The sequence below is a fragment of the Manihot esculenta genome, chromosome 2 (genome assembly GCF_001659605.2).
Source record: "Manihot esculenta cultivar AM560-2 chromosome 2, M.esculenta_v8, whole genome shotgun sequence".
NCBI lineage: Eukaryota > Viridiplantae > Streptophyta > Magnoliopsida > Malpighiales > Euphorbiaceae > Manihot > Manihot esculenta.
This window is the reverse complement of record NC_035162.2, coordinates 24,536,061-24,608,149: the sequence shown is the minus strand read 5'-3', so window position 1 is coordinate 24,608,149 and position 72,089 is coordinate 24,536,061. Positions and strand designations below refer to the sequence as shown.

The 72,089-nt window shown below is 35.1% G+C and overlaps 2 protein-coding genes and 1 pseudogene across 7 annotated transcripts; 1 reads left to right on the top strand and 2 right to left on the bottom strand.

Annotated features, from left to right (window-relative positions):
• Positions 1–151: 151 nt before the first annotated feature.
• LOC110609256 (CWF19-like protein 2) lies at positions 152–7,566 on the bottom strand. Of its 6 annotated transcripts, none has more exons than XM_021748707.2 (11): positions 7,190–7,566; positions 6,545–6,621; positions 6,020–6,464; positions 5,792–5,913; positions 4,766–4,969; positions 4,518–4,685; positions 4,037–4,429; positions 3,078–3,157; positions 2,053–2,410; positions 1,658–1,870; positions 152–582 (listed from the first exon to the last, which is right to left on the bottom strand). In XM_021748707.2, the coding sequence occupies exons 2-11, from the start codon at positions 6,578–6,580 to the stop codon at positions 253–255; spliced, it is 2,349 nt and encodes a 782-aa protein (XP_021604399.1). In that variant the 5' UTR covers positions 6,581–6,621; positions 7,190–7,566; the 3' UTR covers positions 152–252. The 6 variants fall into 6 exon arrangements, with proteins under 6 accessions (XP_021604399.1, XP_021604398.1, XP_043810436.1 ...); XM_021748706.2 differs by having other exon boundaries at positions 6,545–6,607; XM_043954501.1 differs by having other exon boundaries at positions 6,020–6,460; positions 6,545–6,607.
• Positions 7,567–36,069: 28,503 nt separating this feature from the next.
• On the top strand, positions 36,070–38,651 carry LOC110608758 (annotated as a pseudogene).
• A 4,562-nt stretch (positions 38,652–43,213) lies between these two features.
• Positions 43,214–45,562, bottom strand: LOC110608898 (AP-1 complex subunit sigma-1). Its single transcript, XM_021748180.1, has 7 exons — positions 45,548–45,562; positions 44,788–44,874; positions 44,504–44,595; positions 43,777–43,885; positions 43,662–43,697; positions 43,389–43,475; positions 43,214–43,285 (listed from the first exon to the last, which is right to left on the bottom strand). The coding sequence occupies exons 1-7, from the start codon at positions 45,560–45,562 to the stop codon at positions 43,214–43,216; spliced, it is 498 nt and encodes a 165-aa protein (XP_021603872.1).
• Between the last annotated feature and the right edge of the window lie 26,527 nt (positions 45,563–72,089).

Genomic DNA, 72,089 nt, shown 5'->3' with positions numbered 1-72,089 from the left:
ATATAGCCTTTTAAGATAATTTTTTATTAATTTCAAATTGAATTTTTAAATTACAAGTCATTAGTTAAGATTGGTTAAGAGTAGCCGGTCACCAAAGAAGAAACTACTAAACATTCACATCTCCCCATTAATTTATTACTAATAATTAATCTATTCCGCTTAAATTTCAAGTCTATGATTTATTTATTTAAAGCTAATTATGTATTACATAATAAACTTTAGAAAGGATACAACTTTGTAAAATTTGAAGACCTAGTCAAGCTGTTTTGTCCAATCAAAATGTTCCCAATCTCTTGCGAAATTAGCAAGGGACTGTTTTTGCATCTCTACTGGCTCGTGCCTCCTACAACGATACATGTCTTCCTCGGGCAAACGTAGCATGCCTCTTATTACATTGAGCCCAAGGCTATTTTTAAATTGCGTCTCATCATCAATCACGTGGACAAAACCCTTGTCTAGGCCAAACTCAACATGGAAATAAGGGAAGTCCTTGGGAATTGAACCACGCAAGCCCTTCACACTAGTATCGATCAGCTTCTTTGCATTATGTTGGCTCCACTCATCTTCGGCTTCATCAATTGCCTGAAATAATTTTCTTCAGAAATCTTTCATGAAAACAAGAAATTAACAATATAAGAATGCATGCATTTGCTCCATGTAAGTCATATTCCTAGGCCAAAGAACAATGATAAAACTAGCCCTTAACCCAAACTAGCCCTGAAGCAAGGATTTGAATCTCTAACAGCCTACATTATTACTTTAATGCAAGGGGACATACACGCAAATGCATCAATGCCTGTGATTATTCTGCCCTACCAACAAGAACCGATACAATGCATTTATAGTATATTCTTAAAGCTGCAACTATGCGATGAAAAATTTTGATAGAAAGTAAATTCTAACATAGGTTTGCAGAAAACATAGTGAACTCTTTGAAATTAAATTAATAATTTCACAAATTCGTATCTATGTTTGATGTCATCTCATTGTTTGAGAGAGAGAAGGAATTTTTCAATTACTCGTGCACAACACTCAGAATGGATTTTCCCTCTTTCATGTTAAATCCTAGTAAGCTTCAGGAGACATTAGTTCAAAATTTAAACAAGTAGCATGAAAATTAATGCATAAAGAAAGAACGAAAAAAAAAAAAGGTGGTTGTAAAACTTTAACACTTCTTTCAATTCTATGGGGAACTTAAAACTCCTTAAATTCAGCATTTGAACTTCAAGGTTTCAAATCGGAAGTCTTTAACTATGTGAGAGACATTCACATAACTATTTTAATACTAGGGAAACCAATGACTCAAAATTAAACAACCTATTAGGTGGCGTTTTTATTTTAATCAAATATCCACATTGCTTTTATTACAAAGGTGACTACAAACTTTACCATTACACAGACAATCAAATGATATTTATTTATTTCAAGGGGGCATTTGTTTTTGTGTCCCTTTTCCTTTTTCAATACATGGTGACTGACAATCAGGCATTTATAAATATGAATTTGACTGGGCAATTCGTTTATGATAACTTGGTACAAATGTTGACGTTTTGATACTAAATTGATGACTTTAAATTTCTCGATAGGGTAAAAAAAGTGTTAAAAGTTAAAGAATAAAGAATTGTGATTAGGCCAAAATAAACAAAATAAAACTAACCTTCTTAAAATACAGAGGGGCCTGTTTAGCAACTTCTCGAGGCAGAGGAACGCACTCAATTAAACAATGACGGCGTTGTTGTGCCAACCCCATTACTGTTTCAAGAAAAACTACATCCTTCTCTTGCTGAGAAAACATCATTATAAGGCATTTCTTGAAATTGCGAATTTCTTCCCACACATTATTGTCAACAGTCCTTGTGGATGGTTCATGCTGGAAAGGCCAAACAGTCAATATTATTAGAATAGAACATGCATTTTCTGAGTTCATAATAACAGAAAATTCAACTATGTCCCATCCTTTACCAAAGAAATAAGAATGAATTTATTTCCCCTACTAAAGCATGCTAAGAAGTCCATATTTTATATGTTCATTGAAGAAGCATACAAATTTACCTGCATGGGTAAGATGCAGCAATGACCAGGAACAACAGGCTGCCATTGTGGCAACATCAAATATGTGAAGTTTGCAATTGACACAACAAGATGTTTTGGCCTGTTTGGATTCTCAAAACAAAAAGGGCAACGCTCTTGCTGAGTCAGGATTCGCTTTGCAACAACATTTCTCTCCTTGAAATTAGGATCACTAACTACACCCTTTTTCCTAGCCTTTCGGCTTGGGCCATCTTCAAAGTCATATTCATCATCTGCCCGACCAGAAAAACTATATTGCTTATTCTGCATTATCTTTTGCGCTAGATGCCTATCGGCATCATCTTCCTTTCTTCGGGCAGAAACATCTTGAACAGCATACCTATAAAGAAGAAAGAGAGATATAAAAGGATTACAGGAGAGAAAGCAATTAAATTTGTGAAGGAAAAAAATACTAATAATAAAGCAAATGAAAAATGGAAAATGCATGGAGAATATTGAATCAGGTTTGGAAATGCATGCTTAAAACCTTTTTCATACTTGCTAGAATAAACCAGATATCAGGAGTTGCATTCCAAAAAATAATAGTTGAAGAATGGAGCCACACATTTTTCTTGATCAAAACTCCACATCAACAACAATAATCTTAGAATTGTCAATGGTGCTGCCAGTTTTACTACTATATCCTCAACTTTGATCACATTATAGAACAAATATACTAAAAAAAACATATTAGTATATAATGCTCCCTCCGTCCCATAATTTTTTACCATCTTTCCTTTTTGGTTGTCCCAAAATTATTATCCATTTTCCTTTTTTGCACTATAATAACATATAAATTGACTATTATAACCCTATTTAATTTTATCTTATTTCCATGAAACCTATCAAAACATCTATTAGTATTTAATCAATTTAATATTTTTAAGATGGATATAATTGAAAAATTGATAAAAAAAAATTATCTTTTATTAATATGTGTGAAAAAGCAAAGTAGACAAAATTATGGCGTGAAGAAAGTATAAGAAATATACAATATGCAAACTTACCTGTTGGTGTTTCTGATCTTTTGAGGTCCACTAGAATTTTCACCAGAACCTTGCTTTACTTTTATGTTCTCAGCCTCTTGCTAAACAAAGAAAGCAAGTCACTAAATCAGATACTCAATATGAGCAAATTAGCAAATGCAAAAAATGTTTAAAATAACACCAAAACTTTTTACAATACATTTAGAAAAGCAACTTATGAATCCCAGAATGTCAGGCCACTAACACCACTAATCTATTTACATAAAACTAAGTGCAATGACATTACAATTTACGAGGGTCAGGTGTTTAGCTTAACCTAGGTATGGATGATGCTCAAGTAAGAAACTGAAAAGAGAAATAAATCCATGTATTCATATGCATTTAAGAAGAAAAAACAATCCGCCTACCAACCTTAATCCCAATCCAACTAAGTAGAACATATCATTTACCTAAGAGTGAATTTGTGTTTTATTTTTCAACAATAACACATCAAGACCAATAATATAATAAGATCTAGCATTTAGTTGTAAACAACTGTATCTCGAAGTCCATACATTTATAACAAGCACCTCTTTCATTTGCATTTTAAATTTAACAAAAACAACAATGTGATGTATTGAGAAACAAACAACAAATAATTACAGAAAACCCTCACCAATGTTATAGCAAGACAGTGATGAAGACTCGAAGATAACAATAAGTAGAACAGCAAAGTTAAACCTTGTGATGCATATGCTAGAATTAGAAGAACCCAAAGATGATTACCAAGGATTCTATAGGGAATTTTCTTTATCAACAGAAAGAAGATCCACAACTTAATAAAGTATCCAACCCTTTATTACTGAAGAAACTTTAATGTAATTCTGATACTTCTACAGTCTACTATGGCATCAGCTAAGATATCAAGTAATTCCAATGGCTATAAAAACTTGATAAGAACTTTTGAGCAGAAATATGTAAAACAAAGATCATTGACTTACCATGAGTTTATCAGCTACTTCATGTTTTCCTTTCATACGAAGCTGCAAAGCCTTGGCTGCCAGTTGGTTTGCACTCAATGTTTCATTAACTGCAGTTGTATCTTGACTAGGTCTCTTCAATTCAGACACCGCGTCCACACATTCATATTGGTTTTTGTGGGAACCAATAGAACCAGTAATATCACTATTCTGCTGACTAAGAACTTTGCTCATAAAGCTTCCATCATCAGGAAACTTATTTAAGCTAGAAATTGCAGCATTTATGAGGCCTGAATCCTTTGTGGAAATCTTTTGACTTTTTCGCTTTCCCCAAGATAAGGAATCGCGTACTTTGGGAGCTCTCATCTCAGGATGTCGAACAGATACATCCTTCAAGTAGTCTCGACCAGCATTCTGATGTAGCAAACAATGACAAACAATTTTCAACTCCACTTTTAACAATTACCGTATCAACAGGGAAGGAAAGAAAATTGACAATTACCTCTTCTACATCTCTCTCACTTTGATCATCAGCACTAGTCTGGTGTTGCTCTGCTGACCCCTGCTTTCTACTTTTTATGGCATGTAGATGAGCACGAGCTGGAGCAGCTGTATGAGAAACAGCTGAGACGGCCAATCGACCAAGGGAACCCCATCTTTCTTCCACAACCTAGGAATTTTAAAATTTTAGAAGCAAGTCAATAGTAAAGGCTCTAGTACCATTAAGATCTATAAATTTGAAAACCAAACCTCTTCAAGCTTTCTTCCTTCTCGAGCTGCTTGCTCTTTTGCACGCTTTAAGGCTTTTAGTCTCCAACTTGCACCTCCATCCCCAACAAGCGATGAAGAAGGAAGTTGGTGACCACCACCTACTTTCTCTTCTGAATCATCTGGATAACCACTTCCATTATCCTTGAGATATGGATTCAATTCTCTAGGATTCACTCTATTCATCTAGTACAAGAAAACAAAATAAATAATAATAAAAAGTATTCCTGCAGACTACCAAAGAAGGTGACAAGCACTTTATCACAACATGCACCGATGCAGCATGAAGCTTACAAAGATAACATACACTCACATGAATGAAAATTGAGAAAACAAACTTTGCAGAGATTTTTATTGATTGAAACTAAAACTGAAAATACATATAATCTAGAGAATTTATAGAGTTCTAATAGTCCTAAAAAATAGTAACAACAGCCTGCTATGAAGCTAAAACAAACCTAAACTCTTTAGGAATCCTAAGTAAAGTTCAAAATAACTATTCCTTCAAATAGCACAGTTTTATTAAGGCAAGAGGTGACAAGGTACTCTATGGCCTTAAGTGTGAGGCAAAAAGAGGGCCTTTTTGGAGTGAAGCGCTCTAAATTTTATATATATATCAATTATGTACACATCTATGTAGATATCAATATAGATATTATATTACTCCCTTCTCAATTAGTTCATAAAATTATAAGGATCATATAAGATATATAACCATCAAATGGTACATAGCAATCAAATGCTATGCAAATCTTAAAATATACTAACTAAAACAGTACATAAGACCCACAGAATTCATTACTCACAGGACATAAACAAGCAATTGATAAATTACTTATATTTAACTCAAGATGGAAAACAGGGAAACAATCTCCACTTAACTCAAGATGGAAAACAGGGACATAAATAAGCAATTGATTCACATTCTCCTCCTAACTCGAGATGGAAAACAGGGATATAAACAAGTAATTGATAAACAATCTCCACTTAACATGGAAAAGAGATTACCTCCTCAATATGTGGTTTCTCTGGCTGGTTATCCACATTCACTGCAGGCCTTCTATCGGAATTGTCTGCAGGTCTAAGCATCCAATCCAAACCCATTTCTTTTCTTGTAATTTCTACATTCTCTGAAAAATGAGATCCATTATCATCATCATCATCAAATCAACATCACTAGTTCATCATTTATCCAAAATGCAAAAGTAAAAAATAAAATCTACAAAAAATTCATACCATGAAAATCATCAACAACTTCCTTTTCCCCTCTTTCCTCATTCCTCTTGCTTCCATCTTTTCCCTCATCCTCAGAGACAGATGAGGAATATCCCATGACTGAGCAATTCTTCTCACCTCTTCTTGATCTCTTCTTTGACATATTGCTGTCGTCATTCTTAGAACTACAATGCTTTCCTCTCTTATTCTTTCTTTTATTCCTTTGTTTCTTTTCAAACTGGTCAGAACTGTCATCAGTACTATGACTATCACTTGAATCTGGCGATGAATTTTCATCAGAAGAATACCATTTTTTCTTTTTCCTGCCTCCTTTTTTTATTCTCCTAACATCATCATCTGAACTACTGCTATAAGATGAACTTTTTTTTTTCCTCCTATGTTTTTCACTCATACTACCCGAGTTTATACTCTTTCTTGTAGAAGAGTCCTCATTCTCATCTTCTGCCTAAAATGATTGTGGGAAACATGAGAAGAGAGAATGCTTCTAATCTAAAATAAGAATAAAATGAGAAGAAGAAAGCTTACTTGGTCACGTGGTATGAACTTGATCCCAGAAAACATAATTATTTTCAAAGTGTAAAAAATGTCCTGCACAATCAAAGCTAAACATATAATAAACAATCAGGAATAGGATTTCAACACAGGTATAGAACCAAATCATCCAGAAACAAACACAATTTATATTCACACAAGTACATTAAAAATATATATATATATATATATTCGGGTTACAAAGCTAGCAAAATATCAAATTAAGTATAATCTTGAAGTTAGACCAAACAAAAATGTGGAAGAACAAGCTCATATTCAAAATCCTATCTAGGCCTGTGCAATCACTGAGTTAAAAAAAAACTGAATGTGAAAAAACTTTAAAATTACTAAGAACCAAACCAAACAGAATGTTTGGTTATATTATACAGAGACAATCTACAAAACAAATATTTCCATATCAAAGTTGCAAATTAACAAGAACCAAAAATCAAGAATATTCAATTAAATTAACCAACAAAAAAACAGGAGATTCAAAAATTTAACCAATAATATTCAATGGCCAAAAATATTTCAACAGATATCAAACAAATCACAACATGAGTTAAAGACCCAGCTATTGTAACAAACTGGTGTGGAGCTAATCACAAAGAAAACTTCTAATTAGAAAGAAAAGCTTACCTGACCTATAAAGGCCTGAAACTGGACAGACGGTGGAGTATCACGGCCTGGTCCTCAGGCAACTGCCGTCTATGGCCAGCCGTAAGTGTGGCGTCAGATGAGCAACTTCCATCTATTGCATGGTTCTCGGTAAAATGGATTTGCCGGTACTGCTTCTCCTAACAACTCGAATCGGACGATGCAACTGCTGGTGCGAAACGATTTGAAATGCTGGTGATGGTGGATTTGGGCGATGCTTGTTAACTGAATGGGTCAGGCGATGGACGGGAAGAAGCTTTAGCAGCGTAGATTTCTGCACAGGGTTGCCGTGGGTATGCGAATGGGAAGACTGGGTTAGGAAAAACCAGAAAGGGATAAAAGCTCTAATGATTTAAAATTAAAGATACTAGGGTTTAATTGTGCCGATTTAATTTTTTAAGAAAGTATTTTTTTTTTTCAATTATAATGAAAATTTAAATTGAAATTTAATTTAATTAAAATAGAGCTAGAAGAGAAAATTTGAAGATAAACCATTAAAAATTTAATGATTATATATGCTAATATAGGTAGTTTTTAGGTATATTAATCTAAATAATTTAAACATTTTTGTTAATTTATATTTGTATTCTAAACTTTTAATTTTAGAAAATAAATGAAACTTTTAAAATTCATCACAACTTTAATTATGAACTCATATCAATTTTATCAATTTTGATCAAAATTTAACACTACAAAAAAACAAAAAAATACCGACGCAAAAAATCATCGGTAAAAATTAAAAGCAATGAAAAATAGAAGAAATTTTGAGCAAATTAAATAGAATATATTATTGTTAAAAATGAGAAAGGACATATGCAAAGGAGCTTACCCAAGATCAATAGAAGATGAATGAACACTGTGACCAAAAAAAATAAAATGAATAATTTTTTATAAGTATATTATTGCAACAAATTATAAATACGATTAAGTATGAAAGGATGAAAACACTTTTTACCACTGTAGATGAAATTCCACAAGAAATCTGCATGCAAAAGAAATGCATAATATTAGCAAAATGAAAGAAATTGAATTAAGGTTCAATTTCATGTAAAATTCTAATTAATAATTTTAAAAAAAATGAAAAATAGATAGTGGTCCGAAAATTCTTGCCAGTGAGAGTATTCTAAAAACTCTGAATAATAAAAAATAAAATCACAAAAACTCATATATAATAGAATAATGCGATAGAATAAAATAATAAATATATGAACCAATTAAATATTATAGATCAATACTAAAATATATTAAATTCGAGTCTCAATAACCCAAATCAATTAACTATTTAAATATCTTATAACTCCGAATAAAATGATAGAATTCTAATCACAATAGGATATTATCCATATCAAAATATTATCTTTATCTGATAGAATTTCATATCGTGTATTATTTAGAATTTCGAATCCTATTTTATTTAGGATTTCATATCATATTCAAACTCTATTTTACACACTATATAAGGAGCTCGCGACCTCCATAATTAGATATATTATTCTCTCCATTAGTAAATTCCATAATTTACGCAACACATATATTGACTTAAATATCGGAGAGGTTGCTACCCGATATTCTCTCCTATTTTGAAGGTTCATACTGAAGAAATATGATGCGAACAATATCATTGGCGCCATCTATAGGAATTAATATAAAAAGCTATGTATCTTCAGTATACTTTTTTTTATTATTAATATTTATATTAGAAATCTTGACTCTTGTGAAAAGGGTTATGTTACGTCGCACAAAGCTTATGTGACAAATTTGCAATGAAATTAATCATGCATTTGGTACTCTCGTCGCAAACTTCCTGTGACTGAATTTGTGTCTGTTGCTACTATAGCGATTGACTTTGTGATGGTATTGCTAAATGACTTGTATAAATATTTTGTTACTTTTAAGTATCACTCAAGCTCTCATTAAGTATGAAGGTCTATGAGTATTAGTCCTTTATTACGTTTATTTTACAATATCTACTATTATGTTAATGGTTTAGAAAGAACCCTTTATTGTATACAAAAAAAAAAAAAAAAAGAGAAAGAAATTCTACAAATTATCTTATTGCAAAGTGGTGATATTTATATATATCAACTAAGTAATACTATGTGCTTGACAACCAGCGATAAGTAATAATTATTTTTCACTTTTGTATTTATTTTTCTATTTAGACTCTACATTAACTTTAGAATCACATATCGTAATGGGTCATCTCATGCAAATTCAATTTTTATATTTTTACATCTTATACAAAAATTGATATTGCAGATGAGCCTCTAAAGTGATAGTATGCTCCACATATTAAAAAACTCTTTCTTCAAATTCAAGTGACCTATTGCTTCTCTAAGTGATGTAAGAGCGCCATTTCAGGCCATCAATTGCTCACTTACACAATAGAAGAGTGCTCCTAGGCGATGTAAGAGCGTCCTTTCAGGCAATCAATCGCCTACTTAGGTGATGTAAGAGCGCCTTTAGGCAATGTAAGAGTGCCCTTTCAGGCAATTAGTTGCCCACTTAAATGATGTAAGAGCGCCCTTTTAGGCAATCATTTGTCCACTTAGGCAACGTAAGAATGCCCTTTTAGGCAATCAATTGCTCACTTAGGTGACATAAAAATGTCCTTTCAGGCAACCAATTCCCCTCTTAAGCGATCTGCATGTCCCTATCAACAACTGATGCACATGCAGCTTCTCATGATGGCAGCGTAGTACCAAATCTCATCAATATCAAGCCATCAAAGCATATAGGAACATAAGTCAGGTACCATTTATTTAATCATACAAGTTCATCTACTAAAACACTTATATTTTAGTTAAATATTAGTATCTTTAGACTTCTCATCTGGATTAAAATGTATCAAAAAACACATCTGTAATATCTTGCTAGACTCCGGTATCGGAATTCCTACCGTCCGGGGGAATCTCGGATGTCGAAAACCTCTAGAAGGGTGAACCCATGTTTTCATAAAATGTTTTAATGTATTTTATGGTTTTAATCAAGTAAGAAATGAGTTTTTGCATGAAAAATAATCTTGGAGGAAGACCCAGGTTCGGCCGCCGAACGTGCATGCACTTCGGGTGTGCCTTAGGCCCCCGAAAGCATAAGTGAGGGAAGTCCAGGTTCGGCCGCCGAACATGGCATGCATGCGGAGGCACGTTAGGCCCCCGAAAGTGGCCTGGCCAGCCACCTATAAAGGGGTCCCCATGTCCGAACGAGCGAGCTTTTCTCCCCGTTTTCGGCCAAGGTGAGCTCTCCGCTGCCCCTCTTCGATTTTTAGCTTCTTCCTTCAGATCTTTCATGATTTTCATGAGATTTTACTTTATTTTGAAGATTTTTGAGCATTTGAGCAAGTTTTGAGGCTTGGAAGACTCAGGAGCTCTTTTCCTTGGTTCTCCAAGTTTAAGTCGTCTCTCTCTCGATCTTCAAGAGGTAAGAGCCGATCTTGAACTCATTTTATGTTTTAAGTAAGTTTTAAGTTGATTCATGGGGTAGAAAGGCATGTTTAGGTTAGATGAGCATGGTTAGGTTTTATGTGAACTTGTGGACAATGTGAGTTGATGTGTTGTTGCTATGTGTTGTAGTTGGGGTTTAGGATAGTTTGAAGCCCCTAGGAGCTGATGTATGTTTCTATGCATGTTTTGGTTGAGTTGTATGCTTGATTGAAAGGTTGGGAGGCGTTTGTGCATGTTGGAGCCGAGTTTCTGCCATTTGGGAGAAACCAGGTTCGGCAGCCGAAGGAACTTTCGGCCGCCGAACATGCCTGTGAAGGCTAGCCTTTTGGCTGCCGAAGCCTGCCCCCGAAAATGGACTTTCGTCTCTGGAGGGGACTTTCGGCCGCCGAAGGTGCCGCCGAACATGCATGAGTTTCGCCTCTGGAGAGAACCTTCGACCGCCGAAAGTGCCGCCGAAGGTGCATGACTTTCGGCTCTGGAGGGACTTTCAGCCGCCGAACCTGCCGCCGAAAGTGCCCTGCTCAGCCCTCTTTTGCATGAATTCTTTGATTATTTTGAGGTGTTTTTAGGGGGTCTTTGGGGGGTATTTTAGAGTCATGTTCTAGTTTGTTTGGTCCTCATTTGAGTCCACCTGTGTAGGTTCAGATCCGAGGAACCGAGGACCCCAGCAGTGAGTCAGCTGCTCCAGGATATTTTCAGAGCTAGCCAGAGGTGAGTAGAATAAACCTTTATGTTTTAAAGCAAATAAATTATTAAGTTTGAGCATGTTCATGCATCATGAATGCCATGTGATATCCTAGGTTGTTTGCATTAGAATTCATGAATATGCTGCATTGCATAATTCTATGATGGATGTGGATGGATGTTGGATGATCCTTAGTCCTCGATATGATGCGATGTGATATGATACGGTATGGTATGGTATGGAAGTCCGGTTGACCCATTCTACGTCCCGGCACTATGTAAGAGAAAGACCGGTTGACCCATTCTATGTCCCGGCATCTTGGAATGTTATGCTATGTTATGTTTAAGAGAAAGACCGGTTGACCCATTCTACGTCCCGGCACTTTGGAATGTAGAGGACTATAGGTGACAACACCATCCTTGATGTGATTTGTTTATGATGTGTTGCATTCCATGAAAGCATGAAAATTTAATATATGATTTAAATGTATTACTATTCTGCTCACTGGGCTCTAGTAGCTCACCCCTTTTCCCTAATTCCCCAGGTATGCAGGTACGGGATAGACTAGGAGGTCAGCTAGAGTAAAGTCTTGTTTATGTAATAGCTATTGGTGGACATGACGGATATTGAATAGTTATGTAATGAAATGATGTTATTGAGGATTAGAATGTGCTTGACCCTAGTTTGTATGGTTATCCCTTTTGATACATGATCTCTCCAAAGTAATGATTTATGAATGTTTTATGTAAACCAAACTTAATGTATGAATGTTACCCTATTGGAGCATTGATGAGGATTCCAATGTGGGGTTAATGATTATAGTTATGATTTTATGCATGCACAGGTTGAGTTTGGTAATTGAATGAGAAAAGTTCAAATTTTTATGTATATGTTGATCATGTATGGGATTAAACAGGTTTACAGGTTGTATGTCAGGCTTGCTACGGGTCCCGGCGGCCTTAAGCCGATCTGGATCCTAGCGCCGATAGCGGTCCGATTTTCGGGTCGTTACAACATCATTACCACAAAACAAATAGCAAAGAAACTAAGGCCTCCAAGGTCAAACACAAGACGATAAATTCACCAGGGAGAAAATCAAAGCAAATCATTACTAGAGTTCCACAAGGCGACAAGTTTGCTAAGAAAAAAGACAAGATAAAGTGATTTGTCACCAAATTCTCGTAAGGCGATAAGTTTGTCAAAGGAAATAATTCAGTATTGAACCTAAATATTTGACCACTATATATATAGGGGGACTACTGAAGTAAATTAATATTAAAATATATTAAATTCGAGTATCAATAACCCAAATCACGTTAACTATTTAAATATTCTATAACCCTGAATAAGGTGATGGAATCCTAATCACAATAGGACATTATCCATATCAGAATATTATTTTTATCTGATAAGATTTCATATCCTATTTTATTTAGGACAATGTATTCTATTTTATCTAGAATTTCATATCATATTCAAACTCTATTTTACATACTATATAAGTAGCTCACAACCTCCATAACCAGATATACTATTCTCTACATCATTAAATTCCATAATTTACTCAATATCAATTTAATATTCTCTGAATAAGGTGATGGAGAATAGTATGTCCTTTGCAAAAGTAACCCATTTAATATTCTCTCCTATTTTACAGGTTTATAACTGAAAAATATATTATGTGAACAATATCAATTAGTAAATCTTAAAATACTACTCTAAAATAATATAATTATAATAACTCAATATTATTATTGCGTTTATATTATAATATTTACTAATAAATTAATAACCAATAAAATAATAAATAATAAAGTAGATACTTTCATGTTATTTTCTTTTAAAATATTAAAAATTAATAAAATCAGTAGTTTAAATATCCATAAATAAATAGTATAAAAGAACTTTATCAAATTCATAACTAATTTAATGTTTTCAAAATTTAAAAATTCTTCAAATTATAATATTAATAAAATAACATTTTAAATAATTTTTTTTAAAAAATTCAGATTATTACATTTTTATGACAAACCAAAAACTCTATACTAACATATCAGTAGTTTGTTAAAGCATCATAACTGCATATTTATTTTATTTTATTGTTATTATTTTTAATAAATTACATTTTAATCTCTGTGTTTTAGCATGATTAATAAATTTGATTCCTATATTTTTAAAATTGAATATTTAAATTTCAATTCGTCCAAATTAGAGGTTTCTCCATCCTTTTTTGCTTTTAAAAGTATGTAAATATCTTTATTGCCCTTTTTAAATAGATAAATTATATTTGAATCTTTTAGTTTTAATATAATTAATAGATCGGTCCTTATATTTTTAAAATCGTACATCTAAATTCCTTTATGATAAGTCCGTCCTCATTTATTATACTTTAAAACATTTTGATCCTTCATTTTTTATTTAAAATAACACTCAAAGTCCCCATTAATTTCTGTTTATAATATCTCATTTAACTAATTTTCAACACTTTTTATTCTTTTTTTTTTGAATCAAACACTTTTTATTCTTCACTTTCTATTCGTTAAAATATTGCAATACTTATAAATTCAAAACTTTTAGAAAATACTTACAATTTCAACTATTTTTAAGTGGTACCAAGTAACTTTAAGTAGGTTGTAAACTTTTATAAAAAGTATTTTAGAAAGAAACTGTACTTTCAGAATTATTTGACCATCCATTAGTTTTAAACTAATGTATATAATGTATAGAAGAACAGTAGTTTTAGATGGATTAAATATAGAAGGATTTAAGAATTTAATTTTAAAAATACAAGGACTGATCCATCAATTAAATCTGATTATGGGCACTACCCTGCTGGTGATCTCTACTAGTTCAGGCCCTGCCAAGGCCCTTTCCCCAACTTCCTCCCAGCAGACAGGTGACCTGCACTTTCTCCCATACAAAGCTTCATATGGAGCCATCCCTATACTAGCATGATAGCTGTTATTGTAGGCAAACTCCACCAAGGGTATATGCTGCCTCCAAGAACCGCCAAAATCTAGCACACACATTCTGAGCATATCCTCTATTGTCTGGATGGTCCTCTCTGACTGTCCATCAGTCTGAGGATGGAAAGCAGTGCTAAAATCCAACTTGGTACCCATAGCATTCTGCAGACTCCACCAAAACTTAGAGGTGAACTGGGGTCCTCTATCAGACACTATTGAAACAGGAGCCCCATGCAACTTGACAACCTCATCACTAAATACCTGCGCCAACTTGTCCACAGAATAGCCACTCTTGACAGGGATGAAGTGAGCAGATTTGGTCAGTCTATCCACAATCACCCATATGGAGTCCAATCTATTGGACGTTGCTGGTAACCCCACCACGAAGTCCATAGCGATATTCTCCCATTTCCACTCTAGAATCGGCAGTGGGTTAAGCATCCTAGCCGGCTTCTGATGTTCCAGCTTTACCCTCTGACATACTTCGCAGGCTGACACGAACTGTGCCACTTCTCTTTTCATGGCTGGCCACCAATAAACTCTCTTCAGGTCTTGATACATTTTGGTGGCTCCAGGGTGAACACTGTATCTGGCATTATGAGCTTCCCTCATAATGTCTCCCTTTAAACTCACGTCATCTAGTACACACAATCTATTGCCATAGCGGAGGATCCCTTTGCTGCCAAATCTGAACTCTTCGTTCTTGCCTGACTGAATAGTCCTGGCAATCTTTACTAATTTTGGGTCCTCGTACTGTTTCTGATTCACCTGCTCCAGAAACACAGGTGTTACTCTCATCTGGGCTACCAAAGCACCTGTACCAGATAACTCTAACTGTAGACCTTCATTAATGAGCTTATAGAACTCCCTCACCACCGGTCTCCTCTCTGCTGAAATATGGGACAAACTGCCAAGTGATTTCCGGTTTAGGGCGTCTGCCACAACATTCGCCTTACCCGGATGGTACTGAATCTTGCAATCATAGTCACTAAGCAGTTCTACCCATCTTCTCTGCCTCAGGTTCAACTCTCTCTAACTCAAGATATATTGCAAGCTTTTATGATCTGTGAAGACCTCACATCTTACCCCATAAAGGTAATGCCTCCACATCTTGAGTGCAAAAATTACAGCTGCCATCTCTAGGTCATGTGTAGGGTAATTCTACTCATGCTTCTTCAGCTGTCTAGAAGCATAAGCAATCACCTTTTCATTCTGCATCAACACACAACCCAGTCCCACACGGGACGCATCACAGAATACTGTGATGTCTTCATTACTGGTAGGCAGAGCTAACACCGGTGCCGACGTCAACCTTTTCTTCAGCTCTTCAAAGCTCTCTTCACACTGGTCAGTCCACATGAACTTCTGATTCTTCCTGGTCAGTCTGGTCATAGGAGCTGCAATCTTAGAGAAGTTCTAAACGAACCTCCTGTAGTAACCCGCCAAACCCAGGAAACTCTTGATCTCTGTCACTGTAGTGGGTCTAGGCCAGTTGGCCACAGCTTCTACCTTCTTTGGGTCCACTTCTATCCCATTTTTTGATACAACATGCCCCAAGAATGAAATGCTCCTCAACCAGAACTCACACTTGGAGAACTTGGCATACAAGCCGTGTTCTCTCAAGGTTTGCAAAACTGTCCTCACGGCCGAAAGTGGTTCCAGAGCCGAAACTCATGCATGTTCAGCGGCACCTTCGGCGGCCGAAACTTCCTTCCAGAGCCGAAAGTCCACTTTCGGGGGCAGGGTTCGGCAGCCAAAAGTTTGCCTCCACAGGCAGGTTCGGCGGCCGAAAGTACCTTCGGCTGCCGAACCTGAGTTCTTCCAGAAGTGGCAGAACTCAGCCCTCATGCACAATTGGCCTCCTAAAACCTTCCAACTCTCTTTCAACACTTCCAAAGCATGCATACACACATACAAGAACTTATAGGGGTCTCAAACTAGCCTAAGCCCCAACCAAAACACATCAAACTTACATATACAACATACATTAACCATAAAAACATATAAACCTCAAAATTAGACAACTAACTCAAACATGCATCTCTACCCCAAAAACCTTCATGAAACTTAATCAAAACATGGAAAGAGGTGAGGATCTACTCTTACCTCTTGAAGATCGAGAGGAGAGGCGATCCAACTCGGAGATGGGAGAAATCTAACTCCTTGGGTCTCCAAAACTTGTTCTAAGCTCACAAATCTTCAAAACCAAGTTAATACTAGTTAAAACTTGAAAGGTTTGAGGAAAATCATAAAAACCAACCATGGGAGAGCATGGACTCAATCTGGCCGGAAATGGGGAAGAAACTCGCCCATTTTCGGCCATGGAGCTTCTTATAGGGGCTGGCCAGGCCACCTTCGGAAGCCTAAAGTGCCTCCAAAACTCATGCAAGTTCGGCAGCCAAACCTGGATTTCCCTCTATGGTCTTTTTCATTCAAAACTCCATCTATTTCTTGCTTAAAACTGTAACGACCCGAAAACCGGACCGCTACCGGTGCTAGGATCCAGATCGACATAAGGTCGCCGGGACCCGTAGCAAGCCTAACATACATCCTGAATACCTGTCAAATCCCATACATGATCATACATATCCATAAACATAAGAACTTTTTCTTTTCTTTTACCAAGCTCAACCTGTGCATGCACATAAACATAAGCATAAACCACTCACTGGAGCCTCATCACATGCTCCAATGGGGTATCTCATTAAACATCAAGCTTGGTTGAACATAAACATCATAAAATATAGATCATGTATATACATGGGATTATCCAAACATACTATGGTCAAGCACAATTCTAATCCTCAATATCAATATTACATAACATGACTGTTCATATCCTTACATCATTTTACAAATCATCATGTCCACATCTAACTATTACAAGTCACATGACCTTACTCTTCTTGATACCCTGATCTAGCCCGTACCTGCAAACCTGGGGGATATAGGGAAAGGGGTGAGCTACTAGAGCCCAGTGAGCAGAATACTAAAACATTTAAAACATATGCCATCATGTAATGCATCATATCACAGACAAATCACATCAAGGGTGAACCTGTCACCAAATAGTCCCAGCATCATATCCGTGCCAGGCCGTAGGATGGGGTCCTGGTCTTCCTGTCATATCATAACATTACTTACCATTGCCCCAGGGCCTCATCTGGGCACCTGGTCTTCGCGTTCCATACCGTGCCAGGCCGTAGAATGGGGTCCTGGTCTTTCATACCGTGCCAGGCCGTAGAATGGGGTCCTGGTCTTTCCTCAGGGACTAATTGGATCATACAGCATTCACCCACATCCACAACAAAGAATGCAGTGCAACATATTCGTGGATTCTAATGCAACAACCTATTATATCACATGGCATTCGTGATGCATGATTCATGCTAAAACTTGCATTAATTTAAAACATAAGGTTTATTCTACTCACCTCAGGCTAACTCTGACAATGAACTGAAGCAGCTGACTCACTGCTGGGGTCCTCGGTTCCTTGGGTCCGAACCTACACAGGTGGACTCAAATAAGGGACCAAACATACTAGAACATGACTCTAAAAATATCCCCCAAAAACCCCCTAAAACACCTCAAAACAATCAAAGAATTCATGCAAAGGAGGGCTGAACAGGGCACTTTCGGCGGCAGGTTCGGCGGCCGAAAGTCCCTCCAGAGCCGAAAGTCATGCACCTTCGGCGGCACTTTCGGCGGCCGAAGGTTCTCTCCAGAGGCGAAACTCATGCATGTTCGGCGGCACCTTCGGCGGCCGAAAGTCCCCTCCAGAGACGAAAGTCCACTTTCGGGGGCAGGCTTCGGCAGCCGAAAGCTTGCCTCCACAGGCAGGTTCGGCGGCCGAAAGTCCCTTCGGCTGCCGAACCTGAGTTTCTCCCAAAGTGGCAGAAACTCGGCTCTTATGCACATTTGCCTCCCAAAACCTTCAATCATGCATACAACTCAACCAAAACATGCATAATCACATACATAAGCTCCTAGGGGCTTCAAACTATCCTAAACCCCAACTACAACACATCAAAAGCAACTCAGCAACCTACATTATCCATAAACACAACACAAAACCTAACAAAGCTCAACTAACCTAAGCATGCATTTCTACCCCAAGAATCAACTTGAAACTTGTTTAAAACATATAATGAGCTCAAGATCGGCTCTTACCTCTTGAAGATCGAGAGGAAAAACGATCCTAGCTCGGAGATGGGAGAGATCGAGTTCCTTGAACCTCCAAGCTCCAAAACTTGCTATTTGCTTAAAAATCTTCAAAACAAAGGTGAAAACTCATAAAAATCATGGAAGATTTGAAGGAAGAACTCAAGATCGGCATGAGGGCGGCGGAGACTCACCTTGGCCGAAAATGGGGAGAAAAGCTCGCCCGTTCGGACATGGGGACCCCTTTATAGGTGGCTGGCCAGGCCACTTTCGGGGGCCTAACGTGCCTCCGCATGCATGCCATGTTCGGCGGCCGAACATAAGGTTCGGCGGCCGAACCTGGACTTCCCTCACTTATGCCTTCGGGGGCCTAAAGCACTCCCGAAGCGCATGCATGTTCGGCGGCCGAACTTGAGGTTCGGCGGCCGAACCCGAGTTTTCCTCCAATGCTATTTTCATGCAAAAACTCATTTTCTTTCTTGCTTAAAAACATAAAATGCATTAAAACATTTTATAAAAACATGGTTTTACCCTTCTAGAAGTCTCCGACACCCGAGATTCCACCGGACGGTAGGAATTCCGATACCGGAGTCTAGCCGGGTATTACATTCTCCCCCCCTTAAGAACATTCGTCCCCGAATGTTCCTCAACTAGCACATGCAAGGCATATAACACATCATACACATAAAACACATGAAACACACAAGAAACTAACCTTAGAAAAGATAAGGGTATTGCTGGAGCATGGACTCCCGTGTCTCCCAGGTGCATTCTTCCATATTGTGGTGGTTCCAAAGGACTTTCACCATCGGGATTTCCTTGTTTCTCAGCTTTCTGATCTGGGTGTCAAGAATCCGCACTGGCTGTTCAACATAGGTGAGATCTTCTTGGATCTCCACATCAGGCTCACTAAGAACCTTGCCCGGATCTGACACGAACTTCCTCAACATGGAAACATGGAAAACCGGATGGATTCTTTCCATTGAAGCAGGTAAATCCAGCTTGTACGACACATTCCCAATCTTCTGCAAGATTTCAAAGGGTCCGATGTATCATGGGGCTAGCTTACCTTTCTTCCCAAAACGAACCACTCCTTTCATAGGAGACACTTTGAGCAATACCAGATCTCCCTCCTGAAACTCTACCTGTCTCCTGCGGATGTCTGCATAGCTTTTCTGTCTGCTCACAGCAGTTCTGATCCTCTCTCTGATAATGGGCACCACCCTGCTGGTGATCTCAACAAGCTCAGGGCCTGCCAAGGCCTTTTCCCCCACTTCTTCCCAGCAAACAGGTGACCTGCACTTCCTCCCATATAAAGCTTCATATGGAGCCATCCCTATGCTAGCATGATAGCTGTTATTGTAGGCAAACTCCACCAAGGGTAGATGCTGCCTCCAAGAACCGCCAAAATCTAGCACACACATTCTGAGCATATCTTCTATAGTCTGGATGGTCCTCTCTGACTGTCCGTCCGTCTGTGGATGGAAGGCAGTACTGAAATCCAACCTGGTACCCATAGCATTCTGCAGACTCCGCCAAAATCTAGAGGTGAACTGGGGCCCTCTATCAGACACTATCGAAACAGGAACCCCATGCAGCCTTACCACTTCATCCACATACACCTGTGCCAACTTGTCCACAGAATAGCCACTCCTGACAGGGATGAAGTGAGCAGATTTGGTCAGTCTGTCCACAATCACCCATATGGAGTCTAACCTGTTGGATGCTGCCGGTAACCCCACTACGAAGTCCATAGCTATATTCTCCCATTTCCACTCTGGAATAGGTAGTGGGTTAAGCATTCCAGCCGGCTTCTGATGTTCCAGCTTCACCCTCTGACACACCTCGCAGGCTGACACAAACTGTGCCACTTCTCTCTTCATAGCTGGCCACCAATAAACTCTTTTCAGATCCTGGTACATTTTGGTGGCTCCAGGGTGAACACTGTACCTGGCATTATGAGCTTCCCTCATAATGTCTCCCTTTAAACTGATGTCATCTGGTACACATAGTCTATTCCCATAGCGGAGGATCCCCTTGCTGTCGAATCTGAACTCTTCATTCTTGCCTGACTGAACCGTCCTGGCAATCTTTACTAACTCTGGGTCCTCATGCTGTTTTTGAGCCACCTGCTCCAGGAACACAGGTGTCACTCTCATCTGGGCTATCAAAGCACCTGTACCAGACAACTCTAGCTGTAGACCTTCATCAATGAGCTTGTAAAACTCTTTCACCACCGGTCTCCTCTCAGCCGTGATGTGGGATAAGCTGCCTAGTGATTTCCGGCTTAGGGCGTCTGCCACCACATTCGCCTTACCCGGATGGTACTGAATCTTGCAATCATAATCACTCAGCAGCTCTACCCATCTTCTCTGTCTCAAGTTCAAATCTCTTTGACTCAGGATGTACTGCAGGCTTTTATGATCTGTGAAGATCTCACATTTAACACCGTAAAGGTAATGCCTCCACATCTTGAGTGCAAAGATTACGGCTGCCATTTTCAGGTCATGTGTAGGGTAATTCAACTCATGCTTCTTCAGCTGCCTAGAAGCATAAGCAATCACCCTTTCATTCTGCATTAGCACACAACCCAATCCCACTCGGGATGCATCACAGAACACTGTGAAATCCTCGTTGCTAGCTGGCAGAGCTAACACTGGTGCTGACGTTAACCTCTTCTTAAGCTCTTCAAAACTCTCTTCGCACTGGTCGGTCCACACAAACTTCTGATTCTTCCTGGTTAATCTGGTCAGAGGAGCTGCAATCTTAGAGAAGTCCTGAACGAACCTCCTGTAGTAACCTGCCAAACCCAAGAAACTCCTGATCTCCGTCACTGAAGTGGGTCTAGGCCAGTTAGCCACAGCTTCTACCTTCTTGGGGTCCACCTCTATTCCATTTTCTGATACAACATGCCCCAAGAATGAGATGCTCCTCAACCAGAACTCACACTTGGAGAACTTGGCGTACAAGCCATGTTCCCTCAAGGTCTACAGAATTATCCTCAGATGATGGGCATGCTCCTCTGCATTCCTGGAATACACTAAGATATCATCTATAAAGGCAATAACGAAGTGATCCAGGTACTGTTTGAAAATTCTGTTCATGAGATCCATGAATGCTGCGGGGGCATTGGTTAACAAGAACGGCATCACAAGGAACTCAAAATGCCCATATCTGGTCCTGAAAGCCGTCTTTGGCACATCCTCTTCTCTTATCCTCAGCTGATGATACCCGGACCTCAGATCTATTTTGGAGAAATAATCCGCTCCTGCTAGCTGGTCGAATAGATCATCGATCCTAGGCAAAGGGTACTTATTCTTGGTAGTGACTTTGTTCAACTGCCTGTAGTCGATACAAAGTCTGAGGGATCCATCCTTCTTTCTCACAAACAATACTGGAGCACCCCAAGGTGAGGTACTCGGTCGGATAAAACCCTTGTCTACCAGCTCTTGCAACTGCTCTTTCAACTCTTTCAACTCAGCTGGAGCCATCCTGTAGGGAGGGATAGAGATCGGTCTGGTTCCAGGCATCAATTCTATCTCGAACTCTATCTCCCTAGCAGGTGGTAAACCTGGCAGCTCGTCTGGGAAGACATCTAAAAACTCTCTGACCACTGGCACCGAGGCGGGCTCTCTAACCTGACTGCTAAGCTCTCTCACATGAGCCAAATACCCCTGACATCCCTTCCTAAGCAACCTACGAGCCTGAAGAGCTGATATCAGACCTCTAGGTGTACCCCTCCTGTCTCCCCTGAAGACAACCTCTGACCCATCCTGACCTCTGAACCTGACTACCTTGTCCCTGCAGTCCAAGGTAGCACCATGGGTAGATAACCAGTCCATCCCTAGAATGACGTCAAAATCTGTCAAGTCTAGAACCACAAGGTCGGCGGAAAGGCATCTCCCCTCAACGAAGACTGGGCTACACTGGCAGACTGACTCTGCCACAGATGGATCACATTTGGGTCCACTGACCCAGAGAGGACACTCTAACCCAGAGATCATCAGACCCAACCTCTCAATGGCTCTCGGAGCAATAAAAGAATGAGATGCACCAGGGTCCATCAAGGCATACACATCTGAACAACCAATGACTAAGTTACCTGCCACCACGGTGTTAGATGCGTCTGCCTCCTGCTGTGTCATTGTGAAAATCCGTGCTGGTGCTGATGGACCTTCACCTCTGAAGCCCGCTGAAGAAGAGGCTGCCCCTCTCCCTCTGCCTCTGCCACTGGCCTGAGTCGTGGCTGGAGCTGCTGGCTGAGCTACACTACCAGAAGCTGTCTGCTGAGACTGTGCCATTGGTACTGCTCTAGGACACTCCCGAGCCATGTGTCCCTCTTGCCCACATCTGAAGCAGGCTGTCGTCCCAGCCCGGCAGACTCCCTTGTGTGGCTTACCACACCTTGCACATACTGCATTATCTGCACCAGAGCTTGAGCCACTCCCTAATCCCAGACCTGACTTGATCTTGCTCCAGAACTTGTTCTTCTTAGACTTGGCTTTACCCCATCTCTTACTGCCTGAAGCTGCTGCACTCAAGGTAGAGGGATCTAGCCTTCCCCCACCCGGGGTCTTGGAACCAGAAGACTGTGCCACTGATTGCTTAACTGTCCCCTGAATGATGGCACTGGCCTCCATTTTTCGGGCCATATCCACTATGGCATGGAAGCTCTCCCTATCTGCTGACTGGATCAAGGAGGAATACCTGGAATGGAGTTTCATGATATACCTCCTTGACTTCTTCTGGTCTGAGTCAAGATTTTGCCCTGCAAACGGCAACAGCTCCAAGAATCTGTCTGTGTACTCATCTACACTCATCTCTTCTGTCTGCCTTAACTGTTCAAACTCGATCATCTTTAACTCCCTTGAGCTATCAGGGAATGCCCATCCTGCAAACTCGTTTGCAAACTCTTCCCAAGACATGCTGTCCACCCTCGGGTTCACATAATTCTTAAACCACTCACGGGCCTTCTTGCACTTAAGCGTGAACCCAGCCATCTGAATGGCTCTACTGTCATCAGCTCCTATCTCATCTGTAATCACCTTGACCCTCTCAAGATACACAAACGGGTCATCCCCTTTTTCATACTGAGGAGCACCAAGCTTCATGTAGTCGGTCATCTTGACCTTGCTCCCTCCAGATGAGCTAGGTTTAGGTACTGGGGTTTCTGGGACTGTGGGTTCTGCTGGTGGAGGAGGAGGTGCAACATTCCCCTGAGGTAGGGTTTGCTGGATTTGGATAGTAGGGCGGGGGTGGATACATAGGGTACTGTGGGTAATGTGGGTAGAAAGGTGGGTATGGCATGTGTGTGGGATAAGGGTTAAAGCTAGGGTAATCCGATGTGCCTCCCATCGAATACCCGGGATTTTGTGAAAAGGGTGGGTATTGGGGTGGTTGTACAAACCCTGAGGCCTGAGTGCCTCCCTGAGACTCTCCCATACCCTCTTCTGACATCTCCACACCAAGGCTGCCATCCCTCCTCTGATCCACATCCATATCATCCCCCATATCCTCTGACATACCACCTTGCACTGTTCCCCTCACTGATCTGCTTCTACCCAGATCCAAGGACCTTCTAGGATCCCTTACTACTCTTTCTCTGCTGGACCTACTTGACATTGCCCTAGGCAATGCAGGAGGACGGGCATCAGTGCCCTCGTCCTGGGGTGGTACTCCAGTCAATCGTGCAGATCGACGAGTTCCTCTCATCCTGTTTTCTGAAAAACAGCACACATCGCACAAACATTAGCATCATATGGTTCATGTGGGAACACATGAACCCGCATCACATACATCACATACATAGCATATCATTAATGCACATGCATAAAATCATGGCATTTCACATCATCATACAAGACAGGACTCCACATCCTATCCTAGTGGACATGATCTTTCCTATTGTGCTTGACCTTCTATGACAACTATGAGCCCGACACACTATAGGTCCGACCATATGAACCTAGGGCTCTGATACCACTCTGTAACGACCCGAAAACCGGACCGCTACCGGCGCTAGGATCCAGATCGACATAAGGTCGCCGGGACCCGTAGCAAGCCTAACATACATCCTGAATACCTGTCAAATCCCATACATGATCATACATATCCATAAACATAAGAACTTTTTCTTTTCTTTTACCAAGCTCAACCTGTGCATGCACATAAACATAAACATAAACCACACACTGGAGCCTCATCACATGCTCCAATGGGGTATCTCATCAAACATCAAGCTTGGTTGAACATAAACATCATAAAACATAGATCATGTATATACATGGGATTATCCAAACATACTATGGTCAAGCACAATTCTAATCCTCAATATCAATATTACATAACATGACTGTTCATATCCTTACATCATTTTACAAATCATCATGTCCACATCTAACTATTACAAATCACATGACTTACTCTTCTTGATTCCCTGATCTAGCCCGTACCTGCAAACCTGGGGGATATAGGGAAAGGGGTGAGCTACTAGAGCCCAGTGAGCAGAATACTAAAACATTTAAAACATATGCCATCATGTAATGCATCATATCACAGACAAATCACATCAAGGGTGAACCTGTCACCAAATAGTCCCAGCATCATATCCGTGCCAGGCCGTAGGATGGGGTCCTGGTCTTCCTGTCATATCATAACATTACTTACCATTGCCCCAGGGCCTCATCTGGGAACCTGGTCTTCGCGTTCCATACCGTGCCAGGCCGTAGAATGGGGTCCTGGTCTTTCCTCAGGGACTAATTGGATCATACAGCATTCACCCACATCCACAACAAAGAATGCAGTGCAACATATTCGTGGATTCTAATGGAACAACCTATTATATCACATGGCATTCGTGATGCATGATTCATGCTAAAACTTGCATTAATTTAAAACATAAGGTTTATTCTACTCACCTCAGGCTAACTCTGACAATGAACTGAAGTAGCTGACTCACTGCTGGGGTCCTCGATTCCTTGGGTCCGAACCTACACAGGTGGACTCAAATGAGGGACCAAACATACTAGAACATGACTCTAAAAATATCCCCCAAAAACCCGCCCTAAAACACCTCAAAACAATCAAAGAATTCATGCAAAGGAGGGCTGAACAGGGCACTTTCGGCGGCAGGTTCGGCGGCCGAAAGTCCCTCCAGAGCCGAAAGTCATGCACCTTCGGCGGCACTTTCGGCGGCCGAAGGTTCTCTCCAGAGGCGAAACTCATGCATGTTCGGCGGCACCTTCGGCGGCCGAAAGTCCCCTCCAAACACAAAAGTCCACTTTCGGGGGCAGGCTTTGGCAGCCGAAAGCTTGCCTCCACAGGCAGGTTCGGCGGCCGAAAGTCCCTTCGGCTGCCGAACCTGAGTTTCTCCCAAAGTGGCAGAAACTCGGCTCTTATGCACATTTGCCTCCCAAAACCTTCAATCATGCATACAACTCAACCAAAACATGCATAATCACATACATAAGCTCCTAGGGGCTTCAAACTATCCTAAACCCCAACTACAACACATCAAAAGCAACTCAGCAACCTACATTATCCATAAACACAACACAAAACCTAACAAAGCTCAACTATCCTAAGCATGCATTTCTACTCCAAGAATCAACTTGAAACTTATTTAAAACATATAATGAGCTCAAGATCGGCTCTTACCTCTTGAAGATCGAGAGGAAAAACGATCCTAGCTCGGAGATGGGAGAGATCGAGTTCCTTGAACCTCCAAGCTCCAAAACTTGCTATTTGCTTAAAAATCTTCAAAACAAAGGTGAAAACTCATAAAAATCATGGAAGATTTGAAGGAAGAACTCAAGATCGGCATGAGGGCGGTGGAGACTCACCTTGGCCGAAAATAGGGAGAAAAGCTCGCCCATTCGGACATGGAGACCCCTTTATAGGTGGCTGGCCAGGCCACTTTCGGGGGCCTAACGTGCCTCCGCATGCATGCCATGTTCGGCGGCCGAACATAAGGTTCGGCGGCCGAACCTGGACTTCCCTCACTTATGCCTTCGGGGGCCTAAAGCACTCCTGAAGCGCATGCATGTTCGGCGGCCGAACTTGAGGTTCGGCGGTCGAACCCGAGTTTTCCTCCAATGCTATTTTCATGCTAAAACTCATTTTCTTTCTTGCTTTAAAAAACATAAAATGCATTAAAATATTTTATAAAAACATAGTTTTACCCTTCTAGAAGTCTCCGACACCCGAGATTCCACCGGACGGTAGGAATTTCGATACCGGAGTCTAGCCGGGTATTACAAAAACTATAAAATACATTAAAACATTTTGTAAAAACACGATTTTACCCTTCTAGAGGTTTTCGACATCCGAGATTCCACCGGACGGTAGGAATTTCGATACCAGAGTCTAGCCGGGTATTACAGAGTTGAGTTGGGCAATTGTTAAGGCAATCCAATGTCAAGTTTTCGGTTAGAAATACCTCCAACTTGTCTTACTTGCTTAATTCAAATGCTTCTTAAGCGAGAGGGTCAACTACATCTATGTTGCAAAGAGAAAAATTATCATTAGGATATTTCATTGCATTATAGATATTAAACTTTACCTCTTTTCCGTCAAACTCTATTGTGAGCGTGCTTTCATACACGTCGATCTTCGTTCTAGCTATGCTAAGGAATAGTCTTTCTAGCAATAAATCGGTGGAGTTAGATGAACTGTCATCTTTCATGTCCAAGACAAAAAAAGGTCTGCTGAAAAAATTAATTTTTCCACTTGGACCAAAACATCCTCCAACACGCCCTTAGGATAAACTATTGATTTATCGGCGAGTTGGAGTGTGATTCCTGTTTATTTCAAAGGACCTACATCCAAAAACAAATAAACAGATAGAGGCATAACATTTATAGAAGCTCCTAAATCACACATTGCCTTCTTGACTTTAAGGTTTCCAACTTTACATGATATTGTAAACATGCCTTTATCTTTACATTTTTGTGGAATTTTCCTTTAAGTACAGCTGACACATTCTCACCTACTTTAATCTTTTCATGCCCATAAATTTCCTTTTGTTAGTACAAAGGTCTTTTAGAAATTTCACATACCTGGGTATTTGCTTTATAGTTTCAAGAAAGGGTATGTTCACTTGGACCTTATGAAAGATCTGTTCACTTGGACCTTATGAAAAATCTCCAAGAGCTCTTTTTCTTTCCTTTCCCTTTTGGATTGAGCAAGTCTTTCAGGAAAAAGAGGACGTGTTACTTGAATTAGGGGGTGTTTGACCTCTGATTTTTGGGGCTGGTTCTTCTGGCATCTCTATTTATGCTTCTGGCATCAGGTCTGTTCCTTAGGCAAGCCTCTTCAAGCTGGCAATTTCCAATTCTTTCCCGCTTCACAATGTAATTGTGCTTGCATTCTGTTTTGGGTTTGGAACGGTTTGGGAGGGCAGTTTCCCTTGAGATTCCAGCTTGCTCACTGATGTAGCAAGTTGGCTCAATTGGTTCTCCAAATTATGAATGCTTGATTTCGTTTCCTGTTGAAAAGCAAGAGTGCTATTAGCAAGGGATTGTACAATGTCTTCTGGAGACACACCTGATTTTGCAGCTTGATAGTTCGCTCTTGGCTGGTAGTTTTGCTGTCTATTCCCATAGTTAAAGTTTAGATGATGTCTCCACCCCAGATTGTAAGTGCTTGAAAATGGGTCATACTTCCTTTGTTGTCCATTGAATCCTCCAATGCCATTTACCTGTTGCTCATCTTCCTGAAGGGTAGGACATATATCTGTGGGATGGTCGACTTATTTGCAAATGCCATAAGTTCATACATTATTTCCTGCAGTCAATTGTTGAACTGCAGTGATAAGTTGTGAAATTTTAAAATCTAAAGATGCAATACTTACCTCATTCGCATTCATAGGAATGTCCTCATCTCGGCCATACTATCTAGAGTTTGCAACCATATTTGAGATTAAAGTTTTACCTTCTTCAGGTTCCATTTTCAAAATAGCACCTCCACTAGCAGCATCTACTATTCTCCTTTTTAATGGCAAAAGTCCTTTATAGAAGTGAAGGTTGAGCTATTTTGAAGTGATTCCATATTTTGGACAACTTGCAATTAATTTCTTATAACGTTCCCAACATTCATGTAGGGTTTCATTTTTTCTTGGTTTGATTCCACTTATTTCCTTTCTTATAGATGAAGCTTTAGTTGCTGGAAAAAACCTTTCTAAGAACAATCTCTAATTTGCGTCAAGTGGTGATTGATCCTAGGGGAAAATAGTAGAGCCAATCCTTAGCAGATTCAATCAAAGTAAAAAAGAAAAGGTACTAACATGATTTATTCGTTAGTTATCCATTGTGGTCTCATACTTGAACAAAACACATAAAACTTTTTCAGATGACGATATGGGTCTTCATATGAATCATGCCTGTTCGCAATTCCATAGGTGCATTTAACACTGGATATGTGATATAAAGGGGTTGTTCTTTAGTAGCAGCTACAACCATAGTGTCCCTTCAGTTGGTATCAACTGGAGGTTTGGTTGGTGTTGAAGACATGGGGTCTTCGGTTGGCAGAGGGGACCGGGCAGGTGGTTGAGAGGCTCCCGAATTGGCCTGTTTTTGCAACTTGGTTACTTTTCTCAACCTTTTTGCAGTCTTCTCGATTTCTAGATCAATTTGAATTCTACTATTTTTAGACCTGGTCATAAAAATAAAAATAAATTGTTAAAGGTCCCCGATAACGGCGCCAAAATTTGATGGGCGTCGAATTCATCAATTAAAATTGATTTCTCTTTTTTTGATTTAAAAGAATTTGTAGATAGGGCAAATGAGCGTCGATCCCACATAGTAACTTTGTTCAGATTATATTACTAGTGGAATAAGAAGAATAGTTTAAAACAAAAAGAGAGAAGAGAATCATTGTTGGAGAAATTGATTTTAAAAAAGAAAACTTAAAGAAGAAAAACAATGCAATTAAGATGGTGAAACAAATAATTAAATTAAAATTCAATTGAAGGTAATCAAAATTGAGAGGTTGGTAGTTGATCATCGATTAAAAAGATAGTTCATTTTATTATCTATTGTTTGGTTATAGTGTTCAAACAAGCGAATCTTACCAATTCTTTCTTATAATTAAATTAATATGCTTCACGCTTAAATTAATTCTTAGTTAACTAATAACCCCATCAAACGTGTAGATTTAATTAATTAACTACTTTAAGAGAGAATGACCTAAACTTGATTAATAGTAACAAGCGAATTATTTAAATCAAATCAATTAATCACTTAACATAAGCGAATATGCTAATTGTTATTTGTATTAACCCAATTAAATAATTACGGATTTAGTTGGGTTAATTAGTAATATATTATCTTCTCAAGAGATTCAATAGGTCTCTTGAATTCCTAAGAGGACAACAATGGAGGTGGTGTTCCTCCAAATATAGAAATTAATTAAAAATATAAATAAGATGAAGAGAGGTTAAGAACATAATCTCACAACTTTGAATAAACCTCAATTTTGATTAACCTTTAACTGAAAAGAAGTATTTAGCCTTTAAGGGCCATAATAAAATTGCAAAGAAATAAAGAAGAAGAAAAAGAAGAAGAAAAAGAGATCGGCCAAGAGGAGGTCGAACAAGAGAGACGAGGAGAAGAGAAAAATATGAGATGCCTATGCTAATTCTAGGGCAGCCTTTATATAGGTTTTTTCTCCAACAAAAAGATAAATATTCACAATTTAAAAGAAACTATACTACTCCTATAATAACTCTTATCCTAATTCTAATTTGATTGTGTTTGCTTCTATTTGAAACTGATATGAACTCTGTATAGCTGGAAAAATTGAAATTACAGCTGTCAAAATCGAAATTCTAGAGTTTGTCCATTAGCTTGGGCTATAGCCTTGGGCAAGTTTGTGCCTTCAAGTCAGAAAAAACCTTAAAAAAACCTCTTTTTGTTCCTTTTCTCATTTTCTACTAAAAAACCTATCCAAAATCAATTTTCAAGTAAAAACTAATTATTTATATCAAAATATTAGCAAAATCATTGAATTTAATATGGAAAAAGTAGTGAGTTTTGCAACTCATCAGCAGTGGAGTTGAGTTAGCTGCAAGCAACAAGAAAACTGAAAATTTGTTGCTTTACGTTTGCTCTATTTATTTTTGCTTTACGTTTACTCAATTTATTTACTTATACATAATTACATTATTGTTTGATGAAGTGGAGAGCTTGCAGTCCAAGAATTGGATCATGTAATCAAGGGATTTTCTTACGGCTTCCTTGAAAGAATTGAAAAACTGTGATTTTGAGTCCCTTATGTGTTTTTACAGTCTATTTCATCTATAAGCTTGTTATTGTTTGCATTAATAGATAGCTTGTTTGACTTTATTTGTTTTTTTTTATGATCGAACATAATTTCAATACATTTTTCATACTATTCTTAGTACTTAATTAAATATTTTTCTAGCTAATTTTGTAATTTTGGTCATGTTTTGCAGAAAAGGATAAAGAGAAGAAGATTTGATGAAAAGCGATTTAAAAGTGTGGAAACTAACTTAACCAGTCGATTTAGGCAAATGTTCCATTGTACTGCACAGAAGCCAGGGACTGCACAAAAACCCGTAATTGTCCAGACTTGCATAACATTTTCAGACAATGGATTTGCCCAAGCGATTTGCCTAAACCAACTGGGCAAATTGACAGATTGAATAGAACCTGACAGTAGCAGAAAAAATTATAGATTTGAAAATAAGAAGACCAAGTCTTCTCATTAAAAGATGTGGGACCCACACGATTTCTCCTCCTTCAGTATGGCACCAAATCCTCCTCAAATCAAGAAGTTCAATCCTTGGAAGAAACATAGTAAAGAAAGGATTCCTAATTCAAAGCAAAGAATAATTCCTATTTCCAAAATGACTCTATTAGGTTTAAGCATCTATATAAGCCCATCTTTGAGAACAGCCGCATCGCATCTCTTCTCCAACACCGAATCTGCTTCTTCTCTTCTTTTCTCTTTTGTATTTTCTTTGAAAGCCATGAATGGCTAAATACTTTATTTCTAGTTGAAGTTAGGGTGAAATTTCAGTTTCTATATGAATTGGGATATTTAAACTCAATTGTTCATATTTTATTCTTCAATATTTATGCAAATTCTATTCTTCATATTATTATTGCTTTGTTATTTAGGGCTCTTTGTTCTTAATTTCAAAGTAATATATTGTTAGTTTGAACGTTTAAAGTTCATAATTGCTTAGATTATTCAAACACAAGTAATTGGTGGATGGAAAATGATCCCATCATAATTAAGTGTCGCACATCTTTTGTCTTGGTTATAATCCATCCTATTTCTTCCATGTACTCATGAAGTGACATGATTAGTTTCTCCTATTTTAACTGAAGTGTGCCTGCAGCCCCCTATTTTTGAATTCTTGAGGTAATTAGGTACCACTTTGAACTCCAATTCATGTTTCTTCATGAAGTATACCTCCAATTGGAGTTTAAAGTGCTGTCTAATCATTTCAAAAATTTAGACCTAGGGGTTGGAGACACACTTCACTTAAAAGAGAAGAAATTAATCGTGTTACTTTATGAGTACATGGAAGAAATAGGATGAGTTATAACTAACACAAAAAGCATGCTACACTTCTTACTTGATCATATTGGGATCCCTTTGTAATACCCGGCTAGACTCCGGTATCGGAATTCCTACCGTCCGGTGGAATCTCGGATGTCGGAGGCCTCTAGTAGGGTAGAATCATGTTTTCATAAAATGTTTTAAGGTATTTCATGGTTTTAAGTAAAATGGAAATGAGTTTTTGCTTAAAAACAACCTTGGAGGAAAACTCAGGTTCGGCCGCCGAACATGCATGCCTTCGGGAGCGCCTTTAGGCCCCCGAAAGCACAAGTGAGGGAAGTCCAGGTTCGGCCGCCGAACCTCAAGTTCGGCCGCCGAACATGGCATGCATGCGGAGGCACATTCGGCCCCGAACGTGGCCTGGCCAGCCACTATAAAAGGGTCCCTTAGCCGAAAACGGGCGAGCTTTTCCCCATTTTCGGCCAAGGTGAGCTTTCCGCCGCCCCTCACCGATCTTTGATGTTTTTCCTCTAGATCTTTCAAGTTTTTCACTTGTTTTAACTTCGTTTTGAAGATTTGAGCTTTTGAGCAAAGTTTTGGAGCTTTGAGGTTCAAGAACTCGAATCTCTTCCAACTCCAAGTTTGGTCGCCTCTACTCTCGATTCTCAAGAGGTAAGAGTCGATCTCTAGCTTATGTTATGTTTTAAGTAAGTTTTATGAAGTTCATGGGGGGTAGAATGCATGTTTAGGTCATAGTTATGTTTTTGGGTTTTGGTGTGATTTTTGAACAATGTGAGTTGTTTGTGTGTTGTAGTTGGGGTTTTTGATGGTTTGATGCCCCTAGGAACTTGTATGTTTGCTTGTGTATGTTTGGGAATGTTGTAGAATAGGTTTATGCATGTTTGGATGAATTTGGAGGCACAAATGCATAAGGGAGCTGAGTTTCTGCCATTCTGGGAGAAACCAGGTTCGGCAGCCGAAGGAACTTTCGGCCGCCGAACGTGCTTGTGGAGGCAGCCTTCGGCTGCCGAAGCTTGCCCCCGAAAGGAGACTTTCGTCTCTGTCTGGAAGTTTCGGCCGCCGAAAGTGCCGCCGAACATGCATGAGTTTCGCCTCTGTCTGGGAGTTTCGGCCGCCGAAGGTGCCGCCGAACCTGCCTGACTTTCGGCTCTGGAGGGACTTTCGGCCGCCGAACCTGCCGCCGAAAGTGCCCTGTCCAGCCCTTTCTTGCATGTTTTTCTATGATTATTCTATGATGTTTTAGGGGGTTTTTGGGGAATAGTTTAGAGTTATGTTCGTGTATGTTTGGTCCCTCATTTGAGTCCACCTGTGTAGGTTCGGACCCGAGGAACCGAGGACCCCAGCAGTGAGTCTGTTGCCCCAGTGTCTGGTCGGAGCTACCCAGAGGTGAGTGGAATAACTTATTATGTTTTAAAGAAAAGAATGAACTTTTCAGCATGTTTCACGCATCATGAATGCCATGTGATGAATTAGGTTGCTTGCATTAGAATTCACGAATATGTTGCATTGCATATTTTTATGTTGATGTGGATGAATGTTGGATGATCCATAGCCCTCGATCTATGATATGACGATGTGATATGTACGGTACGGAATGTAAGACCAGTGGGACCCATTCTACGTTCGCTGGCACTATGTAAGGGAAAGACCAGGACCCATTCTACGTTCTGGCACAGTTGGACACTGTTATGTTATGATATGTAAGCGAAAGACCAGGACCCATTCTACGTTCTGGCACAGTTGGACTATGTAGAGGGCTATTGGTGACAAATTCATCCTTGATGTGATTAGCTGTGATGTGATGCATTCCATGATCCATATGATTTAAATGTTTTTATTATTCTGCTCACTGGGCTCTAGTAGCTCACCCCTCTCCCATTTCCCCAGGATTGCAGGTACAGGGTAGACCAGGAGGTTTACAAGAGTAATGAAGTCTGATTTATGTAATAGATAGTGTGGACATGATAAATGTATTAATGTTATGTAAAAGTACAGTTTCAGTCATGTAATGATATTGAGGATTAGATATTGTGCTTGACATTGTGTATGAGGTATCCCTTTTATTACATGATCAAAAATATTTTATAATGTTCATGAAAGCCAACTCATCTCATGTTGTATCGCCCGTTGGGGCATTGATGAGATCCCACAGAGGGATCACGATTATGATTATGACTATGTACATGTATGTTCAGGTTGAGTTGGATGTTTGAAGGAAAAGTTTTAAATTTTTATGCATGTTGTTGATCATGTATGGGATTATACAGGTTTACAGGTTATATGTTAGGCTTGCTACGGGTCCCGGCGGCCTTAAGCCGATCTGGATCCTAGCGCCGGTAGCGGTCCGATTTTCGGGTCGTTACACCCTTTCCCTCCATCAATTATTTGAGCCTTGCCTTATACTTTGTCCACATCATCTTGATCAAGGGAGTACTGTTCTAACCCTCTTTGTATAACTTTTTATTTTTATACACATTGAGGACAATGTGTTGGTCAAGTGTGGGGGAGAAAAACTATGTGTGTTGTATTTTCTTATTTCTTATTTTATTCTGCATTTTTTTAAAATTTTTATGCATTTCCATTTATTTCTTTTTATGCATTTTGATAGGAATTTTAGCTAAGTATTGCAATTTGATTATTTCTTTCAATTTTGAACTCTTTAAAATCTGAATTGAATTATAAACAGTATGTTAGTATTTATATTTGTGATTGTTTTGGTTTTCTTATTGCTTGCAATAGTTTTTTATAATTGTTATAAACAGTATGTTAGTATTTATATTGGTGATTGTCTGGATTTTCATATTGCTTGCAATAGTTTTTTATAATTGTCTTGAAGTATAAACAGTTAAACTTGAAAAATGTGTGTACTTGCATGATTAAGGTACTAGTGGAGTATAACTGAGATTTGCTAAAATCGTAAATTTTTAATTTTTATAAAATTTTTATAAAAAAAATAAAGTGTTCAAGATACCAAAGAAAAAGGAAAAGGAAAAAAGAGAATAAAATATATCTACTCCACTGGTTAAGTAACTATAAGCAGTGCTAGTAGTTATTTGAAATTGCGATCAATTAAGTAACTGAAGGTGAGTATCATAAATGTATACTTTCGTGTCAAAAGAGTGGTGATATTTCAAATAAAAGATGAATAAGTGCTCATAAATAATAAATTAAAAAAGTCTTTAATACTTTACTTTTAAACTTAAGAATCAGGTTTGAATAATAATGAAATTGACTAAAAGGGTTGAATAATAATGAAATTGACTAAAATAAAGATTAGTGAATATTCCATAAACGCTACTAAAGTAAATAAATTAGTTGTTATTAAGCAAATACAGAATAAATTGTAAATTTTGTAAAATTTCATGAATTATATAATAAATTATCCTAATTTTTTTTTTTTTTATGAATTTTGTAATAGTTTGTCAAACAAAGTAATGAGCAAATTCTTGACCAGGTCTGGATAATAAATTTCAACTCGCCGCGTGGAAGTATCTTTCTTAACATGTCATTTTCCACAAAATGTCTTAATCGTCAAGACTCGGGACTTTTACTGGCAAATGCTTTTTTTTTTTTTCCCTTCCAGTGTATCTTTATTGAAAATTATAATAAAGCAAAAGAATGCAAAATTTTTCATCCCAAATAAGATCTCATTTAATCATTAAATTTATTTTTTTATTAATTTAGTTGTAACTTTATTCAAAAATTAATTAAATTTACATATTTTTCCTCAAAAAAATTAATATGTAATTGAAATGTCCTTTTGATTCTTTTGCAATAAATTTTAAAATAATTAACAATTTATATAATTGAATTGAAAAATAATATTTGAAATGTCAAAGTAATAATCGTGTTCCATGTCTACTATTCTAAACTATGTAAATGAGAAATCCATGACTTGTTTGACTCTGTCCTTTTTAAAGTACTTATATTTAATTTCATATTTTTATTTATTTTTATATAGCAAATTCTACATAACAATATTATTTTTACAATTAAAAAATAATAATTTAAGAAGTCCTACCGCTCAACATATAATCCATCCAATTTTACAAATCCAAACTCTCCTTCAACGATGGATTCTTCTCTTGCTTGTCTTCTCTTCTCCTTATTTTTGTTGCCATGTTCATTGCTTGCTCAAAATACAGGTAATATAGTGGTGGGAAGCTCCCTCACTGCAGGTGATAACAAAGCACGGCCATGGCTTTCACCTTCAGAGGATTTTGCTTTTGGGTTTCGCCAGCTTGACAAAAAAGAGCTTTACTGGCTTGCTATATGGTATAACAAAATTCCTACTGAAACCATAGTCTGGTACGCAAATGGAGATAACCCCGCACCACCAAGATCCAAGCTGGAGCTTACTGCTGATCGAGGGCTAGTTCTTACCAGCCCTCAAGGTGCAGAGATATGGAAATCTGGTATCAACTTGGGGGAAGCATCTAATGGTTTCATGAATGATACAGGGAACTTCATAGTATCAAATTCAAGCTCTGAAATTTTATGGCAGAGCTTTGATCATCCAACTGACACACTGTTGCCTGGACAGACACTAGAGAGAGGTGGACAAATACTCTCTTCTAGACTAACAGAGACCAACTTCTCCCGTGGAAGGTTTCAGTTTCGTTTGATTCCAGATGGGAATGCTGTACTTAATACTAACAACCTACCTACTGGTTATGCATATGAAGCCTATTTCCGGAGCAATACTGCAGATTCTAACTTATCAAATGCGGGATTGCGAGTAGTATTCAATGATTCAGGTTACTTGTATGTGTTGCGAGCAAGCGGTAAACAAGAGCTCCTCAGTCCCGGAAGGCTTGTCTCAGCTGAAGAAAATTATTACAGAGTAACTCTCAATTTTGATGGGGTTTTCATACAGTATTCGCACCCCAAGGATTCCACTGGCAATGAAGTTAATTGGTCTGTTATTCGTACGATGCCAGGTAATATCTGTACGGATATTAATGGACAAGTAGGAACTGGGCCTTGTGGCTTTAATGGTGTCTGCCGACTGGGCGCTGATCAGAGGCCAATTTGTAGCTGCCCAGAAAGATTTTCTTTACTCGATCCAAATGACGCTTATGGAGGTTGCAGACCCGATTTTAATGCTCAATTTTGTGAAGAAGATGTGTCTAATTCCCCGGAAGATTTTGATTTCTTGGAGTTGGATGATACTGATTGGACAACTTCTGAGTATGAGTGGTATGAACCTTTTAATGTTGAAGAGTGTCAGAATGCTTGTATTGAAGATTGCTTCTGCAACGTAGTTGTGTTTAAAGACGGAAACTGCTGGAAGAAGAAGCTGCCACTTACGAATGGTAGATGACATGAAGATTTTAATGGAAAGACATTTATAAAAGTAAGAAAAGGTAATTACACAATAAGAGGACCTCCTCTATTACCTTCTTCAACTCCAAATGAAAAGAAGAACAATGATACTTTGGTCCTTATGTTATCTGTGCTCTTAGGAGGCGTTGTGCTGGTCAACTTGGTATCCGTTTTTTATTATTTTTTTATATACCATAAAAAATCCAAAAAGGCAACTCAAGCTACAGAAATAGCCGCAGAATCCAATTTGAGGTGCTTTAGCTACAAGGAGCTCTTTATAGCAACAAATGGCTTCAAAGAAATGGCAGGAAGGGGATCTTTTGGCATCGTTTATAAAGGGGAAATAGAAATGGATACTAAAGTTCCAGTTGCTGTCAAGAAATTGAACACAATAGTTGAAGATGGTGAGAAAGAATTCAGGACTGAAGTTAAAGTTATTGGTCAAACACACCACAAGAATCTAGTCCGGCTTGTAGGATTCTGTGATGAGGGACAACACCGCTTATTAGTATATGAGTTCTTGAGCAATGGAGCACTAGCAAACTTCCTTTTTACAAAGGCAACACTCAACTGGAACCAGAGAATCCGGATAGCATTTGGAATTGCTAGAGGACTTGTATACCTACATGAAGATTGTAGCACTCAAATCATCCATTGCGATATAAAGCCTCAAAATATTCTGCTAGATGACTATTGCAATGCCAAGATCGCTGATTTCGGATTGGCAAAGCTTTTGGTGTTGGATCAGAGCCAAACGTTTACTGCTATTAGAGGAACCAAAGGGTATGTTGCGCCAGAATGGTTCAGGAATATGCCTGTCACAGTAAAGGCCGATGTGTACAGCTTTGGAGTCTTGCTGTTGGAGATAATTAGTGGTAGGAAATGTGTGGATACAGAAGTGAGTGAAGAGAGAGCAATTCTAGTTGATTGGGCTTATGATTGTTACCAAGAAGGAAGGATAAGTGCTTTGGTTGAAGACGACGAGGAAGCCATGAATGATATGAAGAAGATTGAGAGGTTTGTGATGGTTGCAATTTGGTGCATCCAGGAAGATCCTGCTCTAAGACCAACCATGAAAATGGTTGTCCTGATGCTTGAAGGTATTGTCCAAGTAACTGCTCCTCCATGTCCATGCCCATTTAGCACTGTGGTTAGTTGAAAAACCAGCTCTTCAGGCTCCATGCAAGTTCTTGCATATCAAAATTTAATTGCCTTCATTTTCCTTTCTGGTTTTGCGTAAGAATTCTTTGTGTAGATCAATAAAGTTCGTTATTGTTGTTAAATTTAAATGAATTATCAAATAGCAAATAAACATTATTATACCAAATGAGTTAAGCTCAATTATGCATGATTTTATAATGTTTTTAATTATACAATTTTACTTTTATTCCATTAATTTTATAATTTTAATATTTTAAATAGTGAAAATTTTAAAGAATTTATTTACATTTATTATTGTTGTCATTGTTTTAAAGTAAAAGTGCTATTAACAAGAGACTATGCAATGTCTTTTAGAGACATACCTAATTTTACAGTTTGATAATTTGCTATTGGCTGAAAATTTTATGTCTATACTCATAGTTAAGGTTTGGATGATCTCTCCACCCCGGATTGTATGTATTTAAAAATGGGTCATACTTCCTTTGTTGTCCATTGAATCCTCGAATGACATTTACCTGTTTCTCATTGTCCTGAAGGGTGGGGTACATATCCGTGGGATAGTCAACTTTTTTGCATATGTCATAAGTCCGTACATTATTTCCTGCAGCCAATTGTTGAATTGCATCGGTAAATTGGAAAATTTTAGAATCTAAAGATGCAATACTTACATCATTTATATTTCTAGGAATGTCCTCTTTCTCTTTTTCCTTCTTCTCTTATGCAACTTTTTCCTCCATCTTTTTTTATCTCTTTTCTTCTTACTCCACTCATTACTATTGGGCCCTTCTTATCACCACCTTTCCTCAATGTTCGACACTTCCCTTCTCAATTGTTAAAAGAAAATTTTGACCAAAAGGTGAGTTTCTAGCTAAAAATTACAAAATAAGTCTAGTAGCATTTTTCAGCAATCTCAATTGACCATTACTGAAAAGTTTGAATTCTATGAGCTCTTCTCAGTTATGCTCTGATTCAAGACCAATATTAGATGAACGTGTTTTTTTGGTTTGTGCGTAATTTGAAAGTTTTTGGATTAATATCACTCATTTGAGACCGTGCGACACTTGATTTGAACACCTTCAAGCCAATTCAGTTTTAAGAATCACCCGATACCCTGTGAACATAAATACCTTGACTAAAACACCTTCAAGCCAAGTCAGTTTTAAGAATCATCCGATATCCAGTGAATATAAATATCTTGAATAGTCAAGGTCATATAAGTGAACAATGAAATCAACAGATAGCATTCAATTAAAAGTCTCACAGTTGGCACAAGAAATAAGAATTGAATATGAGAATTTATAAGTAGGCTATTTATTTTTTTCTAAGGGCAAAATAATAATTATACATTATTATTGACGCAATCATTACAATAATTCTCACATTCCTTATAGATAGGGGGACGATTTACAAGGAGTGAAAGCAACTCAGAATCTCCGTAGGCCTAATCAATAACAATGGTTTGAAATCTGCTACATTTTATTAATAGTAAATTAAAGAAAAACTTTGGAGGAAAAAAATTGAAGAAAAACGTAATTTATCATATTCAAACTAAACTCAGACCAATGGACCCTCATATATATAGCCAACTTAAGATAGAAAATGTAAAAACTGAAACAATATAGGAAGATAAAACAGAACAAAGTGAGCTTCGAGACTTGAGACTATAAAGTGAGATTAGCATGTATAGTATCACCTTAACTAAAGGATGATCTACTAAATTAATTTGTTGTCAAATCCAAAATAGACAATCTTTGAATAAGTAAATTCATATGATAAGAAATAATTTGCCCAAGTCCTCTTCCTCAGAATTAACTGCCATCACCATCTCTTCTTAATCCATTTCAACTATATATGGCACTAGACTGACCATTATCCTTTAACCAAATTAAAGTTGCCCTTAAACCCATAACCTCTACAATCTTAGAATTAAATACCCCATGCTGAACACCTAAAGGATGCCTTTATATACACTACAATCAAGATTCAAAACTTAAAAAATCTCAAAATATCCTAACAAATCCTATAATTTATTTGAATAATAAAAAATCTAGAATAATAAAAATAACAAACTGAAAATCAAAACAAATATTTGAAATTTTAAATTAAATCCCAATATTCTCTTTTAATTTAAAATTTTTTTAAAATTTACATTTTATGGATGAAACATCTCTCTCCAACTATTGTGAAACACTTCTCTCCACTGTATGATACACTTTTCTTAACAATTGTTGATGCATTTCTCACCAACCTCACATGGAGTACTTCTCTCCAAATCACCACACTAAGCTTTTATCAGCGTTAATTTTTTTTTATTATTATTGGAGCACTTCTTTCCAAATAAATTTTTTTCTCAATAAACTTCTCATCGATCATCTTTGGAGCACCCATAAAAGTGTGTTCCACAAGCTCTCTTGAATTTTCTTTTTACAACCCCATAAGATCATCAAAACTCTTATACCATTTTGAGAATTTGAGTTATAATACTGAAAGTGAACTGAATACGATATTGAGAATTTGAGTCATAATACTAGAAAAGAAAAAGAAGAAAGAAGTAGAGAATTGAATACTTAACTGAATACTGAACTGAGTATAGAACTATGTTATTAAAAATGAAATTCAGATGCCTTTATATAGCCTACAACCAAGATTCAAAACTTAAAAAATCTCAAAATATCCTAATAAATTCTATAATTTATTGGAATTATAAAAAATTTAAAATAATAAAAAATAATAATTGAAAATCATAAGAAATATTTAAAATTTTGAATTAAATCCCAACACCCCTGTCAATTGAAAGATAATTAGATTTTCAGTTTACCAATAGTGAAATCTAAATATTTTTATTTTTATTTTTATTATTTTATTAATTGTTGCAATATGCTCATTATGCAATTGTTAAAATAATATATTGTCATTAAAATTGATTAAACTATAATTATCTAATTAACTTGAAACTAATGGTAAATAAGATTGATTAAGCTTTCCTGAGGAAGAATATGATATATTTTAAATGAACACAGTGTTTTGTATTTATTGGTTAGAATCAAGTTTTTTTTTAATTTTTAATATAATAATTGGATTAAATTTTAGAAGTATTTTCTATGATTATCTAAAATTAGGATTAATCAATGATTGTTCCTGACTAGTTTAACATTATGGAATGATCGGTTGTTTAAAACATTTTTAAAGATTATAACTAACTTAACGAAAAGAAAGTAGAATTACCTTTGGATATGCGACAAATTATTAAATTAAAATTGATATCATACATTTGATTGAAATATTTTCATATTGATTTTTCCACTTTAATTTAACAGTTCTATTTCCTAAAGTTAATTTAGTTTAACTTTAGTATTTAATTGAAATTAAAATCCCCATTTTTATAAGACTACAAAAGAATTAATTTCTTTTTAGTTTCTATAGAATTGGCCATTGACCTGCTCACCACTAATTAAATTTTAGTAGTTTCGTAACCCATCAAATTTTGCATGGAGCATTAACTAACTGGAGTGTTTGGAGGAATAATTTGGCTGTTGAAATGTTCACTGAATGGGTAGAAAATAGTTTTCATCTAATTTTACTAATTAGTGCTTGAATGTTTTTTTTTTAACTGGAAATTGGAGGATTAAATGAGTAGAACTTGAAATATTACATATTTAGTGAGATGCATTTACCATCAGTTTAAGCCTGTGAGTGCAATGCTTGGATGTTTATATTTAAGAATATCATTTCATTTCATAAACTTGTTTATCAATTTTCCTTTTGTCAACACTTATTTGGAATTTTATTATATTAGTTCAGATGCTGTATTTAGAGTTAAATTAATCTTGAAAACTATAGTTAGAAAATAATTCTATTATATATGGCGTTTGAAGGGTGGTTTTAGAAATTTATATTTTTAAATTAAGTTAATGTTTAATAAAATAATATGGTGGTGGTGGAATATTAATTTTAAATTAAAATAATATTTATAAAGATATTATATAAAACTATATTAGTAATTTCTTACATTTCATGAATATAAATTTAGATTTGTAAAAAAAAAAAAAAGATTATAAATAGTCATTAAATTTTTTTTTTCTTTTAGACAAAGTAATGTAATGCTTTATTACATTATGTAACATTTTTTTTAAGAAGCATTACATTACAAATTTTATTCAATTACAAAGTTATTCTATTTATTTTTCCAAGCTTATTTAATGAACTTATACATGATGCTACTATCAAAACTATTCAGAATTTATAAATGAGTCAATTATCGAACTTAACCAATTAATTTTGGAGTTTGTAGATAAGTCAAGCTAAACTTATAATTCGTAATGAATCGAATAATATTAAATTTAACCTCAATTAACTTGTCTATCAAATAAATTAAAATTTAGGGTTGATCTTGATTTATATAAAAAATAAATAAATTTCTACTTTTATTAAACTTAATATCAAACAATTCATAAAGAGTTTTATTTTTTTTTATCAGTTATATTCTATTGATCAAGTACTTTGTTATATTAGTCATAAATAGTTCTCCTGCCTTTAAAAAAAAATAAAGGAAAAAAAAAAAACTTTTTCTACGAGAGGATATTATATACTTATTACAATAGAAATTTTAAAATAAATACACATAACCATTAAAGGAAATTTAAACATATTAGAATAATAACTACTGGCAATCAAGTAATAAGGAGAGGTTGATTTCTTTGATGTTCAATGGTTTCCCCTATTTGGTGACATGAGCAATCATGTTACTTATGGAACTACCTTGCTCTTTAGCCATGTCCACTAAGGAATCCTACATTTAGAAACCCAATTAGAAGTCAATAAAGACTTCTCAAATCACATGTATTTGCATTATTAATATCAAAATGGTAAAAATTATAATTAAATAACCATACATGTGTAGACATCAACCGGATCACTGTTCTCTTGCTTGATTCTTGAAGCTCACCAGCAATCAATATCTCATCCAATATGTAATAAGCCTGCTAACATTAAAACAAATCGGAAACATTATAAACTTGGCTAATGCGGCGGAGTGCGTTTTAATATAGTTTGGAGAGTAGACCTAATATAGTTTGGAGTGCGTTTTAATATTTGTAAATTAAGAAAAAAAAAAAAACTCTAATATGAATGAGTTGCATGTTTATATGATAATGCATATAAAATACCTTGTGAAAATTGAAGATCAAGTCTAGCTCACAAACCTAAAAAGAAACAAGAAATAATGAATTGAAGATGCAGTTTCATCAACTATGAAAATTTAAGAGTAATTAGAAGGCTTACGCTGCCGAAATAACGATCTAATATTTCAACATAGTGATGAATAATATCAAGAGCCTCTAGTTCATTGTCACCCTCATCAATGCACATACAAAAGTACAATCCTGCATACCTACTCACCATCAAAATTTTTACAATTTGTTATAAAAACATATCAATCACTTGTAATCCTACTTCCATTATCAAAAAGAAACAGTAAATACTTTTCTCAACCCAATTTGCTACTTGATTTTAGAAGACAATTTTTCATTTTTAAATACAGTTTGTTTTACAGAAAACATTTTATATATTTTTCATATTTTGATGTTTAGAGTATTTGAAAAATTTAGTAAATGAAAAATATTTTTTGATTAAAAAACATAAGTCATTTTTCATACTTTGAGATTCTTACTAAGAGTTTTGTATATAAATTTATTAATATATTTTATTTTTTAAATTAAAATTAAGCAATAAAAAACAAATTATTTTATCAGAAAATATTTTTTATGGAAAATATTTTTCATAGTAAATAATTTTTATGGAAAATATTTTTAAAAATATAAATTATTTTCTGTAAATAAATGAAGCGTTAGAGATAGGAGAAAGGTATTAAAATTTTAATTATTAATAAAACGTTGATCTAATATGGTAACTATAATGTAACAATAAAGTTGCTTTAGTTGTTAAAAAAGAGTGCATAAAATTGAATAAAAAGAAAAGGGAAACAGTGTTTAAAGGCTTATAATACAACCTTCTATAAACAGCTTTAAGTCCTTTCCATTGCACAAAGTTACAGAGCTTGGGACCACGATTTATTATTACACCACTAAGCTCCCTAATTATCTGCACAAAAACTTGCTATCACCAAAATGTATATATAAATTTGGATTTTTTAATATATAAATTAATGATTGAAATTTCAGATAATTATCATAATTATATTTAAATTTACTTTATAATAAAATTGAATCACCAATTTCGAATCCAACAATAGAGATCATGTATGAATATGAGAGAAAAGTAAAGATAGAATACCTTAGATCTTTCCTTTTGGGAATGAGGAGAATACCATTTGGTCAATCTAACCTTTCCTTGGCGACTAATGAGAAGAACAAAGTGAATCTGAAATCAACAACCCTTTTGATTTCAAATGCAATGAAACAATATTATGGAATTTTTTTTTTTTCTTATAAGGGAAGAAAATTTTGTGCATTAATCCAGAAAAAACTTAGCATGTCAACAGAATCTAAAATCTAAAAACAAGATGAGAACACTCAAATCTAAGCATTTGCTTATTAATTGAAAAAACTTGGAAAACCTCTATTACAAAACTAAACCACAGCAAAGACACATACAAAATAGAGAAAACAAAGCCAATACCAGGTCTATTAAAGAAAGAAACAGTAAAAATAAGCTACTCTTAATATACCATTGTTAATCGATATCTAACACGATCAATTATGACTTCATATCTATTGAACTACTAGAGAATATTCATCAAATGCTCCTTCAAAACAAAAATAAATAAACAAATAAATAATTTTTATGAGAAAATAAATAAATAAACTTTAAACTAACGAGTCAATGGCACTTTTTGCGCTCAAGTCTTAATGGTCTTCCAATATTTCCTCAACAAAGTTTGAACATCGAAGATACATTTATTTATTTATTTTGCTTAAGCCTTTTTTTTATTTTTTTATTTTTTTAAAAAAATGATATTTAAAATTTAATCAATCTCCTTGCTTTATTTAATAGTTACAAATTTGAAAATTGTAACTAATTAATTTTAATTTACTTGTAGTAAAGCCATGTCCAGTATTATGAAATTTTAAATTCGATTCCCCAATAAAAATCAATTTTACCAAAAAAAAAAAAGGAAATTAGGATATATGTGCTAAGGACATTTCAAGTATATCATCGGGGATGACAATCCGTTTGAACTCGATCTTTTTTCCAGTCATGCTCCGTGTAGATTTTGTGTGGGGAATGGATGGAAACAAAGTTTCCTCTATGGACATTTATTTATTATTTTTATTAAAAAATTAATTTATTTTATTGATTTAAGTACATAAATATTATGATTTTTAATTAAAAAAATAAATTACATTTTATTCATTGGATTATAGCGTGATTAACAGATCGATCTCTGTATTTTTTGAATTAAACATTTAAACTCCTTTATTTTTATTCCGGCTGAATACATAATCTTTCTATCTATTTTTTCATGTGTTCAAAGGTAAATAGTTGGTTAAACTTAACAAAACATATTTTTTTTCTCACAATACCCTTGCTATGCCCTACAATATATGTAAAGAAAACTTTTATATTTGAAAACAAACTCCTCCTTTTTCCTCTCTCATTTCTCCACAGGACAGTTGCAAGTAGAGAAATATCTACTTCAAATGGTTATGGGGCATTTTAAGATGTGAAGAAAATTAAGGAAGATTATAAAATTATGAAAAATTTGAATGAAAGAAAGTATTAGTTTTTTAATGGTTGTTGTGGCCGTGAAAAATAGGAGAAATTAAAAATGACAGGAAGTAAAAGAAAACTTACATATTTTATTATTAGAAACTGATGTGTTTTAATATATAAAACGTGAAGTACTTAAGTATTTATAATTAGTTAAATTTTATACAAAAAAAAATTAAGAAATGACAACAAACTAGAAAATCTCAAATAGTTTTGGATAGAGACGTGTATTTTAATATATGAAAAAGGAGGAAGTTAAATATCGTATAATTAGTTGAATTTTATACAAAGAAAATTAAAAATGATAGAAAATTTAAGAAAAATGTAAATTTTATTTTCACAAACCTATGTGTTTTATCGTATAGAAATGGAAAGACTCAAGTGTTTGAAATTATTTTGAATTTTAAAACAAATGAAATTGGAAATCACAATAAATTTGATAAAATTTTAAATTTTATTTTTAAGAACCGATGTATTTTAATATAAGAAATGGAAGGACTCAAATGTTGAAAATTAGTTGAATTTTAATACCAAGAAAATTGAAAATAACAGTAAATATGAAAAGATTTCTGATTTTGTTTTTAAGTATTAATGTGTTTTAATGTATAAAATGTAAAAATTTAAATATAAAGTTTTTCCTTTAAGTAGAGAAGGGTATTTTAAGAAGAAATTTTTTTTTTAATAGGTAATTCATGGAGCAAATTAGGATGAAAGGATTGTGTATTTGAATAGAATGAAAATAGAGAATTTTAAGTGTTTAGTTTTAAAAATAAAGGAACTAATCAATTAATTACATTAGAATTTAAGGATTAAAGTGTAATTTACCCATTAAAAAATATATATCAGCATATATCTAATTTTTAACATATAACTTATTTTTTATAAATAAATTTATATTTTACATATATTGAAACTTAAAAAAAAGTCAGTATGGGAAACCTACCCTTTTTGCCCCTCAATGAGAAATTTTCTAGGCCAGCCAAACGGAGTCGAAATGGAACGAGACGGGGCAGTGACCTCGCCTGTCCTGTTTAGCATTCCTAATGATCAAAAACCTTTTTATTATTATTATTATTATTTATTTCTAGGACATATTTTTTTGTATTTTGTGAATTAAAGTTTAAACTTTTTATCTTAGTATAAGATAGTGTAAACTACAAATGCACTAATATATATCTACGAGTGCTAAATTGATATTCAAATTCATCATTAACGGTTAATAGCCTGATAATAATAATAATAATAATAGGTTTTAAAATTAATACTTACTCTGTATTTTCACATTCAAAAAACATACTTTTTGAATTCAAATTAATTTAAGAATGCAATAAAAAATTTATGATACTTACTGAATGAATTATGAGGTCACCTTACTCCTATTTTTAAATAGTTTAAATGTGAATTACAAATGTACTAACATATATCCACGCGCGCCAAATTAGTATTCAAATTCATCATTAACAATATATAACCCAACAATAATGATAATAAATTTAAAATTAATACTTGCTCTGTATTTTCACACTAAAAAAATGTATTTTCTGAATTCAAATTGATTTTAAAATGCAATTAAAAAAAAATCATGATACTTATTCTCTACAAGAAACTTTCGAATTACTAATAAATTTTTTCATTGGTAATCCAATAAAAATCTGTTGGTAATTCGTTTATTAACAGATTATTAACGGATTACGATCATTTATTTAAAAAACTTGTTGGTAAATTTTTATCAATAACTTTCAAGTCTATTAGTAATACTAATAGTTTTACTATCGGTATTTCCGTAACTATTGCTAACGAATTTTAAATAAAATCTGTTAATAAATTGAGAGAAAAATAATTTATTAACAGATGTAAAATCCATTGATAAATCCATTAGTAAATTATCAACGAATTGCAATTCGTTAATAGATTTATTAAAAATTTAAATAATTTAAAAATAATTATTATTTCGGTTAAATAATAAATTTTATTATTAACATTATTTTTTATTAATTTAATAAGATTTAAAATTATATTATTATTATTATTATTAAATTTTTAATTTATGTCCAATAATTATTAGAAATATATAGAAAGTGAAAATAAGAGAAAAATAAATGACATAAAATTAGAGAAAATGATAAAAAAAGAAAGAAAAAAGAGAAAAATAAAGAAAATGATAGAAAAATAAAAAATTGTGTAAAAGAATGAAGAACGAAAATAGAGTAAAAAGATGATTAGAGAAAAAAAAATGGAACAAATGATTATAGAAGAAAATAAATGAGGAGAAAATAATAGAAAAAATATACATATAAAGAAAATGATAGAAGAAAATAATATGAGAGAAACTAATATGAATGAATTATAGAGAAAATGAAGAAAATGAGAGGAAAAGGAAGAAAATGATGGGAAAAAAAAAAAGAGAAAGTGAAAGAAAAATTATGAGAAACAAATGAAAAAATAATACAAGAGGGAAGAGAATTAGAGAAAAAAATGTAAGAGATGAAAGGAAAATAATAGAAAAAATAAATGAGAAGAAAAAATTATGAAATAAGAAAGTGAAATGAAAAAAGTAATAGAAAAAGAAAGAAAATAAGAGAAAGGGAAAGAAAATAGAAAAAAGAAAAATAATAAAATGAATGAATGATAAAAGGAGAGGAGGTGATGTTATATTTATAAATGTGAATTATTAACGGATTTAGTAATAACATTACTAAATTTTAAAAAAAAAAATTCTAGTTGAAGAATTTGATCCACTTCAGTCGTTGGGATTGATCATTAACACTTAGATTCCTTTATTTGATTCAATAAATTAATTATGGAGGTGGAGATGTTTATTACCACCATATCCCTCCTTAAGCATAGATTAATTAGGGAACGTGACAGGAGCGGTTGTCGAAGCCGGTCAAAAATAACCTTCTTGGTTACCTACAAATACAACTGTAGACAGTGGTGAAGGATCGTATCCACAGAGAATTGATTACCTATTTATTTATCTTAATCAAGACCAATCAAACCAATTGAAAGCACAAGTGAAAGCAAGTGATTGCAAATAGAACAAAAGTAAAGTGCAAGGAAAGTAAAAAGGGGGGTTTTGAGATTATTTGATTAACAACTAATGAAAGTAATTAAAACAGCAAGTAATAAAAATAAAAGAGGAAATCAATAAGAGAAAGGTCTAGTTGAAGATATGGATCCACTTTGGTTGTTTGGGTTGATCATTGAAACATGGTTACCTTGATTGATTCAATAGGTTGGTTATGGGGGTGGAAGACGCTTCTCACCACCATGTCTTTCCTTATGAACAAATTGATTAGGGAACGTCCTCTAACCAATTACTAATCAACAAATTGCCAAGGAACGTCCTTGGGCCATAGGCATCAAAATAATTGCCAATTGCATGAAGAACAAGAAAGATCCAAACCCTAACTACTCAAACGCATGAGATGTTGTTAGATCATGCAATTTCTTGGTTTTTACACCAAGTGTTCTTAGATCAGAATATTTCCAGCAATTACGGACTAACAAATATCCTAATCAACAATCAATTAACTTTGCAATCAAGAATCAAGTGGCCAATTTGATCAAAACAACAAAGCAATCTTGGAATTAAGCATAATTGCATGAATATTGAATAAAATCAAAGACAAAAGTTTCTGTTCAGATCTCACAACCTTTTAAACAACCTTAGTTTCAACCAAACTTCAACTAGAAAGAAGGTTTCAGCCACCCATGGCTGAACCAAAACAGAAAATTAAAGAAAAGAAGAAAGAAGAACCGAAATTGAGGCGAGAAGCCCCTTGGAGTGTGGCTGCCCTTGCTTGGCCGAATTTGGAGAGTTGAATTGTCCCTCTTCTTGTGTTCTTGAGGCCTTTAAATAGGTGTTGAGAGGCTGCCTATTTCCTTTTTAGTATCCATGAGTCTTTTGGAGACTTCCCAAAGTGCCCTTGGTGAGTTATGTGTCTTCTTTGTGTATGGGTGAAGGCAAAAACGTGGAGCATGCAAGTGGGGGCTCTTTAGTCTTTTAATTGCTGTCCAAGATCTTCAAGATACTGCCCAAGGTGTGTCCAAGAGGCTGCCCACGTTTTTGGAGTGTGCCCATTCACTAAAGAGGAAGGTGGAGCCTTTTATGGAAACTTGAATGTGCATGGCATAAAGTGGGAAACATGTGATCTTGAGATTTGGCTTCCTTAATGAGTGGGATCTTGAAATCCAATATCTGAATATGAATCTTGGAGATTTGAATTTCAAAATACTTTCCTTCTTTGGCTCTTCAATTATGGCAGCTTGAGATATGGCTTCTTGAATAAGGAAAGGGCAACTTGCTGATTTGAAATTCGAATTTCAAATGGCTTTGGCTGAATGTTCTTTCCTTCTCTGCCACTTTCCTTATTTAGAACTTTCCATATTTAGCTTGACTTGATTTCAACTTAGCAGGCTTGCTCTCTTTTGCTCCAAATAAGGCAGTTTTAGGGGTATTTTCTCCAAAGTGTCCTTTTACACCATTTTCTGCAAAATAATATTAAAAGCACTAAATTAAGCAGAAATCATGTAAATATTTATTAATAATATTAATATAAAATGGACTAAATTATGCTCTATCAAATACCCCCACACTTAAGCTTTTGCTTGTCCTCAAGCAAACAAACATAGTCAAATAAGCTTTCTTTGCTCTAGATCCTTATTTTAAGCTCATACTCTAGACCCCTATTTTGAAGCATTGCAGTGAAGAATATATGCATGAAGATTACTCACCTCTTTTCCTTGTTTCCCTTTGCTTACCATGGCTAGGATTTGTTTTCCTCAAGAGAGACATGCACATTAGTTTGTTAAGACTTTTTCTAGCTTTTGGATTGACTTGCCCTTACCTTGAAGTACTTTATTCAGGCTTTTGCACTTTAGATCTTGCTTGGAAAGGTCACTAACCTATTTTTGATGTCATGGTTTATATTTTTCAGTTGGTCACCTATCCAAGTGGCTACTAGCCTTGTTCTTAGTCTTTTGACCATTGGAACAGTTTTTGAATTTGTGCTTTTGAGGGCTTTGCCTTTGCTGAATTTTCTTTCTCTCAATGATTTGGGCAAATCAACACCAATTGCTAAATCAGGTCACATTAAGTTCATTCACACAATTTTGATTTTTCTCAATCGATTGAGGGTCATCAATATATTTTTCACCATGGCAAACTCAAAGATTCAATTCAAAAGGCAATTCTCAAACATGAATATAACTCACTGCAGGTGATTCAACATAAGTTTAAAGAGTCATCACATCAATGAGGTCATGGCAAGAAAGAACTCATCTAACATAGTTCATTAGTTTGAGTAGAGCAAAACAAAAAGGAAGAAGAAGGTTGTGGTTGTGTGTGTTTTATTGAAAGCATAAAAATAACAAAAATGGAAAATTTTTGCCTAATGCAAGCAAACTAAAGATTAAAGCGAAAATAAACTTAAAAAAAAAAAAAATTAAAGTGAAAATAAACTTAAAAGTAAAAATTCAGAGATATGCACCCCCACACTTAAATCATGCATTGTCCTCAATGTATAAGAAACATAAAAGAACAAAGGAAACTGAGTACTTCCCTGGGTGTGGTGTGCATGGTGCGATCCTCTTGATCAAGGCTCAAGTAATTGGGGAGGGGAAAAGAGTCCCAACTGCATTGAGCAAAAAGTGTAGCGCTCCTTTTGATTTGGTCATGAACCATCCTACTTTCTCCATGTACTCATGAAGTAACATGATGAGCTTCTCCTCTTTTAAATGAGGTGTGCCTCTAGCCCTCATGTTTGTATTTTTGAGCACTTCCAACTTCAATTGATATTTCTCCATGGGTGGCTGCAATTTGGCATCAAGTTCAAGCAAAATAAATTCTACCTTATCCGGAGGTTTTGGAAGGCATTGATCTGCATGCTCCTTTGGTTTGGGCTATTGGACTACCATTTGTCCCTCCTGGGCATGGACTGTTTGCATTGGAAGGATGAAAGGAGTTTCAGTTTCCTCCTTCTGCATAGGACCTAACTGAGGTGGAAGACTGATTTGTGTTGGAAGCTGAAAGGACGTGCCTGAGAGGATTTCAGGTACTCCTTCTTGTGCAAGATTGATCTGGAATGGAAGAATGAAAGGAGTTTCATGCGATGGAAGCTGAAGAGGTGCAACTAGAAGAGCTGCAGGACTGTCCTGCGGTCCAAGCTGAGGTGGTTCAGTTGGAGTTCCTTCTGACTGTGCAAGATTGATTTGAAGAGGTGTGATAGGCTCTCCTTTGTTCTGTGCGTGTTCACAGTCCACCTGTTGGATGCAACAGTTAGTGTCTTTCAGTTCTGGCTCTTTCTGGTTCTCTTCCCTGCAAAAATCATTGTTTAGCATATCATTTTGATAAAAAACATTTTTACTTAAACAATCAATGATATCTAAATTATCAACAGGTTCTGTTTGATCAGTTTGTTTGGACAAACAATTTTCTGGTTGTGTCTCTTTAGCAGCTTGTTCTTGTACTTGCCAACTTTCCTCATCATCCTCCATATCTTGAAGTTCTTGCTCTCTTTTTAACATGATTGCATTCAATGAGATGGCCAATTGCCCTATGTCCTCTTGCATGCCTTGCATAGATGTGGTCATTTGGCCTAGGTCTTGTCGCACGCCTTGCATGGTGTTCACCATTGTTTCCATCATTGTTTCCATCATCTTTTCAAAGTGTTGATCTGGATTTGAAGGTTCTGGTTGGGCTTGATATCCTTGATAATCTTGGTAGTTGTTAGCCTCAGCATAGCCATAGTTCGGTTGGTCTTCCCAATATGGATTGTATGTGTCATGGTAGGGATCATGTCTTGGCTGTTCATAGAATCCTCCATATGCATGAACTGGTTGGTCTCTTGCATAGCCATAATTCTGAGGGTCTCCCCAATATGGATTGTATGAGCCATGGTGGGGATCATGTCTTGGCTGTTCATAGAATCCTCCATATGGTTGAGATTGCTGAAGTCGTCGAGCCTTATCCATGAATCAGATCTGGTCATGAAAGAAAATAAACAAACAAGTAAATCAATTCCCCGGCAACGGCGCCAATTTTTGACAGGAGCGGTTGTCGAAGCCGGTCAAAAATAACCTTCTTGGTTACCTACAAATACAACTGTAGACAGTGGTGAAGGATCGTATCCACAGAGAATTGATTACCTATTTATTTATCTTAATCAAGACCAATCAAACCAATTGAAAGCACAAGTGAAAGCAAGTGATTGCAAATAGAACAAAAGTAAAGTGCAAGGAAAGTAAAAAGGGGGGTTTTGAGATTATTTGATTAACAACTAATGAAAGTAATTAAAACAGCAAGTAATAAAAATAAAAGAGGAAATCAATAAGAGAAAGGTCTAGTTGAAGATATGGATCCACTTTGGTTGTTTGGGTTGATCATTGAAACATGGTTACCTTGATTGATTCAATAGGTTGGTTATGGGGGTGGAAGACGCTTCTCACCACCATGTCTTTCCTTATGAACAAATTGATTAGGGAACGTCCTCTAACCAATTACTAATCAACAAATTGCCAAGGAACGTCCTTGGGCCATAGGCATCAAAACAATTGCCAATTGCATGAAGAACAAGAAAGATCCAAACCCTAACTACTCAAACGCATGAGATGTTGTTAGATCATGCAATTTCTTGGTTTTTACACCAAGTGTTCTTAGATCAGAATATTTCCAGCAATTACGGACTAACAAATATCCTAATCAACAATCAATTAACTTTGCAATCAAGAATCAAGTGGCCAATTTGATCAAAACAACAAAGCAATCTTGGAATTAAGCATAATTGCATGAATATTGAATAAAATCAAAGACAAAAGTTTCTGTTCAGATCTCACAACCTTTTAAACAACCTTAGTTTCAACCAAACTTCAACTAGAAAGAAGGTTTCAGCCACTCATGGCTGAACCAAAACAGAAAATTAAAGAAAAGAAGAAAGAAGAACCGAAATTGAGGGGAGAAGCCCCTTGGAGTGTGGCTGCCCTTGCTTGGCCGAATTTGGAGAGTTGAATTGTCCCTCTTCTTGTGTTCTTGAGGCCTTTAAATAGGTGTTGAGAGGCTGCCTATTTCCTTTTTAGTATCCATGAGTCTTTTGGAGACTTCCCAAAGTGCCCTTGGTGAGTTATGTGTCTTCTTTGTGTATGGGTGAAGGCAAAAACGTGGAGCATGCAAGTGGGGGCTCTTTAGTCTTTTAATTGCTGTCCAAGATCTTCAAGATACTGCCCAAGGTGTGTCCAAGAGGCTGCCCACGTTTTTGGAGTGTGCCCATTCACTAAAGAGGAAGGTGGAGCCTTTTATGGAAACTTGAATGTGCATGGCATAAAGTGGGAAACATGTGATCTTGAGATTTGGCTTCCTTAATGAGTGGGATCTTGAAATCCAATATCTGAATATGAATCTTGGAGATTTGAATTTCAAAATACTTTCCTTCTTTGGCTCTTCAATTATGGCAGCTTGAGATATGGCTTCTTGAATAAGGAAAGGGCAACTTGCTGATTTGAAATTCGAATTTCAAATGGCTTTGGCTGAATGTTCTTTCCTTCTCTGCCACTTTCCTTATTTAGAACTTTCCATATTTAGCTTGACTTGATTTCAACTTAGCAGGCTTGCTCTCTTTTGCTCCAAATAAGGCAGTTTTAGGGGTATTTTCTCCAAAGTGTCCTTTTACACCATTTTCTGCAAAATAATATTAAAAGCACTAAATTAAGCAGAAATCATGTAAATATTTATTAATAATATTAATATAAAATGGACTAAATTATGCTCTATCAGAACGTCATCTAATTAATCACTGCCAAGGAACGTCTTTAGGCCTTTGACATCTAACAACTGTCAATTGCATTAAGAAATAGAGAAACATAATTCTAGCTACCCAAATATATGCTAATATTGCTAGATCATGCAATTTCTTTAGTTTTTACACCAAAAGTTACTTGTGTTTGAATAATTTAAACAATTACGGACTTAAAACTATCCAAACTAATAAATTATTACTTTGCAATCAAGAATCAATGGGCTCTATTGATCTAAACAACAAAGCAATAATGGAATTAAGCATGAAATTGCATAAATATTGATAAATAAAAGATAAACAATATATGTTCATATCTCTCAATCCATAAAACAACTAAAGTTTCACTTAATCTTCAACTAGAAAAAGAGGTTTCAGTCACTCATAGCTAAAACAAAACACAAAAATAAAAGAAAGAGAAGAAGAAAGGAACCAATCGACGCTTGGAGAGGAAGGAGAGGTGCGATTCAAATGGGAGAGGAAGTGTGGGGCGGCTTCTTATGTGGTCTTTTTATAGTTGAAAGTGTTGCCCTATATCTCCTTGATGAGGTGAAATCTTCTTTTGAATTTTGAATTTTGAATGCTGAATTTTGAATTTTAAATTTTGAACTCTTGGGAGGTAAGTACATCTTCTTGAGATTTGGCTTCTTCAATAAAAGAAAGACTTCTTGAAGATTTGAAATTTGAATTTTAAAGGGTAAACTGTAATTTAGTCCCTCTGGTTTAGTGAAATGCAACCTTTTGTCCCTCTGTTTTAAAAAATCTTCAATTTAGTGACTGTGATTTTTAAAAACTATGCCATTAGTTCCTCCCGTTAGATTTTCAGTTAAAAAGACTAAAATACACATTCTCTCTCCTTCCTCTTCCTCCTCTTCTTCTTCTTCTCCTTCCCGATCTCCTTCTTATGCTTTCCGATCTCCTTCTTCTGCTTCTTTTTCTTCTTCTTCTTCTCTTTTCCGATCTCCTTCTTCTTCTTCCTCTTCTTCTTCTTCTTCTCCTTCCCGATCTCCTTCTTCTGCTTCTTAAAATTTTCTCTGAGTGCACTAGTTCCCTTTTATTTTACTGTTCTTTTTCTTTGTGCTTCATTGTGCAAAAAAACGTAGCATATTGATAAAAGTATCTGATTTTCTAACTGCTTTCCATTTTAATTCTCGTGTTTGATATTGTTAACAGAATCATATTTCAAGGGACACAAAAGGATGAAACTATCTGATGATGGTGATAAAAATGGTAGTGTTGTAGATTATTCTGACCCTTTTGCGATTTCTAGCTTCATAGATAAGTTGGATTCTGGTAAATATGGCAGTGTTACAAGTGACATTGAAGCTCTCATTTCTAGGAGTCTTCAAGTGCTTGGCCCTTATTTGAAGAAGCATCCTGGGCTTTTGACTATCTTATTCGATGGGAAAAAGGACCCAAATAAAGATGCTTCAATGTCACAAGAAAATGTTATTGATTTGGAGGATGATAGTGTTACAAACAATCCTCCAACAAAACCAAGGCCTATTTTAAAAAACAGAAGAAGGAGATTGGGAAGGAGAAGAAGAAGAGGAAGAAGAAGAAGAAGAAGAAGAAGAAAGAAGAAGAAGAAGAAGAAAGAAGAAGGAGAAGAAGAAAGAAGAAGGAGAAGAAGAAGATGCAGAAATGGTAGGAAGAAGAAGAAGAAAGAAGAAGAAGAAGAAGAAGAAGAGGAAGAAGAGGAAGAGGAAGAGGAAGGAAAGGAGAGGAAGAGGAAGAGGAAGGAGAGAGAATGGGTATTTTAGTCTTTTTAACTAAAATTAACGGTGATTTAACTGAAAATCTAACGAGAGGGACTAATGTCATAGTTTTTAAAAATTACAGTGACTAAATTGAAGATTTTTTAAAACAGAATGACAAAAGATTACATTTCACTAAACCAGAGGGACTAAATTATAGTTTACCCAATTTTAAATTACTCTATTGAATGTACTTTCCTTATTTATCTTCACTTTAGCTGCAACTTGACTTGGACAAACAACTTGTTCTCCTTTATCCTCTTTTAGGCAGTTTTAAGAGCAGTTTCACCAAATTACCTCTTTACACTATTTTCTGCAAAATAATATCAAAACTACATAATTAGGCAGAAAAATTATAAATTAACATTAATAACAACATGACAAAATGGTCTAAATTTGGTCTGATCATAAATAATTATCTTTTTGTTTAGAAAAAATCTATATAAAGGCCACCCGAGATGTAGAAAGCGGGCACACATGGTGTAGCAGAAAGTGGAAGTGCATTCATAACTGAAAATGGGGAAGATTCAGCCAAGTGTGCAGTCTTGTGATGCCAGGTGATTGTAAGGAAAAAGAAGTGCAAACATTTGAAATGGTTTGCCTTTATATTTATTTCGCTTCTGTGTTGCTTCCGCTGCGTTAATCCTTACTTCTATCAATAAATGCCATAAAAAATGAGTTAAAGCTATAGAAGCTAATCAAACGTGGAAGTTAATCATTTTGCATGCAAGGAAAAAGCCTACAACCTGTGTACGGGTATAAGGTCAAATATTTGGTTGATAGGTCAGAATGCTTATAGCTAAATCAATTATTAGCATGCTTCTTCTAATGCTGAAGAAGTTGGAGTCCCTACCAAATAGACATTAACAATTATTTCTTGTATGAATATAGCAATGAAGAGTGACATATTGCTATCCTAAAAAGGTATAGAAAGAAATTACTAACTCAAATATATAAGTTTCAAAAGTCCTTATTTGGCTTGAAATAGGCAGTTAAAGAGACACTGAAACAAGGAATTTACTGCAAATTAAAAGATTTTAATTTTATTCAATTTTCGCATTACCATTGTTGTGTAACATGGATTATGTTTTACTTGCTTTTAGAAGAATTTATGACAAGTTTCTTCTTGGTTTTAAAATGGTTAGGTGTGGACACCTATTTTCCGACTCAGGATTGCATATTTTGTACAAGTAGTAAATAATCCTATAATGAAAATACCATAGAATAATGTGGAATATCAAGAATATTAATAAAGTCAAATAATGTTGTATTTAGCAATTAATATGTGTATTCATTTTTAGATTTTAATTTTTAAAATTAGGTAACTGAGTTCATTTTAAAGGTTTTTAGGGCTAAAACTATTAATTATTTAATTAGTCTCAATTTAATTTTTTTTTCAAAGCTTTAAATGAATTTAGAAAATATTTAATTTAATTTAAAAAACAAAATATATTAACAAATTTATATAAAGATGTCAATAAAATTATTAAAATATAGAATATAATTTTAAAAAATAAAATAATTTTTTTAAAAGCTAACTTAATTTTTTTAATCAGAAAATTATTTTTCATTCACTAATTTTTATAAATGTTATAAACATTAAAAAAATATAGAAAAATATTTTTCTTTTCATGAAATAAATGGTAGAATTAGGATGATCATTTTTCTACTACAAGTATATCCGTAGTTCTAGAGTTTTTACTAAATTAAAGTGGAGCTGAAAATTTAAAAAGAAATATAGGTAAAAATTATATATTATTGGACATGTTTTGAAGGCTACATTCATTAATTGCAAAGTTTTACCCACTATTTACACTTAGTTTCACTTAGATTTTAGGTCAATTGATTAGTTTACTTTAAATTTTTTGTTTTTTGAATTGAAAATTAGAGATTGATGGAGTAGAACCTGCTGCGTCTCACATTTATATACTTACCACCATGCTAAGCATGCTAATTTACTTAGAATTCTAAGTGTCAAGAAATACCTCTCACATTTATGTACTTATGATAAAGAACTATTTAGATTCCGTCAGAAGTTTTAACCAATATCGTTTGACTAAGACGAAATAAAAGAAAAGATAGGTTAAAAAACGAAAAGTCTTATTGAAATTTCTCAAAAATTAAAAAGTGACTTTCTAATAGTCAAGGGAGGCTATTTATAATAGAAATAAAACCCTAATATGCAAAATTACGAAAATACCCAAAATATCTAAAAAAATAATTAAACTGCAAAATTAAATCCCTAAACGATGGAATTTTCATGTCGAACTTTGTGACCGGGCCTACGGCCCTCGTCACATTTTTGAAAGTCATGCGTCTCGAAATTCCTTTTCTGAAAAGTTATTGTGGATCTTTATCGAATGTTGGCAGCAAAAGTTAGGCACGGTTTAAGTCTGCCGTAAAATCCAAGGCTAACTGCTCCATATCAACTTACCACCAGACTAAGTATGCTAGTCTACTTAAAATTCTAAATGTTAAGAACAGGCTCATCAGTCCAAGAGTAATCAACCAAAAAATATACGTTTTCAAACTATGCTTTTTCTTCACTAATTTTCTTCATTTTTTTTAGTTTATCTAGTTGTTAGATTCTGCATTTAGAAGTAGTTTAGATAAATATATTGTCTTGTTTCTTTTCTGCCACTAAAAATTTCATTTTCTATAATTTTTAATATATTTTCAAAATTTATGTTCTGTTTGACTATTAAATAATGCTACCCGATTTTATGTAATTGATTTCCATGCCTCAATTCCTTAATTCCTTAATTCTGTGTTGTTATTTTTTTTAAGAAATCCTTTTAGATTTTGGGTTTTTACTTTGTATTTTTACCATTAAAACTCTATTTATTTGCAAAAAATTAATTATATTTAAAAAAAATCTATGTAAAATATTTCCATGTAAACTATTTTCCAACAAATCATTTATTTTTTATTATTTAATTTTAATTTTAATTTTAAAAATAAAAAATATTAATAAATTTATATATGAAAATCTTAATAAAATTATTAAAATATAGAAAATAACTTTTTAAAGTTATTTTCTTTAAAAATAATTTAATTTTTTCTTTAATCAAAAATATTATTTTTTTAATGTTTAGTTTTTATAATATATAAAAAAAATTTTAATTAATCCCTCAATTTTAGTAAATTAGTAACACAGATAAAGTTTTTAAATTAATATTACTTTCAACGAGTTAAAGTTAATTGTGTTATTATAGTGATTAATCATTCGTGGGTGAGCCTTTTTGCTGCATAGTCTGGTTCATTCATGGTTAAGTCTTAATTTAATAATGAAATCTAAGTTCATGGTTAAGTTTTAATTTAATAATGAAATCTGAGGGATGGTATTTATTAGTGTGGAATTGCTGACAAAGGATATGTTGGACATCGTTTGAGTGGAGGGAAGCGAGAATAATATCATTGGAAATCCTTGAGAGTGAAGAGTTTCTGGGATTTAGTTTTCGTTTTCAACAAGTGTTGATAGATTGTTTTTTTAATTGGCCATATGGATCTTTGTGGATTTTATTTGGAAGCTCTGGTGATTGGATAATTTTTTTTTGGTTCTCACATATGACGCCAATTGAAGAACTGAGATTTAGTGCGCTCAATCGGATATAAACACATAAACAAAAGGTTCAATCTCATTAAAAAAATCAATGAATCGAGTGGGTGGTTGAAAAGTTAATAGGGCCGTTAGTTCAGGATTATTGAAGTTTTACTGAATTGTCCTCATTAGTTGTCCGATACATTTTCATTACTGAATTGTCCTCATTAGTTGTCTGATACATTTTCATTTGTTGTATTATATCCCATCTGATCCAATGGAGACATAAGTTTGGATTTATTAATTTCATTTTCAACGAATTAAAGTTACTTATTATAGTGATTAATATTTAAATATTACAACACAAAGTAATTCCAACCCATAATTTCTTTTTCGAAACTGAAAGAAACAAGATATTTGATAGTATCAATGTAGGCCAAAACGTATTTGCAGTAGATAGTGACCTATCATGCTATCACCTAATGAGAAGGTCCAAAAATATATTTGTACGACAATTAATTAATGCTATTATGTTGGGAACAATTGAGAAATGAATTCATTGCAATACTATACAAAATAAATTACTTTTTTATTTGAATTAAGTAATCTAAAATGTGAAATTGAAAGTTAACAGTATATACTTTTGTTACAGTTTAATTCGATAAATGTGTAATGAAAGTAAATATGAATATAAATTTAAAGATAGAATTAAATAATAAAAAATTTTATTAAGTAAATCTTTCCGAAAAAATTATCTTTAAAATAATAATTTTTTCATTAAAATATAAAAAATTGAATAGAAATTCTATCTCTAAAATATAATACTTAATTAAAAATTTAAAATTGTAATTTTTGATTTCTTTCTCAACTTTAAAAACTCCGCCCAATACATAAGAAGGGAAGAATACAAAAACGGATGTTGATAAAAGAGAGAAAAAAAAAAAAGAAATATGTAAAAGTTGTGTGTTTACAAGATGAATTTTAGTTTTTATTTATAGATTTGAAGAGATATATGTGAAAAAAGACACGTTGTTGCATTTTCTTTTTATAAAAAAAAATTAATTAAAATAAAATTAATTAAAGTTTACCAAAAGTCCTTCCAGCATTATAAAAAAAAAATTAACTAAAATAAAATTAATACTCAACCGATACTTTACTTTTCTTCACTGTCCTACATGATTGTCTTCATTGTCTTACATAATTATATCTCATTGCAAAATGTTTACTATAGTCAGACATCCTTTTATTCTTTGTATTATGAATTGTAGCTTGGTTAATACTATATAAAGTGGTAAGTACTTTAGGAACTGTAACAAGTGGAATGCATCTCATAAATCTCTTAATCCTTTGGATGTTTTTGCTAGCAAGAGACATACAATAAACTTAGATTCTATGGATGTGTACAACAAAATTGTTTCTTAGATGACTCTGTAATTATAGCTCCATCTATTTTAAATAACATGGCGCTTGAAGAATTATAGTTTCTTTTACCAAAAGTCCAATCAGCATCACCTTCATTCTATGATAGCCCAAAACTCAGATGCAAGATAGCATTTGAAGGAGACATTGAAGAGAGCATTGCTCATACCATTCAAGACCATTTAACGACACAAAATTAATCATCTTCAATCTATTTTTGTTGTGCGTCAGAAAATCGTCTCTCACCTCTTTTATCTTGTGAATACGGAATAGTCAGAATATAAAAAATTTTGGCAATTATCAATTGATATGTAATTTTCATGTTCCGGCACTTGTAATTTATCCCGTTGAACTCTTCAAGTTTCTCTATATTGTGTTACTGATTTGTATAATAAGGACTCTATTGGAGAATAATTATTATCCTAAACTAATCCTAAAAATTTAAAAAAACAAAGAAAATAAAAATAATATATATATTATATTATAAATTAATTATTTATATAAATAAATTTAGAAATAAATATTTAGTATATAAAACTCGAATCCGATATAAAATTAGTGCTACACATTGTCGTGTAGCATTCAAACACATTCTAGTTAAATTCCATCGGATTAAATATCAAAAAAATCAAACCAATTGCCATTTTCAATTGATATCAAGGCATGGATGCACCAACGGAAAATCGTATTTGTTGCAATTTGCAGCGTAATTATCACATCTTAAGGAAATTAGAATAGCAAACTAATAACTGGAAGTCTTTTAAGGATATATGTGATCTATTGTAGTAAACTTATGTCAAATTCATTAACATACATAAGACAAATAAAAATAATTAATTATTTAAAGCCTACCAACATCCATATTATCATTTAAATTATTGAATACCCTTCAACCAAAATCTAAGTAAAAATGAACTAATAGTTATAAAAATAAATAAAAAAAAATCCGTTTTTCATATTTTAACTAATGTATAATATCCACTAAGCTCTTCTTTCCAGAACATCCACTATAAGTTTTGATATATTTATTTCAATTTCAGACATTAATTAAGATTTTATATAATGGTTAATATTAAATCTAAAGAGTATTTGCGAAGCAATTGATAATCAAAATTATATTTATGTGTGTTTCCCAGTTCTCATCATGTGGGCATTATGACTTAAAAAACAATTTTTTTATTATATTTTAATTCCCGATTCAACTACCAGCAAGATTATTTGAACTGATTACAAGATACGAGAAGCATTTTTTTTTTTTTAGTTTAATAACGCTCAAGAGTATTTTATAAGTAATTATTCTGAATTATTATAATAACGATTTATAATATCATGACTTTTTAATATGGCACGAAAAGGATGCACCAATTTTAAGTGTGAGAACATTGACCTAAAGAAAGTACGAGAATGTCCTTTATTATTTAATTATGTGAACAGTATTTTAAACAAGTCAGATATTAATGCTTGTCGCGTCAAAATGTTATCTTTGGGATGGGAGGATGTTACTCTAGAGTCGTAAGAGGATGAAGAGGCTGCTTTGGAACTTTTGAGTATTATCTTAGTGGGCAAGTTCTTGGCACCAATGGTTATTTCAATTGTTCAAATGCCCAAAATTTAGAAGCAAGTGTAAAATTTAAATTTTGACTTTCATGTTAAACCTATTTTGGCATGTAAGCCTACTTTTTTGTTTACCTTCTTGCATGAGAGAGATAAATTGATGGTGACGAGGGGATTACTTGGACCATTGATAATGCTTTACTTCTCCTTAAAGAATAGTCTCCAAGTTTCCCCCTTAAATAGGTAGACCTCACAACCTACCCTTTTTCGATTTAAGTACACATCCTCCCTTTTATGAAATGACCAAGGAGAATACAATGAGGGTTGGCGGTATGTTTAAAGGTTTAGCTGCATATGAACTTCACTCTAATCATGATGGCAATATATATGAGGAGTTATATGAGGCTTAGGGTGGAGGAACGGGTCATGAAACTTTCAAATGAAGGGTTTACTAATAAGAGATCTAATGGGAAACAAGACAGGATACACTTTCAATATGGAAACGGTAACTAATCCAATATATAATAATAAACGGCAGGTGTACGGACCATTAATGGGCACATAGTTGTTCTCTTCAAGATCACAACCTCATATTAGGGTTTTGTTCGATGAGGGGGCAAGTGAGCCAAAAAGAGTGTTTACAATGGAGGTAACTAGAGTTCGAAGAGCAGCTACCACTACCAAACTTGTGAAAGTTAGGACCCTTATTTAGATACATGCCATCAAAAGACAACTCATCAATACAACAGTGCCATGGGTTAAAGCATGTGGTTTCTTCCAGGGCAAGTGTAATTTCTAATTCTCCATATATCTTAGGAGTTATAGTGTGCACTTGACATTTACAGGCCAGTGACCAGAAAGCAAAACCCTATATAATGAAGGTCGAGATGGTTTTATATGGAAACCAAAAATTGTTAAATGTGATTAGGAATTTTCATCTTAGAATCAGGTTCTGCCTTCTTTAAACAAGTCTCTGGCCGAGATAACGAGCAAATCAATCCTGAACCTAGTTTTCTCTTTAGAAGAGCCAAGACTTAGCATAATCAGCTAATTTTTAAAGCCTCCACCTATTTGAAGGGCAATCTATTGTTTGTGTAGATGTCTTGCCATCCCTACAGGACGTTCCTCACAAGCCTCCACTTAAAGATATGGCACATAAACATAAATGTTTTGTGAATATACCAACAAGTGAGGGAGCGAAAAGTATATATGCCATTGGCCTAAGCGTTTAATGAAATATTGTTTGATGAGAAATTGGCTGAAGTTCAATTCAAAGGTCGACATTTTACTTGGTCCAATAAACATAGGATGGTACTTATATTATAGAAAAGTTATACAAGGCAATTAAGGGGCTTTTTACTATTTTAAGGAAAATTTTTTTTCTCAAACCCTGTCAGCATTAAGCTCTACCATGCTTTATAAGCGCGATAGAATGTGCTGGCTTCTTTTACGCGCTCTTAAAGTGCAATAAAGGAAGAGTATTTTTTTTAATTAAGAAAATTCCACCGCACTTTTGAAGTACGGTAGAATCTCTGCTCTTGCACCTGGCAGAGATAAGACGGGGCAGAAACTTGTTTCTGCCCCGTCAGCAGGAGGCACGCACGCCTCCTGCTGATTCTACCGTACTTTTGAAGTGCAGTTAAATTTTAATTTTTTTTTATATATTCTACTGTACTTTTGAAGTGCGGTAGAATCTCTGCCAGATACAGAGATTCCTACACCTGGCAGAGACAAGACGATGTAAAAATTCATTTGTCCCGTCTCTACCCCGTCAGGAAAAAATTATATAATAAGCATGGATGGTGTTTAATTTGTAATTTTTTTCAACTATTATTGTTTAGTAGATGAATTAGGAGGAGAAATTACTACTCCGCGTTATGGTACTGTGTTTTGAGGCGAACACATAGTTAATATTGATGTGGGGTATGATTATGTCGGTAGACAGTCTAAAATGTTTCGTATTGAGAAGAAATTAAATTATGAAGAATTAAATTATGAAGAATTAGTGATAAAAATAGTTCGTGCCTTTAGATTTTCAATGCATGATGATATGATAACAAGGATTATTTTTAGACAATCGATGTTGGATAATAGTATGATTAATTATGGATTAACACAACTAAGTGATGACGAAAATGTGGATATGATGTTTAACTATGTGTTGACAATCAGGCCTATAGATTCAATTATATTATAGGTAGATATTTTATCTCGTCATCATAGAACAGAAGATGGAGGTGTTGGTCCTTCAAGTAGTTGTGTAATCATTATGGAGGATGAAGGTGAATAAAATATTGGGGATGATAATTATCCGGTTGTAGGCATACAAACGTATAATGAAGTACAACAAAATGCACAGGATGTTGGCTAGGGTGAAAACGATGATGATAGTGATTTTCTTAATGATAGTGATTTTCTTAATGATTTAGATACTGATGTAGATGATCTTTGGATTAATGAGGAAGACGACATTCCAGGTGGTCAATTCAATGATGGTGATGATCATGATATAAATTCTACAATGTGTTTTAATAGTGGATATGAAAATCCTATTAGACCATTGATATTTCCACCTCTGTATTCTGAAATTGACTCTGATGTAATAAGAGTTGACCCTTATGCAAAAAATCCATCGTTTTTATTTTGGGATAAGTCGAAAGAATTCTCTGTTGGAAAGATATTTAGATCTCGAGAAGTTGTTGTCACTGCTGCGAAAGAGTATCATATGTTGTGACATTATCAATTTTGTTATGATAAACTAAGAGTAGGACTTATTCAATTAAATGTAAAGATAAATTATCTAGTTGTCAATGGCATATTTGTGCATCCCGCAAAGAAAATGATAATTTTTGGAAGATAATAAGATATAATGGTCCGCACACATGTAGAAATGCAGGTGTAAGTAAAAATCACGGTCACCTTGATTCTAGATTTATCTGTGCATTTATCTTACCCATGATCGAACAACAACCAAATATGAAAATTGCTACTCTTCAGGCTGAAATCAAAGATAAGGTTGGATGTGAACTGTCCTATAAGAAAAACATGGATGGAAAAATAATTTGCAATTGAAAAGATTTTTTGTGGGTGGGAGGAATCATATGGTCGATTGAGTAAGTTCATGTATGCTATTGTAAATTATAATCTCGATACAGTTGTCACAATTGAAGATGATCCACACTGGATTGAAGGTCGTTTGGATGCGAACTTAGAGTATTTGATAGAATGTTTTGGACATTTCAACAATCAATTGAAGGATTCAAGTTTTGTAGGCCACTAATATTTATTGACAAAACTTTTTTATATGGGAAATATAGTGGCTGTATCCTTTGTGCTACCGGACTTGATGGAAATAATATAATTTTTCCATTGACATTTACTTTAGATGATAAAGAGGATAATGACAACTTAGGATGGTTCATGGATTGCCTTCGATTATATATCACTGACAGAGAAGAATTATGCATCATATCTGACAGACACATTAGAATTAAAAAGGCAATGCAAAAGAATTGATTGCAGCCCTCATCAGCCAACTATCGATATTGCATTCAACATATCTTGAACAATTACAATACAAAATTTAAGAATGCTGATATGAAGGAGGCTTTGTGCAAGGCAGGTCAATCATTCAATTTTAATATAAACAAGTCATTCATTTTTGTTTCTTTAATTTGTGCTTAATATATAAACATTCAGTACTTGTATTTTAAACTTTCAACTAATAAGAATCAAAAGCGAGAATTTTATGATGCCATGAATAAGATACGAGATGTCAGTCCTTAAACATTTGAGTGGGCTCTTAAAATATCTTTAGAAACATAGACACAATCACATGATGGAGGAAAAATGTATGGATCCATGACAATAAATACTATTGAATCTATTAATGGGATGTTGAATGGATTTTGCGCATTTCCCGTCACAGCTATGGTCAAAAAAATATTCTACCTATGTGCTAACTACTTTTATATACGTTGCACAATATATTTGGATCAAATGTAAATGGGACATACTTTTACAGACGCATGTGTAGAAATAATTTAGAATAACGAGATGAAAGCAGCAAGGCATCGGATGACACGATTTAGTAATAAAACTTTAGTTTTTGAAGTTTGTACTAGTGGCGTCGGAACAAGCAAGTTATTAAACTAATAGAAGGTACATGCACTTGTGGTAAGTTTCAAGAGATGGGAATTTTATGTTCACACACTATAGTAGCTTGTTTGTCAAAATCCATAGATTATGATCAATATGTTGATACATACTACACCTTGGAATGCACACTTAAATATTATGGCAGTATGTTCAATTCATTAGGTCATTCTGATTACTGGCTAGAACCTGAATGTAAACCTTTAATTCCTAATATGCAACGAATTAAAAAAAATGGGGTCGTCCAAGGAGTAGTAGAATTCAAAACGAGATGGATTGGAGGGCATCAAAGGTTTCTTTAACTTTTAAAAACCATTGTACTATATGTGGAAAGTCTGGTCATAATAAACAAACATGTGCCGTCAGGCGTTGTTAATTTATTTTATGTTACTGTAATTTGATAATTTTTCTATATTATTTGTAAATAAAATTTATTCTGTTAATTTTTTTATTGTTAGATAAAATGTCAATAACATCTATGAGTAGCAAACAACTGTACAACAAAAAAAAAACACAATACGATATTACATATCAGTGATAATAGACGGGTTATTGACAAATATGAAAATTCTCAAGATCATACTTGGTATGGCATTAAAAGGCGTTTTGAAAACTTGCGATGCTATGCTCCCATACAAAAATGAGATGCAAATCATATATTTGTAAGATATCACTCAAAAAGCATACAAGATTTTGGAGAAGCAATCGTTGTCGAAGTGTCTGAATAGGGAAAATTATGGAATGTATGTTGCGAAATAGAAGCATATTGTTGTTTTCATGACGTTAATGTACCAAAAGTAACTTCAGTTGACCTATCCCGAAATTCAAATGATGATATTAGATGGATTAATAAAGTACTGCAAATTGAAATAAATATTATGTGTAATCGTCTTGATCATTACCATATACATAATTGCCCATATGAGCGTGCAATGCCTAGTCAAAAAACTTTACAATTGATGAATGATATTATTGTCGATGAAAATATTCTCGATTTTAGTGACAATGATGATAATAATTTTTTAAAATATTTTCCATGTTGTTTACTTTTATGTTGTTAGTGATTAAAATAGATTACATATACAATTCAGTATATCTTATTATTGTGACTTATATTACCTAAAACTATATCATTGTAGGGACAATGTTCGATATGATATATACACCAAGTGACATTTTTAGAATGACAGAATGTTGTTGGACACTGGATGATGATTTTATATATCCGTTAGATCCAAATCAATATAAGTCTGATAAAGTTTACAACATCATGAAATCCGAATGGTTACATAGGATGGATCAGTCAACAGATTTACGTGAGCAAATTAGTTCGCTAAATATTAAAGTACCAAGGAAAAAGGCGATTAATATGTCAATCGATAATATTAATCAGCTCCGAAATGCATTATATCGTATACGAGAGGAAAATAATCATATTAAAATACGATTAAATAAGTGGTATTTTACATTCAGAGCTGAAGATTTTAAGGCAGATGGTGATATTAATCAATATCGAATTTTTTATAATTTAGGAAATGCGCCAGAGTACTAATCCGATGTGCCACTGTCGGATGATAATTGTAATAATTGAAAATAGTATTATAATGGTTTGTAAAATGTTTGAGTTGAAAACAATATTAGGTACATTAATGCTTATAATTCTTATGCGAATCCTTTTTTTTAAAAAAAAAAAAAAAGATTATTGATTATATTACATTCATAATAAATTCACTGTAGATAACATAGTAATACAAATCACATACATTCCGCATATTACATTTATAACACATCCAATTGTAGATAACATAACTGTAATACCCGGCTAGACTCCGATATCAAAATTCCTACCGTCCGGCGGAATCTCGGATGTCGGAGACCTCTAGAAGGGTAAAACCATGTTTTCATAAAATATTTTGATGTATTTTATGGTTTTTAATGAAAATAAATCCAAGTTTTGAGTAGAGAGGGCTTTGGAGACTTTGCCAGGTTCGGCCGCCGAAAGTCATGTTCGGCCGCCGAACGTGAGGAGGTTTTGGGAGCGCTTTAGGCCTCCGAAAGCCTTGTTTGAATCAGCCAAGGTTCGGCCGCCGAACCTCATGTTCGGCTGCCGAACCTCATGTTCGGCCGCCGAACTTGCATGCGCTGTGGGGGCACGTTAGGCCGCCGAAAGGTGGTAAGGACAGCCCTATTAAAGGACCCCATGGCCGAAACGGGCAAGCTTTTCTTCCCGTTTTCGGCCAAGGTGAGTTCTCCACCGCCCCTCCTCTGTTTTGAGCTTCTCCCTTCAAGATTTCATGTTTCTCTTATGAGTTTTCATCTTGTTTTGAAGATTTTCGAGTTTAAAGCAAGTTTTGGAGCTTTGAGGTTCAAGAACTCAAATCTCTCCCATCTTCGAGCTAGGGTCGTTTTCCTCTCGATCTTCAAGAGGTAAGGGCCGATCTTGAGCTCACTATATGTTTTTAACAAGTTTTAAGTTGATTCTTGAAGTAGAAATGCATGTGTAGGGTTTTATGAGTTTTTTTGGGTTTTTGTTACTTTATGGACAATGTATGTTGGATTTGTGTTGTTTGATGTGTTGTAGATGGGGTTTTAGATGGTTTGAAGCCCCTAGGAGCTTGTATGCTTGAGTATGTGTGTTGTAGAATAGGTTTATGCATGATTGGAAGTTTTGGAGGCAAATGTGCATAGAGGAGCCAAGTTTCTGCCCTTTAGCAGAAACCAGGTTCGGCAGTCGAAGGACTTTCGGCCGCCGAACATGGCTGGGGAGGCAAGCCTTTCGGCTGCCGAAGCCTGCCCCCGAAAAGAGACTTTCGTCTCTGTCTGGGACTTTCGACCGCCGAACCTGCCCTGTTCAGCCTTCCTTTGCATGTTTTTGCATGATTGTTTTGAGGTGTTTTAGGGGTTTTTGGGGGATGTTTTTAGAGTTATGTTCTAGTTGTTTGGTCCCTCATTTGAGTCCACCTGTGTAGGTTCGGACTCGAGGAACCGAGGACCCCAGCAGTGAGTCAACTGCTTCAGTCTTTGTCAGAGCTAGCCAAGAGGTGAGTAGAATAAACCTTTACGATTTAAAGCAAATAAATTATAAAGTTTTTAGCATGTTCATGCATCATGAATGCCATGTGATGAATTAGGTTGTTTGCATTAGAATTCACGAATATGTTGCATTGCATTTATGATGTTGATGTGGATTGATTATTGGATGATCCTTTAGTCCTCATATGGTATGATGATGTTACGGCATGATATGGTATGGAAGTCCAGGTTGTACCCATTCTACGTCCCTGGCACTATGTAAGAGGAAGTCCAGGTTGTACCCATTCTACGTCCCTGGCACATTGGAATGTTATGATATGTTATGTTAAGAGAAAGACCGGTTGTACCCATTCTATGTCCCTGCACTTTGGAATGTAGAGGACTATTGGTGACAATACCATCCGAGATGTGATTTGTTGTGATGTGTTGCATTACATGATGGCATGAGAGTTTAAATGTTGTTTTTCATTATTCTGCTCACTGGGCTCTAGTAGCTCACCCATTTTCCCTAATCCCCCAGGATTGCAGGTACGGGCTAGACAGAGAAGTCAAGAAGAGTAAAGTCATGTGTTTGTAATAGATAGAAAGTGGACATGATAAATTGTAAGATGATGTAAAGTTTGAATAGTCATGTTATGTATAATGATATTGAAGATTAGAAGTTGTGCTTGACCCTATGGATGTTGTTATCTCTTTTAATACATGATCTTAGATGTTTTATGATGTAGATGTAAACCAACTCAACATATGTTATGCCACCCATTGGGGGCATTGATGAGATCCCACAGAGGGGTCAAGGTTATGGTTATGTTTATGTTTAGTGCATGTACAGGTTGAGTTTGGTGCATAAGAAAATGTATGAAAGAAAAGTTTTAATTTTTATGTATGATTGTTGATTATGTATGGGATTAAACAGGTTTACAGGTTACATGTCAGGCTTGCTACGGGTCCCGGCGGCCTTAAGCCGATCTGGATCCTAGCGCCGGTAGCGGTCCGATTTTTGGGTCGTTACAAAATGGTATCAGAGCCCTAGGTTCATATGGTCGGACCTAGAGTGTCGGGCTTATAGATATTATAGAAGGTCAAGCACAATAGGAAGATCATGTCCACTAGGATAGGATGTGGAGTCCTGTCTTACATGATGATGTGAAATGCCATGATTATATGCATGTGCATTAATGATATGTGATGTATGTGATGAGGGTTCATGTGTGCCCACATGAACCATATGATGCTAATGTTTGCTTGTTATGTGCTGCCTTTCAGAAAACAGGATGAGGGGAACTCGTCGATCTGCGCGATTGACTAGAGTACCACCTGAGGATGAGGGCACGAGCGCCCGTCCTCCTGCATTGTCCAGGGCAATGTCATGTAGATCAAGCAGAGAAAGAGTGTCAAGGGACCCTAGAAGGTCTTTTGATGCTAGCAGAAGGGGGACAGATAGAGGAGGAAGTTCTTCAGATGTGAGGGAGGTTATAGAAGAGGACCAGAGGAGGGATGGGAATCTGGATGCCAGCATGTCGGAAGAAGGGACAGGGGAGTCTCAGGGAGGCGCTCAGGCCTCGGGGTATGGTTTTCCACCCCATTATCCACCCTTCCCACAGGGTTCAGGGTATC

Bases quoted from the DNA above. Each gene is read 5' to 3' on its own strand.
- LOC110609256 (XM_021748707.2), bottom strand. From the start codon at position 6,580: ATGTTTTCTGGGATCAAGTTCATACCACGTGACCAA. The intron at 6,465-6,544 runs GTAAGCTTTCTT...CAATCATTTTAG, and splicing joins AGTTCATACCACGTGACCAA to GCAGAAGATGAGAATGAGGA. The intron at 1,871-2,052 runs GTAAATTTGTAT...TGGCCTTTCCAG, and splicing joins GCTGCATCTTACCCATGCAG to CATGAACCATCCACAAGGAC.
- LOC110608898 (XM_021748180.1), bottom strand. The intron at 44,596-44,787 runs GTATTCTATCTT...GTTTTTGTGCAG, and splicing joins CCCAAAAGGAAAGATCTAAG to ATAATTAGGGAGCTTAGTGG. The intron at 43,286-43,388 runs GTATGGTTATTT...TTCTAAATGTAG, and splicing joins TCCGGTTGATGTCTACACAT to GATTCCTTAGTGGACATGGC.